Genomic DNA, 72,089 nt, shown 5'->3' with positions numbered 1-72,089 from the left:
GAGTGAGAACTTGTCTTCAAAAAAATAAAAAAGAAGAAAAAAATAGGAAATATTGTGTTCACATCTGCTATGGTACTCTTTCTTATATAAACTATTTCTTTGCAGTATTCTAGAGGATTTAAGACAAATTTACCACTGAATAATTTCATATGGTATATTATTGCATTAGTATAGTATGTTATTATATAATTAGTATAAGTGACCAGTGCTGCAACAACCACATTCCAAAAAGTATTGTGATCCTCCAAAATTACAATGTCTAAATGACATTATTCTCCTTCATGAGACCATTATACCTTAATTTTTCAGCACCATGAAAATCTACAAATGCCCTCTAAAATATATTTAGAAAACGTGGGGAAAAAACAGATACAGTTTCAGAGATACATATATTTTGAAAATTAGCCTTTTTGGAATAAATTATTCTTTATGACATATAAATAAACACATTTTTCAGACTGGCGGGGTAACATTTGCATCAGTCAAAATAATTAGATTACTAAAACCTGTAATCTTATTAGAAAAATGGTTTATTCAGAGAATCATTGGAATTATTAGCCTTCAAGCTGCTATAGATTGAATCTGATCAAAATAATTAAGATAATATTATTTCATTTTTCAGTATAATATCTCCTTAGTATTTTTGTTTCTTATTTAATATGTGATTATATTTACTTCTGTGAATAATATGGATGAAGATCATTACAGTGTCAAGATCACTGGGTTCAGAGCACAGAAACCTCAAGTCTATTCTTTTTTCTTAAATACCTGTAAGACTTTAAAGAAGACAGAGTTTCTGGACTCTAATTTCTCTATCTGTAGAATAAATGGGTTAGACCAAATAACTCCTTTCTGCTTATAAATTTTCTAATTATATGACTGAGCTTACACCTGGAAAACAGTCTATCTCCTGTATAAATTAATGATAGAAATGAAAACCACCACGTTTCATGAAATTAACCACATAAATATCAACATCAACTGCTCAGAAGGACTTAAGTGCAAGTATCACAGGAATTCTGAAGCACAGAGAACTAAATATAAGAAATGTAACATTCTTCGTATTTTCAAAGAAGATTTTAATAATATATGTAAACACAGTAGCCTGTTCATAAGAAAAAAGAAAAGGGACGTCTTAGCATATTCAGGGTTCAACCAAAACTACTACTGGAATGTAAATCAAAGTAATATTCACCTAACTGTCATAATTGGCATGAATAATTTTAAGTAAAACACTTTTATTTGATATTAAATGTGAACAATAAGCCAAAACAGAGAAAATTAATAAATTGATCATTTATTGAAACTGAAATAAAAATATATAATTATTGAAGCCTCTTATATACATAAACCAATCATTGCTTAAATGAGCTGACATACTAGCTCCATAGTTTTATGTCACTAAGGAACTCTTTTGAACACAATAAAGAAACCAGAATTGAGCACAAAGAATGATGAACTGGGAAGTTCATGGCTTTCTATCTACTAATTAGGAGTACAATCATTCAGTCAAACAGCCACTCAACAAACATTTAGCATACAGCTTCTGGATACCAGGTACTGGTGTAGGTGCTAGAGCAACAAGGAAATAGTCCCTGCATTCAGTGAGCTCACAGGCAAGTAAACAAGTAAGTATAAAGACTGCATGACTGATTGGGAGCGGTGGTTCATGCCTGTAATCCCAGCACTTTGGGAGGCCAACGTGGGCAGATCACGAGGTCAAGAGATCGAGACCATCCTGGCCAACATAGTGAAACCCCGTCTCTACTAAAAATACAAAAATTAGCTGGGCACGGTGGTGCACGCCTGTAGTTACTTGGGAGGCTGAGGCAAGAGAATCAGTTGAACCTGGAAGGTAAAGGTTGCAGTGAGCTGATATCACACCACTGCACTCCAGCCTGGTGACAGAGTGAGACTCTGTCTCAAAAAAAAAAAAAAAAAAAAAAAAAAAGACTCCATGATAAATGTGTATCTACAAAGGGCACAAAGGAATGAGTAGCTAATCCCCAAAGCCATATGGAGCAGTCAGTATAAGCTTCAGGAAAAGAAACTGAAGTAAAAAGCTAACCTGAATCTGAAAAAAATGAGTAGGTATTTTCCAAGCACGTTTCAGGGGAAAAGTTGCAGGATGCAGAAGTCCTCCCAAGTACAAAAAGAGAATGAACTCTGGACAACTGGCAATTTATGGCACACAGGAATCAGTAAATGTAGGGATGAGAGGCACACAGAAACATGGGCAAAAACAGGAATTTTGACTTTATTCCATAAATCATGGAAAGCCACCAATGGGTTTTAAGTAATAAAATACTAAGACCAGGTTTGCATTTTAGAAAGATCAATTTGATTTCAGTGAGGAGGTCCAAAAATGAGAGCAGCAAGGCCAGATAGAAGTCCTGCTGCAACTAGCTATGGTTAGAGATGCAGACCAAAACTAAGGTGAAATCATTTAGAAGAAAGAACGTGGATATAAGAGCCATTGGTTTGGCCTCTCCACATCATTTTTTTAATTTTATTTTCATTTATTTATTTATTTATTTTTTGAGACAGAGTCTCGCTCTGTCACCCAGGCTGGAGTGCAGTGGCGTGATCTTGGCTCACTGCAAGTTCTGCCTCCCGGGTTCACACTATTCTCCTGCCTCAGCCTCCCGAGTAGCTGGGACTACAGGCACGCGCCACCACGCCCAGCTAATTTTTTCTATTTTTTAGTAGAGATGGGGTTTCACCGTGTTAGCCAGGATGGTCTCGATCTCCTGACCTCGTGATCCACCCACCTCGGCCTCCCAATGTGCTGGGATTGCAGGCTTGAGCCACCATGCCCAGCTGGCCTCTCCACATCTTTACTGTTATACTGATAACATGGGGATGAAAATAAATATTATTTGTATTTAAACTATTATTGTTATGTGAAAATTAAACAAATAACATACTATGATAACATCGGAGGTTCAAGAAATATTAAGTCTTGAAAATAGGAAAGATGAAAGGAAGGAAACAGGGAGTGGGGAGGAAAGTAGGAGAAAGGAGAGAATATAGGAATGAGAGAGGAGGAAAATAATAAGAAAGAAGTAGAAAGCTAGGTACGGTGGCTCATGACTGTAATCCCAGCGCTTTGGGAGGCCGAGTCAGGCAGATCACAAGGTCAGGAGTTCAAGACCAGCCTGGCCAATATGGTGAAACCTTGTCTCCACTAAAAATACAAAAATTAGCTGGGTGTGGTGGCAGGCACCTATAGTCCCAGCTACTCGGGAGGCTGAGGCAGGAGAATCACTTGACCCTGGGAGGCAGAGGTTGCAGTGAGCTGAGATCACACCACTGCACTCCAGCCTGGGTGACAGAGAAAGATGCTGTCTCAAAAAAAAGAAAGAAGTAGAAAAAGATATAGTATTTCTTAATCAGCAGAAGCTACTCTTATTTTTCAATACTCTACCTTTCTAATGTATCACTGACAAGGAAAGGTCTTGAATAATTGACTGAAGTCAGAATAGGTAAGGCACTCTACCTGTGGATACATGAGAGGCCTTAAAAAGTTCATGGAAAATGTATATTATGAAAAAAACTATGCAAAGGTTTCAATTTTGGCAGCAAAATAAACTCATACTAATTTATTATAGCATGTTTGAACAGGATCTAGTTTGAGACAGTAAGAAGGAGTAGACATTAGTTTGAAAAGAGCCCCTAGCAGAGCAATGTAAATTCTGCTAAAATTGAAGCAAGAACAAACATTAGATTATGATGAAGCTTGGGTGAAAGAATGGTGAAATCACTGATGCTTTACAAGAAGCTTGAGGGGACACTGCACCAAAGAAATCAGTAGTTCACAAGCGGACAGCTTTTTTAAAGAAGAAACGAGATGATGTGGAAGATGAAGTCCACAGGGACAGATCATCCATATCAATTTGCAAGGAAAAAAATTAATCTTGTTTGTGCCCTAATTGAAGAGGACTGATAATCAACAGCACAAACAATAGCCAACATCGTAGACATCTTAATTGGTTCAGCTTACACAGTTCTGACTAAAAAATTAAAGTTGAACCAACTTTCCACTGCATGGGTGCCAAAAGTGTTGTGCTCAGATCAGCTGCAGACAAGAGGAGAGCTCTCAATGGAAATTTTAAAGAACTAGGGTCAAGATCCTGAAGGATTTCTTTGAAGAATTGTAACAGAAGATAAAACATGGCTTTCCCAGTATGATCCTGAGGGCAAAACACAATCAAAGCAATGGCTACCAAAGGTGGAAGTGGTCCAGTCAAAGCTAAAGGGGATCACTCAAGAGCAAAGGTCACGGCAACAGTTTTTTGGGGACATTCCAGGCATTTTGCTTGTTGACTTTGTGGAAGGTCAAAGAACAATAATATCTGCATATCATGAGAGTGTTTTGAATAAGTTAGCCAAAGTTTTAGGGCAAAATACCTGGGAAAGCTTTAGCAGACAGTCCTCTAACACCACAATGTTTCTGCTCATTCCTGTCATCAAGCAAAGGCAATTTTGTGAGAGTCTCAATGGGAAATTGTCAGGCATCCACCTTACAGCTCTGATTTGGCTCCTTCTGACTTCTTTTTGTTTCCCAATCTCAACAAATGTGGAAAGGGCACCCATTTTTCTTAAGTTAATAATGTATAAGAGACTGCATTGACATTGTTAAGTTCCCAGGACCATCAGTTCTTTAGGGATGAAAACCGAAGATCACATTTTCAATGTTTATCTTTTAACTTCATTTTTCCACAAACTTTTTGAAGTTTCTCCATACAAATGTCTCCATACAAATGAGCACTTGCAAAATAAGCAGAGAGTCTCATTCAATGGACAGAAAGTTCTGTGCCATCTAAAAATTATCTTAAGCAAGTTCAATGTGTAGCAACAGACTGTATTGATAAATATCAGTTAGTTTGACTTCTGCAATGGCCATGATGGAGTAACAAGAACTAGACTTTCTCTCCCTCCTGAAACAACCAAAAAAATGGCCAAAATGTATGCCACAAAAGTTTGCAAGACCCTGTAAAGTCAGTCTCAAACAAGGTGAGCCTATCAACTGCCCTAATTTATGCCTGGAGAAAGTTTTCCAGCCCACTACTGCAGGAGAAAAGCCCAAGAGGAGCCCATTGTTCTCCCTGAGCTGAGGGGACAGAGCTGAGAGTCCACAGAAACCATGTTGACATGAGCTCTCAGGACAAGGTTTCCGAGAAGAAGGGGCTGCACAGAAAGAGAACTCCAGAGCTCTGCAAAGGGTCCCCCTAAAGTACATAGCTAAGTAATCGTTAGGACAGGCCTAGAGAAAAGTACCTACGGTTGGGGAAACAACACCCAGATAAGATGAAAAGTCACAGTACACATGCTCACCAAGGTCCAGTAATAGTGCTTATTTTATCAGCCAAACCAGAAACACCTCAAGATTCCCAGGGATACCCAGAAGGATCTTGCCTCACTAGTTGGGAGTGATTAGCTCTAAAATGAGAACTGGTCTGATCCCACCTAATGAATTTTTAAAGCAAGACCAAAAAGAGTCAAACTCTTTCCAACTAAACTTAAATACATACCAATACAAAGATCAAGAATATTTATATATACTTCCAGCACTCAATAAGATAAAAGTCACCATATCTGACATCCAGACACAGTTTAGCAGAGACACAACAGTAACAACAAAAGACAGAAGAACGTGGCTCATAATAAGGAGAAAAATCACTGAGTCAGAACTGATCCAGAGTAAATCAAGGTGCCAGAGTTATCAGTTAAGAACATTCAAATGCTTATTGAAACAGTATTCTATATGTTCTAAAATAGAGACATGCAAGATACACTAAAGGAGGCTGGGCGCAGTGGCTCACGCCTGTAATCTCAGCATTTTGCGAGGCCGAGGCAGGTGGATCACGAAGTCAGGAGTTCAGGACCAGCCTGACCAATATGGTGAAATCCCATCTCTACTAAAAATACAAAAATTAGCGGGGCATAGTAGCATGCGGCTGTAGTCCCAGCTACATGGTAGGCTGATAGCACGTTAGTCATTAAAGAAGAAAAGATAGACACCTCTCAAAATAAAATAGAGAGAGAAAATAAATTTTTAAAAAACATGAACAGAGCAATAGTAGACAGTACATTTCAAGTAACTGAATTTACGTGTAATCTCAGTTCCCAAAGGAGAGGAGAGGGAAGATGTGAAAACATTTGGGACTTTGAGTCAGGCAAAGCTTTCTTTGATATGACCCCACAGCATGATTTATATAATAATATATTGATAAGAAGAACTCATCAAATTTAAAAAAAAGAATCTGCTCTTCAAAAGAATCTATTAAGAGACTGAAAAGACAAGCTGCAGGCTGGGAGAAAATATTTGCAATTCATATATCTGATGAAAGGCTTGCATCAAAAATATATTTTAAAAGCTCAAAATTTAATAATGAAAAACAAACAACCCCATTTAAAACTTGGGTGAAAGACTGGAACAGACATTACAAAGTAGACATTTGTTTGGTAAATAAGCACATATGCTCAACATAATTAATGCTTAGGGCAATGCAAATTAAAACCAAAATGAGACGCCACTATCTATTTTTAAATAGCTAAGATTAGCATGACTGATAACAGCCAAGCACTGGCTTGGATGTGGAGAAGCTGAAACTCTCATACACTGCTGATGGGAATACAAAAAAGTGTAACCTTTGAAAAACAGTTTAAGAGTCCCTTAAAAAGTTAAACATACTTCTGCCGTAAGACTCAGCCATTGCACTCCTGGGTATTTACCCAAGAGAGATAAAAGTAGGTGTTCATATAATGATATCAACACAAATGTTCATAGCACATGTATTCATAATAGCCCAAACTAGAAACAGTCTAAATATCAATCAATACATTAATGAATTAACTTGCTTTATCCGAATTAATTATGGATACATACTATAACATGAATGAATCTCAAAATAACTATACTAAGTGAAACAAGGCAGACTCTAGAGGTAAAACATGCAGAGAAAAAAACATAAAATGTCAGACAAAAAAGTGCATAGTGTAAAATTTTATTTATATACATTTTTTGACTGTATAAATTACTGTCCAGTGACAGAAAGCAGTTTGGTGGTTTTTAAGGGCCAGGAATGAGGGGCCAGAGAAATGTATTATAAAGAGGCATCAGGAAACTGGAGGTGAAGTATATTTCCATCACCTCGATTGCGTGCTGATGGTTTCTAAACTTTCAATATTTTTAGTTTATTATATGTTATACAAAATAAAGCTTGTAATAAAAATCAAAAGATTGAGCCGTCCTTATTTTCTCTATAAAAGAGCAGAATTCTCCTTTTAGAGATTTGGAAAGATTATTAAAAGATAAGTTACAAAATACAGTACCTGACACGTATAAAATATTAAATAAATACTAGCCATGCTTAATTATTTTGTTTTAAGTCTATATGAGTCAAGTTTTAGTAGAAATATGGGCTAGAAAAAAAAAAACAGAAAGCGGGACTCTGTGATCCGACTTGGGCTTATAGAACAGACTGCACTAGTTTGTTCTCATGCTGCTAATAAAGTCATACCCAAGACCGGGTAATTTAGAAAGGAAAGAGGTTTAATGAACTCACAATTCCACATGGCTGGGGAGGCCTCACAGTCACGGCAGAAGGCAAAAAAGAAGCAAAGGCGCATCTTAAATGGTAGCAGAGAAGAAAGCTTGTGTAGGGAAGCTCCCATTTTAAAAGCATCAGATCTCGTGAGACTTATTCGCTACCAGGAGAACAGTAGGGGGAACCCGCCCCTATGATTCAATGATCTCCACCTGACTCCATCCTTGACATGCGGGGATAATTACAATCAAGGTGAGATTGGGATGGAGACACAGCCGAATCATATCAATGACTAATGAGAGTTACGTCCAGAACCTAATGAAAACCTGTCTGAGGCCACATTCCCTGTAAAGCAGATTTGAGATAGAGATTTGTGTAGAGAACATTTACCTGGGTAAAATCCTAGGAACCAACAACTGTGGCGAAAAAGCTGAATTGGATAAAGGGAGTTGAGATGTGAGGCAGTCACAACAAATACCTCAGCTAATCTCAAGGGGGAGCTGAGAAGCTGGGGCGACCCTTCAGAGTTGCCCTAAATTGAGGCAGGAGTATGGAGTTTTAATACCTTTCACTGGCCATTCTTCAGATACGAGTTGTCCCCAAGGATGGACATCAGCTTGACAAGTTATTAATTAGATCTCCTGAGAATAAATTCTAGAGAGAATCAGCTGAGAGGCATGATTTGCCAACACTCCCAATAGCTGGGCAAACTTCAGTTTTGAGGGAGGATTTGGGTCACACACAAAAGTCTCCACAACCAATTATTCATGGGAAATTCTATGTAGGCAGAGCTATCTCATGGCCAGTTAATCAAAACTACATAATCTATTTGGTTAAGCAAAAGAAATTAAAAAGGTAAAATAAAACCTATATATTAACACTCAAAAGTTTTTTAATGCATTTGCCTTGCATTTCGTATGTTTTGCCTTGCATTTCATATGTTTTGCCTTGCATTTGTTTATTTGCTTTCAAGAACCTTTAGAGAACAATAATTACTAATATAATATGTAGTAGCACAGCATAGACGAGGGAAGCTAACTCTCTCCCTTTTCCCAGAACCTGGAACAGCTAAAGATCCTAAGCATTGTCAGCTTTGGTATCTGACATAGTTTGGATGTTTGTCCCCTTCAAATCTCACGTTAAAATGTGATCCCCAATGTTGGAGATAGATGCCTCCTGAATGGCTTGGTGCTGTCCTCTTGGTAATGAATGAGTTCTTACCCTGTGAGTTCATGCGATATCTGGTTGTTTAAAAGAGACTGACACCTCCTCCCTGTCTCTCTTGCTTCCTCTCTCACCATGTGATATGCTGGTTTCCCTTCACCTTCCACCATGATTGGAAGGTTCCTGAGGCCCTCCCTGGAAGCAGGTGCCAGTACTATGCTTCACGTACAGCCTTCAGAACAAGGAGCCAAATAAACCTCATTTCTTTATTAATTACCCAACCTCAGGTATTTCTTTATAACAATGCAAATGGGCTAACAGAGTATCATTCATGGACAGTGAGTGTATTAGTCAATTTTCATGCTGCTGATAAAGACATACCCAAGACTGGGTAATTTATAAAGAAAAAGAGGTTTACTGAATTCACATATCTGCACCGCTACCTGTACAAATATGGAAATATCAACAGCGCTACCTGTATAAACATGGAAATATCTACAGCGCTATCCGTATGAACATGGAAATATCTACACTGCTATCTGTATAAACAAGGAAATAACTACACCGCCATCTCTATAAACATGGATATATCTACAGGGCCATCTGTATAAACATGGAAATAACTACACCGCTATCTGTATATACATGGAAATATATAAACCGCTATCTCTATAAACATGGAAATATCTACACCGTTATCTGTATAAACATGGAAATAACTACACCTCTATCTCTATAAACATGGAAATATCTACACTGCTATCTGCATAAACATGGAAATATCTAAACCGCTACCTGTAAAACAGGGAAATATCTACACCGCTATCTCTATAAACATTGAAACATCTACACTGCTATCTTTAAAAACATTGAAATACCTACACTGCTATTTGTATAAAAATGGAAATATCTACAACTCTATCTCTATAAACATGGAAATAACTACACCGCTATCTCTATAAATGTGGAAATATCTACACCACCATCTGTATGAACATGAAATTATCTACAACGACATCTGTATGAACATTGAAATATCTTCACCGCTATCTGTATAAACATGGAAATATCTACACCGCTATCTGTATATACATGGAAATATCAACACCGCTATCTCTATCAACAAGGAAATATCTAGACCGCTATCTCTATAAACATGGAAATACCTACACCGCCATCTGTATCGACATGAAAATATCTACACAGCCATCTGTATAAACATGAAAATATCTACACTGCTATCTGTATTAAGATGGAAATATCTAAACCGCCATCTATATAAACATGGAAATATCTACACCGCCATCTGTATGAACATGGAAATATCTACAGGGCAATTTCTATAAAGATGGAAATATCTACACCGCAATCTGTTTAAACATGGAAATATCTACACCTCTATCTGTATTAAGATGGAAATATCTACACTGCCATCTCTATAAAGATGGAAATAGCTATACCGCCATCTGTATGAACATGGAAATATCTACACCGCTATCTGTATATACATGGAAATATCTACACAGCTATCTCTATAAACATGGAAATATCTAAACTGTTACCTGTAAAACAGGGAAACATCTACACCGCTATCTCTATAAACATTGAAATATCTACACTGCAATCTTTATAAACATTGAAATACCTACACTGCTATTTGTATAAACATGGAAATATCTACAATGCTATCTCTATAAACATGGAAATAACTACACCGCTATCCCTATAAACGTGGAAATATCTACACCGCCAACTGTATGAACATGGAAATATCTACAACGCCATCTGTATGAACATTGAAATATCTACACCGCTATCTGTATAAACATGGAAGTATCTACACCGCTATCTGTATATACATGGAAATACCTACACCGCTATCTCTATCAACATGGAAATATCTACACCACTCTCTCTATAAACATGGAAATACCTACACCGCCATCTGTATCGACATGAAAATATCTACACCGCCATCTGCATAAACATGGAAATATCTACACCGCCATCTGTATGAATATGGAAATATCTACAGCGCAATCTCTATAAAGATGGAAATAACTACACCGCCATCTGTTTAAACATGGAAATATCCACACTTCTATCTGTATTAAGATGGAAATATCTACACTGCCATCTCTATAAAGATGGAAATATCTACAGCGCCATCCCTATGAACATGGAAATATCTACATCGCCATCTGTATAAACATGGAAATATCTACACAGCTATCTGTAAAAACATGGAAATATCTACAGCGTAATGTGTATAAACATGGAAATACCTACCCCGCTATCTGTATTAACATGGAAATATCTGCACCGCCATCTGTATGAACGTGGAAATATCTACACCACCAACTCTGTAAACATGGAAATATCTACACCGCCATCTGTAGGAACATGGAAATATCTACAACGCTATCTCTATAAACATGGAAATGTCTACAAAGCCATCTGTATATACATGGAAATACGAACACCGCTATCTGGATAAACATGGAAATATCTACACCGCTATATTTATAAACACGGAAATATCTACACCGCTATTTGTATGCACATGGAAATATCTACAGCACCATCTGTAGGAACATGGAAATGTCTAAACTGATATCTCTATAAACTTGGAAATACCTACACCGCTATCTGTATAAACATGGAAATATCTACACCACTATTTCTATAAACGTGGAAATGTCTACACCGATATCTGTATAAACAAGGAAATACATACAAAGCTATCTGTATAGACATGGAAATATCTACTCCGCTATCTGTGTAAACATGGAAATATCTACACCGCTATCAGTATAAACATGGAAATATCTACAATGCTCTCTGTACATACATGGAAATATCTACACCGCTGTCTGTGTAAACATGGAAATATCTACACCGCTGACTCTTAAAACATGGAAATATCTACAACGTAATGTGTACAAACATGGAAATGCCTACACCGCTATCTGTATAAACATGGAAATACCTACACCGCCATCTGTAGGAACATGTACATATCTAAACCGCCAACTCTATAAACATGGAAATATCTACACCGCCATCTGTAGGAATATGGAAATATCTACACCGCTTTCTCTATAAACATGGAAATATCTTCACCACCATCTGTATAAATATGGAAATACGTACACCGCTATCTGGATAAACATGGAAATATCTACACTGCTTTCTGTATCAAGATGGAAATACCTTCACCTCTATCTGTATAAAGATGGAAATTTCTACACTGCCATCTGCATAAACATGGAAATATCCACACCGCTATCTTTTTATACATGGAAATATCTACACCGCTATCCGTATAAACATGGAAATTACTTCATCGCTATCTCTATCAACATCGAAATATCTACACCGCTATCTATGTAAACATGGAAATATCTACACTATTATCTGTATAAACATGGAAATATCTACACCGCTATCTGTGTAAACATGCATACATCTTCACCGCTATCTGCATGAAAATGGAAATATCCACACAGATATCTGCATATACAAGGAAATATCTACAAAGCTATCTCTTTACACATGGAAATAACTACACTGCTATCTCTATAAACATGGAAATATCTACACCGCCATCTGTATGAACATGGAAATATCTACACCGATATCTGAATAAACATGGAAATATCTACAACGCTATCTGTGAAAACATGGAAATATCTAAACCGCTATCTCTTAAAACATGGAGATATCTAAACCGCTACCTTTATAAACATCGAAATATCTACACTGCTATCTGAATAAAAGTGGAAATATCTACACCGCTATCCGCATAAACTTGGAAATATCTACACCGCTGTCTGTGTAATCATGGAAATATCTACACCACAAACTGGGGGAACATGGAAATATCTACACCGTTCTCTCTATAAACATGCAAATATCTACCCAGCCATCTGTAGAAACATGGAAATATCTACATCGCGATCTGTATAAACATGGAAATATCTACACTGATATCTCTATAAATATGGAAATATCAACAATGCTATCTGTATAAACATGGAAATATCTACACCGCTATCTGTGTAAACATGGAAATATCTACACCGCTCTCTGTGTAAACATGGAAATATCTACACCGGTATTTCTTAAAACATGGAAATATCTACACCGCTCACTGTATGAACATGGAAATATCTACACTGCTGTCTGTATAAACATGGAAATATCTACACTGCCAACCGTATGAAGATGGAAATATCTACACCGCTCACTGTATGAACATGGAAATATCTACACCGCTATCTGTATGAACAGGGAAATATCTACACCGCTATCTCTATAAACATGGCAATATCTACACCTCTATCTGTATAAACATGGAAATATCTACCCCGCTATCTGTATAAACATGGAAATATCTACACCGCTATCTCTATAAACATGGAAATAACTACACCGCTATCTGCATAAAGATGGGAATATCTAGACAGCCATCTGTATAAACATGGGAATGTCAACAGCACCCTCTGTATTAGCATGGAAATATCTACACCGCCACCTCTATAAAGATGGAAATATCTACAGCGCTATCTGTATAAACATGGAAATATCTACACCGCTATCTGAATAAACATGGAAATATCTACAGTGCTATCTGTACAAACATGGAAATAGCTACACCGCTATCTGTATAAACATGGAAATATCTACACCGCTATCTCAATAAACATGGAAAAATCTTCACCGCTATCTGTATAAACTTGGAAATATCTACACCGCTATCTGCATAAACATGGAAATATCTACAGTGCTTTCTGTATGAACATGGAAATATCTACACCGCTATCTGTATGAAGATGGTAATATCTACACCGCTATCTGTATAAACATGGAAATATCTACAACGCTACCTCTATGACTTGGAAATATCTAAACAGCTCTCTGTATAAGCAAGGAAATATCTACAACGCCATCTCTGTAAACATGGAAATGTCTACACCGCCATCTGCATAAATATGGAAATATCTACACCGCTATGCGTAAGAACATGTTAATATGTACATCCCTATCTGTATAAACATGGAAATATCTACATCGCTATCTCTATAACATGGAAATGTCTACACCGCTATCTGTATAAAGAAGGAAATATCTACACCGCCATCTGTATAAACATGGAAATATCTACACCGCTATGTGTATGAATATGAAAATATCTACAGCGCCATCGGTATGAAATTGCAAGTATCTAAACCGCTATCTCTATAAAGATGGAAATATCTACACTGCCATCTGTATGAACATGGAAATATGTACACCGCCATCTGTATGAACATGGAAATATCTACACCACTATCTCTATAAACATGGAAATATATACACCGGTATCTGTTTAAACAAGGAAATATCTACAACGCCATGTCTATAAATATGGAAATATCTACACTGCCACCTCTATAAACAGGGAAATAGCTAAACCATCATCCGTATGAGCATGGAAATATCTACACCGCGATCTCTCTAAAGATGCAAATACCTACACCACCGTCTGTATAAACATGGGAATACCTAAACCGCTATCTGTAAAAACATGGAAATATCTACACTGCTTTCTGTATGAACATGGAAATACCTTCACCTCTATCTGTATAAAGATGGAAATTTCTACACTGCCATCTGCATAAACATGGAAATATCTACACCGCTATCTTTATATACATGGAAATATCTACACCGCTATCTGTATGAACAGGGAAATATCTACACCGCTATCTCTATAAACATGGCAATATCTACACCTCTATCTGTATAAACATGGAAATATCTACCCCGCTATCTGTATAAACATGGAAATATCTACACCGCTATCTCTATAAACATGGAAATAACTACACCGCTATCTGCATAAAGATGGGAATATCTAGACAGCCATCTGTATAAACATGGGAATGTCAACAGCACCCTCTGTATTAGCATGGAAATATCTACACCGCCACCTCTATAAAGATGGAAATATCTACAGCGCTATCTGTATAAACATGGAAATATCTACACCGCTATCTGAATAAACATGGAAATATCTACAGTGCTATCTGTACAAACATGGAAATAGCTACACCGCTATCTGTATAAACATGGAAATATCTACACCGCTATCTCAATAAACATGGAAAAATCTTCACCGCTATCTGTATAAACTTGGAAATATCTACACCGCTATCTGCATAAACATGGAAATATCTACAGTGCTTTCTGTATGAACATGGAAATATCTACACCGCTATCTGTATGAAGATGGTAATATCTACACCGCTATCTGTATAAACATGGAAATATCTACAACGCTACCTCTATGACTTGGAAATATCTAAACAGCTCTCTGTATAAGCAAGGAAATATCTACAACGCCATCTCTGTAAACATGGAAATGTCTACACCGCCATCTGCATAAATATGGAAATATCTACACCGCTATGCGTAAGAACATGTTAATATGTACATCCCTATCTGTATAAACATGGAAATATCTACATCGCTATCTCTATAACATGGAAATGTCTACACCGCTATCTGTATAAAGAAGGAAATATCTACACCGCCATCTGTATAAACATGGAAATATCTACACCGCTATGTGTATGAATATGAAAATATCTACAGCGCCATCGGTATGAAATTGCAAGTATCTAAACCGCTATCTCTATAAAGATGGAAATATCTACACTGCCATCTGTATGAACATGGAAATATGTACACCGCCATCTGTATGAACATGGAAATATCTACACCACTATCTCTATAAACATGGAAATATATACACCGGTATCTGTTTAAACAAGGAAATATCTACAACGCCATGTCTATAAATATGGAAATATCTACACTGCCACCTCTATAAACAGGGAAATAGCTAAACCATCATCCGTATGAGCATGGAAATATCTACACCGCGATCTCTCTAAAGATGCAAATACCTACACCACCGTCTGTATAAACATGGGAATACCTAAACCGCTATCTGTAAAAACATGGAAATATCTACACTGCTTTCTGTATGAACATGGAAATACCTTCACCTCTATCTGTATAAAGATGGAAATTTCTACACTGCCATCTGCATAAACATGGAAATATCTACACCGCTATCTTTATATACATGGAAATATCTACACCGCTATCCGTATAAACATGGAAATTACTTCATCGCTATCTCTATCAACATCGAAATATCTACACCGCTATCTCTGTAAACATGGAAATATCTACACTATTATCTGTATGAACATGGAAATATCTACACCGCTATCTGTGTAAACTTGTTACATCTTCACCGCTATCTGCATGAAAATGGAAATATCTACACAGCTATCTGCATATACATGGAAATATCTACATAGCTATCTCTTTACACATGGAAATAACTACACTGCTATCTCTATAAACATGGAAATATCTACACCGCCATCTGTGAACATGGAAATATCTGCACCGCCATATGTATGAACATATAAATATCTACACCGCCATCTGTATTAAGATGGAGATATCTACACCGGTTTCTGTATAAACATGGAAATATCTACACCGCTATCTGTATAAACATGGAAATATCTACACCGGTTTCTGTATAAACATGGAAATATCTACACCACTACCTGTATAAAAATGGAAATATCAGCACCGCTATCTGTATGAACATGGAAATAGCTACACAGCCATCTGGATGAACATGGAAATATCTACACCGCTATCTGTATGAACATGGAAATAGCTACACCGCTATCTGTATGAACATGGAAATATCTACACCACTATCTGTATGAACATGGAAATATCTACACCGCTATCAGTATGAACATGGAAATATCTTCACCGCCATCTGTATGAACATGGATATATCTACACACCATCTGGATGAACATGGAAATATCTACACTGCTATCTGTATGAACATGGATATAGCTACACCGCTATTTGTATGAACATGGAAATATCTACACCGCTATCTGTATGAACATGGAAATATCTACACCGCTATCTGTATGAACATGGAAATATCTTCACCGCCATCTGTACGAACATGGATATATCTACACTGCCATCTGGATGAACATGGAAATATCTACACCGCTTTCTGTATGAACATGGAAATATCTACACCGATATGTGTGTAAACATGCATACATTTTCACCGCTTTCTGTATAAACATGGAAATATCTACACTGCTATGTGTATGAACATGGAAATATCTACACGGCTATCTGTTTGAACATGGAAATATCTACACAGCTATCTGCATATAAATGGAAATATCTACAAAGCTATCTCTTTACACATGGAAATAACTACACTGCTATCTCTATAAACATGGAAATATCTACACCGCCATCTGTATGAACATGGAAATATACGCACCGCCATCTGTATGAACATATAAATATCTACACCGCCATCTGTATTAAGATGGAGATATCTACACCGGTTTCTGTATAAACATGGAAATATCTACACCGCTATCTGTATAAACATGGAAATATCTACACCGGTTTCTGTATAAACATGGAAATATCTACACCACTACCTGTATAAACATGGAAATATCAGCACCGCTATCTGTATGAACATGGAAATAGCTACACAGCCATCTGGATGAACATGGAAATATCTACACCGCTATCTGTATGAATATGGAAATAGCTACACCGATATCTGTATGAACATGGAAATATCTACACCACTATCTGTATGAACATGGAAATATCTACACCGCTATCTTTATGAACATGGAAATATCTTCACCGCCATCTGTATGAACATGGATATATCTACACACCATCTGGATGAACATGGAAATATCTACACTGCTATCTGTATGAACATGGATATAGCTACATCGCTATCTGTATGAACATGGAAATATCTACACCGCTATCTGTATGAACATGGAAATATCTACACCGCTATCTGTATGAACATGGAAATATCTTCACCGCCATCTGTACGAACATGGATATATCTACACTGCCATCTGGATGAACATGGAAATATCTACACCGCTTTCTGTATGAACATGGAAATATCTACACTGATATGTGTGTAAACATGCATACATTTTCACCGCTTTCTGTATAAACATGGAAATATCTACACCGCTATGTGTATGAACATGGAAATATCTACACGGCTATCTGTTTGAACATGGAAATATCTACACAGCTATCTGCATATACATGGAAATATCTATAAAGCTATCTCTTTACGCTTGGAAATAACTACAATGCTATCTCTATAAACATGGAAATATCTACACCGCCATCTGTATGAACATGGAAATATCTACACCGCTATCTGCATGAAAATGGAAATATCTACACAGCTATCTGCTTATACATGGAAATATCTACAAAGCTATATCTTTACACATGGAAATATCTACACTGCTATCCCTATAAACATGGAAATATCTACACCGCCATCTGTATGAACATGGAAATATCTGCACCGCCATCTGTATGAACATGGAAATAGCTACACAGCCATCTGGATGAACATGGAAATATCTACACCACTATCTGTATGAACATGGAAATATCTACACCGCTATCTGTGTAAACATGGAAATATCTACACCACTATCTGCGTAAACATGGAAATATCTACACCGCCATCTCTATAAACATGGAAATATCTTCACCGGCATCTGAATCAACATGGAAATATCTACACCGCCATCTGTATGATCATGGAAATATCTACACCGATATCTCTATAAACATGGAAATATCTACAACGCTATCTGTATGAACATGGAAATATCTACACCACTATCTGTATGAACCTGGAAATATCTACACCGCTATCTGCATAAACATGGAAATATCTACAGTGCTATCTGTATGAACATGGAAATATCTACACTGCCATCTGTATGAAGATGGTAATATCTACACCGCTATCTGTATAAACATGGAAATATCTACAACGCTACCTCTATGTCTTGGAAATATCTAAACATCTCTCTGTATAAGCAAGGAAATATCTACAACGCCATCACTATAAACATGGAAATGTCTACACCGCCATCTGCATAAATATGGAAATATCTACACCGCTATCTGTAAGAACATGTTAATATGTACATCCCTATCTGTATAAACATGGAAATATCTACATCGCTATCTCTATAACATGGAAATGTCTACACCGCTATCTGTATAAAGAAGGAAATATCTACACCGCCATCTGTATAAACATGGAAATATCTACACCGCTATATGTATGAATATGAAAATATCTACAGCGCCATTGGTATAAAATTGCAAGTATCTAAACCGCTATCTCTATAAAGATGGAAATATCTACACTGCCATCTGTATGAACATGGAAATATGTACACTGCCATCTGTATGAACATGGAAATATCTACACCACTATCTCTATAAACATGGAAATATATAAACCGCTATCTGTTTAAACAAGGAAATATCTACAACGCCATGTCTATAAATATGGAAATATCTACACTGCCACCTCTATAAACAGGGAAATAGCTAAACCATCATCCGTATGAGCATGGAAATATCTACACCGCGATCTCTCTAAAGATGCAAATACCTACACCGCCGTCTGTATAAACATGGGAATAACTACACCGCTATCTGTAAAAACATGGAAATATCTACACTGCTTTCTGTATCAACATGGAAATACCTTCACCTCTATCTGTATAAAGATGGAAATTTCTACACTGCCATCTGCATAAACATGGAAATATCTACACTGCTATCTTTATATACATGGAAATATCTACACCGCTATCCGTATAAATATGGAAATTACTTCATCGCTATCTCTATCAACATCGAAATATCTACACCGCTATCTCTGTAAACATGGAAATATCTACACTGCTATCTGTATGAACATGGAAATATCTACAACGCTATCAGTATGAACATGGAAATATCTTCACCGCCATCTGTATGAACATGGATATATCTACACACCATCTGGATGAACATGGAAATATCTACACTGCTATCTGTATGAACATGGATATAGCTACACTGCTATCTGTATGAACATGGAAATATCTACACCGCTATCTGTATGAACATGGAAATATCTACACCGCTATCTGTATGAACATGGAAATATCTTCACCACCATCTGTATGAACATGGATATATCTACACTGCCATCTGGATGAACATGGAAATATCTACACCGCTTTCTGTATGAACATGGAAATATCTACACCGCTATCTGTATGAACATGGAAATATCTGCACCGCTGTCTGTATGAACATGGAAATATCTACACCGCTATCTGTATGAACATAGAAATATCTACACCGCTATCTGTTTGAACATGGAAATATCTACACCGCTGTCTGCATGAAAATGGAAATATCTACACAGCTATCTGCATATACATGTTAATATCTACACAGCTATCTCTTTACACATGGAAATAACTACACTGCTATCTCTATAAACATGGAAATATCTACACCGCCATCTGTATGAACATGGAAATATCTGCAACGCCATCTGTATGAACATATAAATATCTACACCGCCATCTGTATTAATATGGAGATATCTATACCGGTTTCTGTATAAACATGGAAATATCTACACAGCTATCTGTATAAACATGGAAATATCTACACCGGTTTCTGTATATACATGGAAATATCTACACCACGACCTGTATAAACATGGAAATATCAGCACCGCTATCTGTATGAACATGGAAATAGCTACACAGCCACCTGTGTAAACATGGAAATATCTACAACACTATCTGTGTAAACATGGAAATATCTACACCGCCATCTCTATAAACATGGAAATATCTTCACCGCCATCTGAATCAACATGGAAATATCTACACCGCCATCTGTATGATCATGTAAATATCTACACCGATATCTCTATAAACATGGAAATATCTACAACGCTATCTGTATGAACATGGAAATATCTACACCGCTATCTGTATGAACCTGGAAATATCTACACCGCTATCTGTATGAACATGGAAATATCTTCACCACCATCTGTATGAACATGGATATATCTACACTGCCATCTGGATGAACATGGAAATATCTACACCGCTTTCTGTATGAACATGGAAATATCTACACCCCTATCTGTATAAACATGGAAATATCTGCACCGCTATCTGTATGAACATGGAAATATCTACACCGCTATCTGTATGAACATAGAAATATCTACACCGCTATCTGTTTGAACATGGAAATATCTACACCGCTGTCTGCATGAAAATGGAAATATCTACACAGCTATCTGCATATACATGTTAATATCTACACAGCTATCTCTTTACACATGGAAATAACTACACTGCTATCTCTATAAACATGGAAATATCTACACCGCCATCTGTATGAACATGGAAATATCTGCAACGCCATCTGTATGAACATATAAATATCTACACCGCCATCTGTATTAATATGGAGATATCTATACCGGTTTCTGTATAAACATGGAAATATCTACACCGCTATCTGTATAAACATGGAAATATCTACACCGGTTTCTGTATATACATGGAAATATCTACACCACGACCTGTATAAACATGGAAATATCAGCACCGCTATCTGTATGAACATGGAAATAGCTACACAGCCATCTGTGTAAACATGGAAATATCTACAACACTATCTGTGTAAACATGGAAATATCTACACCGCCATCTCTATAAACATGGAAATATCTTCACCGCCATCTGAATCAACATGGAAATATCTACACCGCCATCTGTATGATCATGTAAATATCTACACCGATATCTCTATAAACATGGAAATATCTACAACGCTATCTGTATGAACATGGAAATATCTACACCGCTATCTGTATGAACCTGGAAATATCTACACCGCTATCTGTATGAACATGGAAATATCTACACCGCTATCTGTATGAACATGGAGATATCTGCACCGCCATCTGAATGAAAATATAAATATCTACACCGCCATCTGTATTAAGATGTAGATATCTACACCGATATCTGTATAAACATGGAAATATCTACACCGCAATGTGTATAAACATGGAAATATCTACACTGCTATCTGTATAAACATGGAAATATCTACAACGCTACCTGTATAAACATGGAAATATCAGCACCGCTATCAGCATGAACACAGAAATATCTACAACGCCATCTGTATGAACATGGAAATATCTTCACCGCCATCTGTATGAACATGGAAATATCTGCACCGCCATCTGTATGAACGTATAAATATCTACACCGCCATCTGTATTAAGATTTAGATATCTACACTGCTATCTGTATAAACCTGGAAATATCTACACCGCTATCTGTATAAACATGGAAATATCTACACCGCTATCTGTATAAACATGGAAATATCTACACCGATATCTGTATAAACATGGAAATATCTGCACCGCTACCTGTATAAACATGGAAATATCAGCACCGCTATCTGTATGAACAAGGAAATATCTACACCGCTATCTGTATGAACATGGAATTATCTACACTGCTATCTGTATGAACATGGAAATAGCTACACCGCTATCTGTATGAACATGGAAATATCTACACCGCTACCTGTATGAACATGGAAATATCTACACCGCTATCTGTATGAAAATGGATATATCTACACAGCCATCTGGATGAACATGGAAATATCTACACTGCTATCTGTATGAATATGGAAATAACTACACCGCTATCTGTGTAAACATGCATACATCTTCACCGCTATCTGTATAAACATGGAAATATCTACACCGCTATCTGTATGAACATGGAAATATCTACACTGCTATCTGTTTGAACACGGAAATACCTAAACCGCTATCTGCATGAAAATGGAAATATCTACACTGCTATCTGTTTGAACATGGAAATACCTAAACCGCTATCTGCATGAAAATGGAAATATCTACACAGCTATCTGCAAATACATGGAAATATCTACACAGCTATCTCTTTGCACATGGAAATAACTACAGCGCTATCTGTATGAACATGGAAATATCTACACTGCCATCTTTATTAACATGGAAATATCTGCACGGCCATCTGTATGAACATATAAATATCTACACTGTCATCTGTATTAAGATGGAGATATCTACACCGCTATCTGTATATACATGGAAATATCTACACCGCTATCTGTATAAACATGGATATATCTGCACCGCTACCTGTATAAACATGGAAATATCAGCACTGCTATCTGTATGATCATGGAAATATCAGCCCCTCTATCTGCATGAACATGGAAATATCAGCACCGCTATCTGTATGAACATGGAAATATCAGCCCCTCTATCTGTATGAACATGGAAATATCTTCACCGCCATCTGTATGAACATGGAAATAGCTACACTGCTATCTGTATGAACATGCAAATAGCTACACCGCCATCTGTATGAACATGGAAATATCTGCACCGCCATCTGTATGAACATATAAATATCTACACCGCCATCTGTATTAAGATGGGGATATCTACACCTCTATCTGTATAAAATTGGAAATATCGACACCGCTATCTGTATAAAAATAGAAATATCTACACCACTATCTGTATAAACATGGAAATATCCACAGCGCTACCTATATAAACAAGGAAATATCAGCACCGCTATGTGTATGAACATGGAACTTTCTACACCGCTATCTGTACGAACATGGAAATATCTACACCGCTATCTGTATGAACATGGAAATAGCTACACCGCTATCTGTATGAACATGGAAATATCTACACCGCTATCTGTATGAACATGGAAATAACTACACTGCTATCTGAGTAAACATGCATACATCTTCACCGCTCTCTGTATAAACCTGGAAATATCTACACCGCTATCTGTATGAACATGGAGATATCTACACTGCTATCTGTTTGAACATGGAAATATCTAAACCGCTATCTGCATGAAAATGGAAAAATCTACACAGCTATCTGCAAATACATGGAAATATCTACACAGCTATCTCTTTGCACATGGAAAGAACTACACCGCTATCTGTATGAAAATGGAAATATATACACCGCCATCTCTATTAACATGGAAATATCTGCACGGACATCTGTATGAACATATAGATATCTACACTACCATCTGTATTAAGATAGAGATATCTACACCGCTATCTGTATAAACATAGAAATATCTACACCGCTATCTGTATAAACATGGAAATATCTACACCGCTACCTGTATAAACATGGAAATATCAGCACCGCTATCTGTATGCGCATGGAAATATCAGCCCCTCTATCAGTATGAACATGGAAATACCTACACCACTATCTGTATGAACATGGAAATATCTACACCGCTATCTGTATGAACATGGAATTATCTTCACCACCATCTGTATGAACATGGATATGTCTACACAGCCATCTGGATGAACATGGAAATATCTACACCGCTATCTGTATAAACATGGAAATATCTACACCGCTATCTGTGTAAACATGCATACATCTTCACCGCTTTCTGTATAAACATGGATATATCTACAAAGCTATCTGTATGAACATGGAAACATCTACACCGCTATCTGTTTGAACATGGAAATATCTAAACTGCTATCTGCATGAAAATGGAAATATCTACACAGCTATCTGCATATACATGGAAATATCTACACAGCTATCTCTTTACACATGGAAATAACTACACCGCTATCTCTATGAACATGGATATATCTACACCACCATCTGTATGAACATGGAAATATCTGCACTGCCATCTGTATGAACTTATAAATATCTACACCGCCATCTGTATTAAGATGGAGATATCTACACCGCTATCTGTATAAACATGGAAATATCTACACCACTATCAGTATAAACATGGAAATGTCTACACCGCTATCTGTATAATCCTGGAAATATCTACACCGCTACCTGTATAAACATGGAAATATCAGCACCGCTATCTGTATGAACATGGAAATATCAGCCCCCCTATCTGTATGAACATAGAAATATCTACACCACTATCTGTATGAACATGGAAATATCTACACCGCTATCTGTATGAACATGGAAATATCTTCACCGCCATCTGTATGAACATGGATATCTCTACACAGCCATCTGGAGGAACATGGAAATATCTACACCGCTATCTGTATAAACATGGAAATAGCTACACCACTATCTGTATGAACATGGAAATATCTACACCACTATCTGTATGAACATGGAAATACCTACACCGCTATCTGTATGAACATGGAAACACCTTCACCGCCATCTGTGAACATGGATATCTCTACACAGCCATCTGGACGAACATGGAAATATCTACACCGCTATCTCCATGAACATGGAAATAGCTACACCGCCATCGGAATGAACATGCAAATATCTACACCGCCATCTGTATGAACATGGAAATATCTGCACTGCTATCTGTACGAAGATGGAAATATCTTCACCGCCATCTGTATGAACATGGATATATCTACACAGCCATCTGGATGAACATGGAAATATCTACACCGCTATCTGTGTAAACATGCAAACATCTTCACCGCTGTCTGTATAAACATGGAAATATCTACACCGCTATCTGTATGAACATGGAAATATCTTCACCGCTATCTGTTTGAACATGGAAATATCTACACCGCTATCTGCATGAAAATGGAAATATCTACACAGCTATCTGCATATACATGGAAATATCTTCAAAGCTATCTCTTTACACATGGAAATAAGAACACCACTATCTCTATAATCATGGAAATATCTACACCGCCATCTGTATGAACATGGAAATATCTGCACCGCCATCTGTATGAACATATAAATATCTACACCGCCATCTGTATTAAGATGGAGATATCTACACCGCTATCTGTATAAACTTGGAAATATCTACACCGCTATCTGTATAAACATGGAAATATCTACAGCACTATCTGTATGAACATGGAAATATCTACACCGCTATCTGTATAAACATGGAAATATAAGCACCGCTATCTGTATGAACATGGAAATATCTACACCGCTATCTGTACGAACTTGGAAATATCTACACCGCTATCTGTATGAACATGGAAATAGCTGCACCGCTATCTGTATGAACATGGAAATATCTACAGCACTATCTGTATGAACATGGAAATATCTACACCGCTATCTGTATAAACATGGAAATATCTACACCGCTATCTGTGTAAACATGCATACATCTTCACCGCTTTCTGTATAAACATGGATATATCTACAAAGCTATCTGTATGAACATGGAAACATCTACACCGCTATCTATTTGAACATGGAAATATCTAAACTGCTATCTGCATGAAAATGGAAATATCTACACAGCTATCTGCATATACATGGAAATATCTACACAGCTATCTCTTTACACATGGAAATAACTACACCGCTATCTCTATGAACATGGATATATCTACACCGCCATCTGTATGAACATGGAAATATCTGCACGGCCATCTGTATGAACTTATAAATATCTACACCGCCATCTGTATTAAGATGGAGATATCTACACCGCTATCTGTATAAACATGGAAATATCTACACCGCTATCAGTATAAACATGGAAATGTCTACACCGCTATCTGTATAATCCTGGAAATATCTACACCGCTACCTGTATAAACATGGAAATATCAGCACCGCTATCTGTATGAACATGGAAATATCAGCCCCCCTATCTGTATGAACATAGAAATATCTACACCACTATCTGTATGAACATGGAAATATCTACACCGCTATCTGTATGAACATGGAAATATCTTCACCGCCATCTGTATGAACATGGATATCTCTACACAGCCATCTGGAGGAACATGGAAATATCTACACCGCTATCTGTATAAACATGGAAATAGCTACACCACTATCTGTATGTACATTGAAATATCTACACCACTATCTGTATGAACATGGAAATACCTACACCGCTATCTGTATGAACATGGAAACACCTTCACCGCCATCTGTATGAACATGGATATCTCTACACAGCCATCTGGACGAACATGGAAATATCTACACCGCTATCTCCATGAACATGGAAATAGCTACACCGCCATCGGAATGAACATGCAAATATCTACACCGCCATCTGTATGAACATGGAAATATCTGCACCGCAATCTGTATGAACATATAAATAATTACACCGCCATCTGTATTAAGATGGAGATATCTACACAGCTATCTTTATAAACCTGGAAATACCTACACCCCTATCTGTATAAACATGGAAATATCTACACCGCTATCTGTATAAACATGGAAATATCTGCACCGCTACCTGTATAAACATGGAAATATCAGCACCGCTATCTGTATGAACAAGGAAATATCTACACCGCTATATGTACGGATATGGAAATATCTACACTGCTATCTGTATGAACATGGCAATAGCTACACCGCTATCTGTATGAACATGGAAATATCTACACCACTATCTGTATGAACATGGAAATATCTACACCGCTATCTGTATGAACATGGATATATCCACACAGCCATCTGGATGAACGTGGAAATATCTACACTGCTATCTGTATAAATATGGAAATAACTACAACGCTATCTGTGTAAACATGCATACGTCTTCACCGCTATCTGTATAAACATGGAAATATCTACACCGCTATCTGTATGAACATGGAAATATCAACACTGCTATCTGTTTGAACATGGAAATATCTAAACCGCTATCTGCATGAAAATGGAAATAGCTACACAGCTATCTGCAAATACATGGAAATATCTACACAGCTATCTCTTTGAACAAGGAAATAACTACAGCACTATCTGTATGAACATGGAAATATCTACACCGCCATCTGTATTAACATGAAAATATCTGCACGGCCATCTGTATGAACATATAAATATCTACACTGCCATCTGTATTAAGATGGAGATATGTACACCGCTATCTGTATAAACATGGAAATATCTACACTGCTATCTGTATAAACATGGAAATATCTGCACCGCTACCTGTATAAACATGGAAATATCAGCACTGCTATCTGTATGATCATGGAAATATCAGCCCCTCTATCTGTATGAACATGGAAATATCTACACCACTATCTGTATGAACATGGAAATATCTACACTGCTATCTGTACGAACATGGAAATATCTTCACCGCCATCTGTATGAACATGGATATATCTACACAGACATTTGGATGAACATGGAAATATATACACCACTATCTGTGTAAACATGCAAACATCTTCACCGCTATCTGTATAAACATGGAAATATCTACACCGCTATCTGTATGAACATGGAAATATCTACACTGCTATCTGTTTGAACATGGAAATATCTAAACCGCTATCTGCATGAAAATGGAAATATCTACACAGCTATCTGCAAATACATGGAAATATCTACACAGCTATCTCTTTGCACATGGAAATAACTACAGCGCTATCTGTATGAACATGGAAATATCTACACTGCCATCTTTATTAACATGGAAATATCTGCACGGCCATCTGTATGAACATATAAATATCTACACTGTCATCTGTATTAAGATGGAGATATCTACACCGCTATCTGTATATACATGGAAATATCTACACCGCTATCTGTATAAACATGGATATATCTGCACCGCTTCCTGTATAAACATGGAAATATCAGCACCGCTATCTGTATGATCATGGAAATATCAGCCCCTCTATCTGCATGAACATGGAAATATCAGCACCGCTATCTGTATGAACATGGAAATATCAGCCCCTCTATCTGTATGAACATGGAAATATCTTCACCGCCATCTGTATAAACATGGAAATATCTACACCGCTATCTGCATTAACATGGAGATATCTACACAGCCATCTGGATGAACATGGAAATATCTACACTGCTATCTGTATGAACATGGAAATAACTACACCGCTATCTGTGTAAACATGCATACATCTTCACCGCTATCTGTATAAACATGGAAATATCTACACCGCTATCTGTATGAACATGGAGATATCTACACTGCTATCTGTTTGAACATGGAAATATCTAAACCGCTATCTGCATGAAAATGGAAATATCTACACAGCAATCTGCAAATACATGGAAATATCTACACAGCTATCTCTTTGCACATTTAAATAACTACACCGCTATCTGTATGAACAGGGAAATATCTACACCGCCATCTGTATTAACATGGAAATATCTGCACGGCCATCTGTATGAACATATAAATATCTACACTGCCATCTGTATTAAGATGGAGATATCTTCACCGCAATCTGTATAAACATGGAAATATCTACACCGCTATCTGTATAAACATGGAAATATCTACACCGCTACCTTTAAAAACATGGAAATATCAGCACCGCTATCTGTATGAACATGGAAATATCAGCCCCTCTATCTGTATGAACATGGAAATATCTATACCACTATCTGTATGAACATGGAATTACCTTCACCACCATCTGTATGAACATGGATATGTCTACACAGCCATCTGGATGAACATGGAAATATCTACACCGCTTTATGTATGAACATGGAAATAGCTACACCTCTATCTGTATTAACATGGAAATATCTACACCACTATCGGTATGAAGATGGAAATACCTACACCGCTATCTGTATGAACATGGAAATATTTTCACCGCCATCTGTATGAACATGGATATATCTACACAGCCATCTGGATGAACATGGAAATATCTACACCGCTATCTGTATAAACATGGAAATATCTACACCGCTATCTGTATAAACATGGAAATATCTACACCGCTACCTTTATAAACATGGAAATATAAGCACCGCTATCTGTATGAACATGGAAATATCTACACCGCTATCTGTTTGAACATGGAAATATCTACACTGCTATCTGTATGAACATGGAAATAGCTACACCGCTATCTGTATGAACATGGAAATATCTACACCACTATCTGTATGAACATGGCAATATCTACACTGCTATCTGTATGAACATGGATATATCTACACAGCCATCTGGATGAACATGGAAATATCTACACCGCTATCTGTATGAACATGGAAATAACTACACCACTATCTGTGTAAACATGCATACATCTTCACCGCTATCTGTATAAACATGGAAATATCTACACCGCTATCTGTATGAACATGGAGATATCTACACTGCTATCTGTTTGAACATGGAAATATCTAAACCGCTATGTGCATGAAAATGGAAATATCTACACAGCTATCTGCAAATACATGGAAATATCTACACAGCTATCTCTTTGCACATGGAAATAACTACACCGCTATCTGTATGAAAATGGAAATATCTACACCGCCATCTGTATTAACATGGAAATATCTGAACGGCCATCTGTATGAACATATAAATATCTACACAGCCATCTGTATTAAGATGGAGATATCTACACCGCTATCAGTATAAACATGGAAATATCGACACCGCTATCTGTATAAACATGGAAATATCTACACTGCTTCCTGTATAAACATGGAAATATCAGCACCGCTATCTGTATGAACATGGAAATATCAGCCCCTCTATCTGTATGAACATGGAAATATCTTCACCACTATCTGTATGAACATGGAAATATCTACACCGCTATCTGTATGAACATGGAATTATCTTCACCACCATCTGTATGAACATGGATATGTCTAAACAGCCATCTGGATGAACATGGAAATATCTACACCGCTATCTGTATGAACATGGAAATAGCTACACCACTATCTTTATGAAAATGGAAATATCTACACCACTATCTGTATGAACAGGGAAATACCTACACCGCTATCTGTATGAACATGGAAATATCTTCACAGCCATCTGTATGAACATGGATATATCAACGCAGCCATCTGGATGAACTTGGAAATATCTGCACCGCTATCTGTATAAACATGGAAATATCTACACCGCTATCTGTATAAACATGGAAATATCTGCACCGCTACCTTTATAAACATGGAAATATAAGCACCGCTATCTGTATGAACATGGAAATATCTACACCGCTATCTGTTTGAACATGGAAATATCTACACTGCTATCTGTATGAACATGGAAATAGCTACACCGCTATCTGTATGAACATGGAAATATCTACAGAACTATCTGTATGAACACGGAAATATCTACACCACTATCTGTATGAACATGGATATATCTACACAGCCATCTGGATGAACATGGAAATATCTACACGGCTATGTGTATGAACATGGAAATATCTACACCACTATCTGTGTAAACACGCATACATCTTCACCGCTGTCTGTATAAACATGGATATATCTACACCGCTATCTGTATGAACATGGAAATATCTACACCGCTATCAGATTGAACATGGAAATATCTTAACCGCTATCTGCATGAAAATGGAAATATCTACACAGCTATCTGCATATACATGGAAATATCTACACAGCTATCTCTTTACACATGGAAATAACTACACCGCTATCTGTATGAACATGGAAATATCTACAACGCCATCTGTATGAACATGGAAATAACGGCACGGCCATCTGTATGAACATATAAATATCTACACCGCCATCTGTATTAAGATGGAGATATCTACACCGCTATCTGTATAAACATGGAAATATCTACACCGCCATCTGTATGAACAATGAAATAACTGCACGGCCATCTGTATGAACATATAAATATCTACACCGCCATCTGTATTAAGATGGAGATATCTACACCGCTATCTGTATAAACATGGAAATATCTAGACCGCTATCTGTATAAACATGGAAATGTCTACACCGCTATCTGTATAAACTTGGAAATATCTACACCGCTACCTGTATAAACATGGAAATATCAGCACAGCTATGTGTATGAACATGGAAATATCAGCCCATCTATCTGTATGAACATGGAAATATCTACACCACTATCTGTATGAACATGGCAATATCTACACCGCTATCTGTATGAAAATGGATATATCTACACAGCCATCTGTATGAACATGGAAATATCTACACCGCTATCTGCATGAAAATGGAAATATCTACACAGCTATCTGCATATACATGGAAATATCTACAAAGCTATCTCTTTACACATGGAAATAACTACACCACTATCTCTATAAACATGGACATATCTACACCGCCATCTGTATGAACATGGAAATATCTGCACCGCCATCTGTATGAACATATAAATATCTACACCGCCATCTGTATTAAGATGGATATATCTACACCGCTATCTGCATAAAGTTGGAAATATCTACACCGCTATCTGTATGAACATGGAAATATCTACACAGCTATCTGTGCAAACATGCATACATCTTCACCGCTATCTGTATAAACATGGATATATCTACAAAGCTATCAGTATGAACATGGAAATATCTAAACCGCTATCTGCATGAAAATGGAAATATCTACACAGCTATCTGCATATACATGGAAATATCTACACAGCTATCTCTTTACACATGGAAATAACTACACCGCTATCTGTATGAACATGGAAATATCTACACCGGCATCTGTATGAACACGGAAATATCTTCATGGCCATCTGTAGGAACATATAAATATCTACACCGCCATCTGTATTAAGATGGAGATATCTACACAGCTTTCTGTATAAACATGGAAATATCTACACCGCTATCTGTATAAACATGGAAATATCTACACCGCTATCTTTATAAACATGGAAATATCTACACCGCTACCTGTATGAACATGGAAATATCAGCACCGCTATCTGTATGAACATGGAAATATCAGCCCCTCTATCTGTATGAACATGGAAATATCTTCACCGCCATCTGTATGAACATGGAAATAGCTACACTGCTATCTGTATGAACATGGAAATAGCTACACCGCCATCTGTATGAACATGGAAATAGCTGCACTGCTATCTGTATGAACATGGAAATAGCTTCACCGCCATCTGTATGAACATGGATATATCTACACAGCCATCTGGATGAACATGGAAATATCTACACCGCTATCTGTATGAACATGGAAATATCTTCACCGCCATCTGTATGAACATGGAAATAGCTACACTGCTATCTGTATGAACATGCAAATCGCTACACCGCCATCTGTATGAACATGGAAATACCTGCACCGCCATCTGTATGAACATATAAATATCTACACCGCCGTCTGTATTAAGATGGAGATATCTACACCGCTATCTGTATAAAGTTGGAAATATCGACACCGCTATCTGTATAAAAATGGAAATATCTACACCGCTATCTGCATAAACATGGAAATATCCACAGCGCTACCTATATAAACAAGGAAATATCAGCACCGCTATGTGTATGAACATGGAACTTTCTACACCGCTATCTGTACGAACATGGAAATATCTACACCGCTATCTGTATGAACATCGAAATAGCTACACCGCTATCTGTATGAATATGGAAATATCTACACCACGATCTGTATGAACATGGAAATAGCTACACCGCTATCTGTGTAAACATGCATACATCTTCACCGCTATCTGTATAAACATGGAAATATCTACACCGCTATCTGTATGAACATGGAAATATCTACACCGCTATCTGTTTGAACATGGAAATATCTAAACCGCTATCTGCATGAAAATGGAAATATCTACACAGCTATCTGCATATACATGGAAATATCTACACCGCTATCTCTTTACACATGGAAATATCTACACCGCTATCTGTATGAACATGGAAATATCTACACCGCCATCTGTATGAACATGGAAATATCTGCACGGCCATCTGTATGAACATATAAATATCTTCACCGCCATCTGTATTAAAATGAAGATATCTACACCGCTATCTGTATAAACATGGAAATATCTACACCGCTATCTGTATGAACATGTAAATATCTACACCGCTACCTGTATAAACATGGAAATATCAGCACCGCTATCTGTATGAACATGGAAATATCAGCCCCTCTATCTGTATGAACATGGAAATATCTAAACCACTATCTGTATGAACATGGAAGAATCTTCACCGCCATCTGTATGAACATGGATATATCTAGACAGCCATCTGGATGAACATGGAAATATCTACACCGCTATCTGCATGAACATGGAAATAGCTACACCGCTATCTGTGTAAACATGCAAACATCTTCACCGCTATCTGTATAAACATGGAAATATCTACACCGCTATCTGTATGAACATGGAAATATCTACAGCGCTATCTGTTTGAACATGAAAATATCTACACCGCTATCTGCATGAAAATGGAAATATTTACACAGCTCTCTGCCTATACATGGAAATATCTACAAAGCTATCTCTTTACACATGGAAATAACTACACCACTATCTCTATAAACATGGAAATAACTACACCGCCATCTGTATTAAGATGGAGATATCTACACCGCTATCTGTATAAACATGGAAATGTCTACACCACTATCTGTATAAACATGGAAATATCTACACCGCTCCCTGTATAAACATGGAAATATCAGCACCGCTATCTGTATGAACATGGAAATATCAGCCCCTCTATCTGTATGAACATGGAAATATCTACACCACTATCTGTATGAACATGGAAGTATCTTCACCGCCATCTGGATGAACGTGGATATATCTACACAGCCATCTGGATGAACATGGAAATATCTACACCGCTATCTGCATGAATATGGAAATAGCCACACCGCTATCCGTATTAACATGGAAATATCTACACCAATATCTGTATGAACAAGGAAATATCTACATCGCTATCTGTACGAACATGGAAATATCTTCACCGCCATCTGTATGAACATGGATATATCTACACAGCCATCTGGATGAACATGGAAATATCTACACCGCTATCTGCATGAAAATGGAAATATCTACACAGCTATCTGCATATACATGGAAATATCTACAAAGCTATCTCTTAACACATGGAAATAACTACAACACTATCTCTATAAACATGGAAATATCTACACCGCTATCTGTATAAACTTGGAAATATCTACACCGCTATCTGTATAAACATGGAAATATAAGCACCGCTATCTGTATGAACATGGAAATATCTACACCGCTATCTGTACGAACATGGAAATATCTACACCGCTATCTGTATGAACATGGAAATATCTACAGCACTATCCGTATGAACATGGAAATATCTATACCGTTATCTGTATGAACATGGATATGTCTACACAGCCATGTGGATGAACATGGAAATATCTACACCGCTATCTGTTTGAACATGGAAATATCTAAACCGCTATCTGCTTGAAAATGGAAATATCTACACAGCTATCTGCATATACATGGAAATATCTACACAGCTATCTCTTTACACATGGAAATAACTACACCGCTATCTGTATGAACATGGATATATCTACTCCGCCATCTGTATGAACATGGAAAGATCTGCACGGCCATCTGTATGAACATATAAATATCTACACCGACATCTGTATTAAAATGGAGATATCTACACCGCTATCTGTATAAACATGGAATTATCTACACCGCTACCTGTATAAACCTGGAAATATCTACACCGTTACATGTATAAACATGGAAATAACAGCACCGCTATCTGTATGAACATGGAAATATCAGCCCCCCTATCTGTATGAACATTAAAATATCTACACCGCTATTTGTATGAACATGGAAATATCTTCACCGCCATCAGTATTAACATGGAAATATCTGCACGGCCATCTGTATGAACATATAAATATCTACAACGCCATCTGTATTAAGATGGAGATATCTACACCGCTGTCTGTATAAACACGGAAATATCTACACCGCTATCTGTATAAACATGGAAATGTCTACACCGCTATCTGTATAAACTTGGAAATATCTACACCGCTAAATGTATAAACATGGAAATATCAGCACCGCTATCTGTATGAACATGGAAATATCAGCCCCCCTATCTGTATCAACGTGGAAATATCTACACCACTATCTGTATGAACATGGAAATATCTACACCGCTTCCTGTATAAACATGGAAATATCAGCACCGCTATCTGTATGAACATGGAAATGTCTACACCGCTATCTGTACGAACATGGAAATATCTACACCGCTATCTGAATGAACATGGAAATAGCTACACCGCTATCTGTATGAACATGGAAATATCTACACCGCTATCTGTATGAACATGGAAATGTCTGCACCGCCATCTGTATGAACATATAAATATCTACACCGCCATCTGTATTAAGATGGAGATATCTACACCGCTATCTGTATAAACACGGAAATATCTACACCGCTATCTGTATAAACATGGAAATATCTACAGCACTATCTGTATGAACATGGAAATATCTACACCGCTATCAGTATGAACATGGATATATCTACACATCCATCTGGATGAACATGGAAGTATCTACACCGCTATCTGTATGAACATGGAAATATCTAAACCGCTATCTGTGTAAACATGCATACATCTTCACCGCTATCTGTATAAACATGGATATATCTACACCGCTATCTGTATGAACAAGGAAATATCTACACCGCTATCTGTTTGAACATGGAAATATCTAAACCGCTATCTGCATGAAAATGGAAATATCTACACAGCTATCTGCATATACATGGAAATATCTACACCGCTATCTCTTTACACATGGAAATAACTACACCGCTATCGGTATAAACATGGAAATATCTACACCGCCATCTGAATGAACATGGAAATATCTGCACGGCCATGTGTATGAACATATAAATATCTACACCGCCATCTGTATTTAGATGGAGATATCTACACCGCTGTCTGTATAAACACGGAAATATCTACACCGCTATCTGTATAAACATGGAAATGTCTACACCGCTATCTGTATAAACTTGGAAATATCTACACCGCTAAATGTATATACATGGAAATATCAGCACCGCTATCTGTATGAACATGGAAATATCAGCCCCCCTATCTGTATCAACGTGGAAATATCTACACCACTATCTGTATGAACATGGAAATATCTACACCGCTGTCTGTATGAACATGGAAATATCTTCACCGCCATCTGTATGAACATGGATATCTCTACACAGCCATCTGGAGGAACATGGAAATATCTACACCGCTATCTCCATGAACATGGAAATAGCTACACCGCCATCTGTATGAACATGCAAATATGTACACCGCCATCTGTATGAACATGGAAATATCTGCACCGCCATCTGTATGAACATATAAATAACTACACCGACATCTGTATTAAGATGGAGATATCTACACAGCTATCTGTATAAACCTGGAAATATCTACACCGCTTTCTGTATAAACATGGAAATATCTACACCGCTATCTGTATAAACATGGAAATATCTGCACCGCTACCTGTATAAACATGGAAATATCAGCACCGCTATCTGTATGAACAAGGAAATATCTACACCGCTATCTGTACGAACATGGAAATATCTACACCACTATCTATATGAACATGGAAATATCTACACCACTATCTGTATGAACATGGAAATATCTACACCGCTATCTGTATGAACATGGATATATCTACACAGCCATCTGGATGAACATGGAAATATCTACACCGCTATCTGTATGAACATGGAAATAACTACACCGCTATCTGTGTAAACATGCATACATCTTCACCGCTATCTGTATGAACATGGAAATATCTACACCGCTTTCTGTATGAACATGGAGATATCTACACTGCTATCTGAACATGGAAATATCTAAACCACTATCTGCATGAAAATGGAAATATCTACACAGCTATCTGCAAATACATGGAAATATCTACACAGCTATCTCTTTGCACATGGAAATAACTACACCGCTATCTGTATGAACAGGGAAATATCTACACCGCCATCTGTATTAACATGGAAATATCTGCACGGCCATCTGTATGAACATATAAATATCTACACTGCCCTCTGTATTAAGATGGAGATATCTACAATGCTATCTGTATAAACATGGAAATATCTACACCGCTTTCTGTATAAACATGGAGATATCTAAACCGCTACCTGTAAAAACATGGAAATATCAGCACCGCTATCTGTATGAACATGGAAATATCAGCCCCTCTATCTGTATGAACATGGAAATATCTATACCACTATCTGTATGAACATGGAATTATCTTCACCACCATTTGTATGATCATGGATATGTCTACGCAGCCATCTGGATGAACATGGAAATATCTACACCGCTATATGTATGAACATGGAAATAGCTACACCTCTATCTCTATGAACATGGAAATATCTACACCACTATCGGTATGAACATGGAAATACCTACACCGCTATCTGTATGAAGATGGAAATATCTTCACCGCCATCTGTATGAACATGGGTATATCTACACAGCCATCTGGATGAACATGGAAATATCTACACCGCTATCTGTATAAACATGGAAATATCTACACCGCTATCTGTATAAACATGGAAATACCTACATCGCTACCTTTATAAACATGGAAATATAAGCACCGCTATCTGTATGAACATGGAAATATCTACACCGCTATCTGTTTGAACATGGAAATATCTACACTGCTATCTGTATGAACATGGAAATAGCTACACCGCTATCTGTATGAACATGGAAATATCTACAGCACTATCTGTATGAACATGGAAATATCTACACCGCTATATGTATGAACATGGATATATCTACAGAGCCATCTGGATGAACATGGAAATATCTACACCGCTATCTGTATGAACATGGAAATATCTACACCGATATCTGTGTAAACACGCATACATCTTCACCGCTATCTGTATAAACATGGAAATATCTACACTGCTCTCTGTATGAACATGGAAATATCTACACCCCTATCAGTTTGAACACGGAAATATCTAAACCGCTATCTGCATGAAAATGGAAATATCGACACATATATCTGCATATACATTTATATATCTACACAGCTATCTCTTTACACATGGAAACAACTACACCGCTATCTGTATGAGCATGGAAATATCTACACCGCCATCTGTATGAACAATGAAATAACTGCACGGCCATCTGTATGAACATATAAATATCTACACCGCCATCTGTATTAAGATGGAGATATCTACACCGCTATCTGTATAAACATGGAAATATCTACACCGCTATCTGTATAAACATGGAAATGTCTACACCGCTATCTTTATAAACTTGGAAATATCTACACCGCTACCTGTATAAACATGGAAATATCAGCACAGCTATCTGTATGAACATGGAAATATCAGCCCATCTATCTGTATGAACATGGAAATATCTACACCACTATCTGTATGAACATGGAAATATCTGCACCGCTATCTGTATGAACATGGATATATCTACACAGCCATCTGGATGAACATGGAAATATCTACACCGCTATCTCTATGAACATGGAAATAACTAAACCACTATCTGTGTAAACATGCATACATCTTCACCGCTATCTGTATAAACATGGAAATATCTACACCACTATCTGTATGAACATGGAGATATCTACACTGCTATCTGTTTGAACATGGAAATATCTAAACCGCTATGTGCATGAAAATGGAAATATCTACACAGCTATCTGCAAATTAATGGAAATGTCTACACAGCTATCTCTTTGCACATGGAAATAACTACACCGCTATCTGTATGAAAATGGAAATATCTACACCGCCATCTGTATTAACATGGAAATATCTGCACGGCCATCTGTATGAACATATAAATATCTACACTGCCATCTGTATTAAGATGGAGATATCTACACCCCTATCTGTATAAACATGGAAATATCTACACCGCTATCTGTATAAACATGGAAATATCTACACCGCTACCTGTATAAACATGGAAATATCAGCACCGCTATCTGTATGAACATGGAAATATCAGCCCCTCTATCTGTATGAACATGGAAATATCTTCACCACTATCAGTATGAACATGGAAATATCTACTCCGCTATCTGTATAAACATGGAAATGTCTACACCGCTATCTTTATAAACTTGGAAATATCTACACCGCTACCTGTATAAACATGGAAATATCAGCACAGCTATCTGTATGAACATGGAAATATCAGCCCATCTATCTGTATGAACATGGAAATATCTACACCACTATCTGTATGAACATGGAAATATCTACACCGGTATCTGTATGAACATGGAAACATCTTCACCGCCATCTGTATGAACATGGATATATCTACACAGCCATCTGGATGAACATGGAAATATCTACACCGCTATCTGTACAAACATGGAAATATCTACACCGCTATCTATGTAAACACGCATACATCTTCACCGCTATCTGTATAAACATGGATATATCTACACCGCTATCTGTATGAACATGGAAATATCTACACCGCTATCAGTTTGAACATGGAAATATCTAAACTGCAATCTGCATGAAAATGGAAATAACTTCACAGCTATCTGCATATACATGGAAATCTCTACACAGCTATCTCTTTACACATGGATATAACTACACCGCTATCTGTATGAACATGGAAATATCTACACTGCCATCTGTATGAACATGGAAATATCTGCACGGCCATCTGTATGAACATATAAATATCTACACCAACATCTGTATTAAGATGGAGAAATTTACACCGCTATCTGTATAAACATGGAAATATCTACATCGCTATCTGTATAAACATGGAAATATCTACACCGCTACCTGTATAAACATGGAAATATCTACACCGCTACCTGTATAAACATGGAAATATCAGCACCGCTCTCTGTATGAACATGGAAATATCAGCCCCTCTATCTGTATGAACATGGAAATATCTACACCACTATCTGTATGAACATGGAAATATCTACACCGCTATCCGTATGAACATGGAAATATCTTCACCGCCATCTGTATGAACATGGATATATCTAAACAGCCATGTGGATGAACACGGAAATATCTACACCGCTATCTGGATGAACATGGAAATATCTACACTGCTCTCTGTATGAACATGGTAATAGCTACACCACTATCTGTATGAACATGGAAATATCTACACCGCTATCTGTATGAACATGGAAATATGTTCACCGCCATTTGTATGAACATGGATATATCTACACAGCAATATGGATGAACATGCAAATATCTACACCGCTATCTGAATGAACAAGGAAATAGCTACACAGCTATCTGTATGAATATGGGAATAGCTACAACGCCATCTGTATGTATATGGAAATATCTGCACCGCCATCTGTATGAACATACAAATATCTACACCGCCATCTGTATTAAGATGGAGATATCTACACCGCTATCTGTATAAACCTGGAAATATCTACACCGCTATCTGTATAAACATGGAAATATCCACACCGCTATCTGTATAAACATGGAAATATCCACAAAGCTACCTGTATAAACATGGAAATATCAGCACCGCTATCTGTATGAACATGGAAATATCTACACCGCTATCTGTATGAACATGGATATATCTACACTGCCATCTGGATTAACATTTAAATATCTACACCGCTATCTGGATGAACATGGAAATATATAGACCGCTATCTGTGGAAACTTGCATACATCTTCACCGCTATCTGTATAAACATGGAAATATGTACACCGCTATCTGTATGAACATGGAAATATCTACACCGCTATCTGTTTGAACATGGAAATATCCAAACCGCTATCTGCATGAAAATGGAAATATCTACACAGCTATCTTCACATACATGGAAATATCTACACAGCTATCTCTTTACACATGGAAATAACTACACCGCTATCTGTATGAACATGGAAATATCTACAACGCCATCTGTATGAACATGGAAATATCTTCACGGCCTTCTGTATGAACATATAAATATCTACACCGCCATCTGTATTAAGATGGAGATATCTACACCGCTATCTGTATAAACATGGAAATATCAACACCGCTATCTGTATAAACATGGAAATATCTACACCGCTATCTGTATAAACATGGAAATATATACACCGCTACCTGTATAAACATGGAAATATCATCAGCGCTCTCTGTATGAACATGGAAATATCAGCCCCTCTATCTGTATGAACATGGAAAAATCTACACCACTATCTGTATGAACATGGAAATATCTACACCGCTATCTGAATGAACATGGAAATAGCTACACCGCAGTCTGTATGAACATGGAAATAGCTACACCGCTATCTGTATGAACATGGAAATATCTACACCACTGTCTGTATGAACATTTAAATATCTACACCGCTAACTTTATAAACATGGAAATATAAGCACCGCTATCTGTATGAACATGGAAATATCTACACCGCTATCTGTACGAACATAGAAATATCTACACCGCTATCTGTATGAACATGGAAATAGCTGCACCGCTATCTGTATGTACATTGAAATATCTACAACACTATCTGTATGAACATGGAAATATCTACACCGTTATCTCTATGAACATGGATATATCTACACAGCCATCTGGATGAACATGGAAATATCTACACCGCTATCTGTATAAACGTGGAAATATCTACACAGCTATCTGTGTAAACATGCATACATCTTCACTGCTATCTGTGTAAACATGGATATATCTACACAGCTATCTCTTTACACATGGAAATAACTACACCGCTATCTGTATGAACATGGATATATCTACACCGCCATCTGTATGAACATGGAAATATCTGCACGGCCATCTGTATGAACATAAAAATATCTACACCGCCATCTGTATTAAGAAGGAGATATCTACACCGCTGTCTGTATAAACATGGAATTATCTAAACCGCTACCTGTATAAACCTGCAAATATCTACACCGCTACCTGTAGAAACATGGAAATAACAGCACCGCTATCTGTATGAACATGGAAATATCAGCCCCCCTATCTGTATGAACATGGAAATATCTACACCACTATCTGTATGACCATGAAAATATGTACACCGCTATCTGTATGAACATGCAAATATCTTCACCGCCATCTGTATGAACATGGATATCTCTACACCGCCATCTGGATGAACATGGAAATATCTACACCGCTATCTCCATGCACATGGAAATAGCTACACCGCCATCTGTATGAACATAAATATCTACACCGCCATCTGTATGAACATGGAAATATCTTCACCGCCATCTGTATGAACATATAAATAACTACACCGCCATCTGCATTAAGATGGAGATATCTACACCGCTATCTGTATAAACCTGGAAATATCTACACAGCTATGTGTATAAACATGGAAATATCTACACCGCTATCTGTATAAACATGGAAATATCTTCACCGCTACCTGTATAAACATGGAAATATCAGCACCGCTATCTGTATGAACATGGAAATAGCTACACCGCTATCTGTACGAACATGGAAATATCTACACCGCTATCTGTATGAACATGGAAATAGCTACAAAGCTATCTGTATGAACATGGAAATATCCACACCACTATCTGTATGAACATGGAAATATCTACACCGCTATCTGTATGAACATGGATATATCTACACAGACATCTGGATGAACATGGAAATATCTACACCGCTATCTGTATGAACATGGAAATATCTACACCGCTATCTGTGTAAACATGCATACATCTTCACCGCTATCTGTATAAACATGGAAATATCTACACCGCTATCTGTATGAACATGGAAATATCTACACCGCTATCTGTTTGAACATGGAAATATCTAAACCGCTTTCTGCATGAAAATGGAAATATCTTCACAGCTATCTGCATATACATGGAAATATCTACACAGCTATCTCTTTACACATGGAAATAACTACACCGCTATCTGTATGAACATGGAAATATCTACACCGCCATCTGTATGAACATGGAAATATCTGCACTGCCATCTGTATGAACATATAAATATCTACACCGCCATCTGTATTAAGATGGAGAAATCTATACCGCTATCTGTAAAAACATGGAAATATCTACACCGCTATCTGTATAAACATGGAAATATCTACACCGCTATCTGTATAAACATGGAAATATCTACACCGCTACCTGTAAAAACATGGAAATATCAGCACCGCTATCTGTATGAACATGGAAATAGCCCCTCTATCTGTATGAACATGGAAATATCTACACCACTATCTGTATGAACATGGAAATATCTACACCGCTATCTGTATGAGCATGGAAATATCTTCACCGCCATCTGTATGAACATGGATATATCTACACACCCATCTGGATGAACATGGAAATATCTACACCGCTTTCTGTATGAACATGGAAATAGCTACACCGCTATCTGTATGAACATGGAAATATCTACACCACTATCTGTATGAACACGGAAATATCTACACCGCAATCTGTATGAACATGGAAATATCTTCACCACCATCTGTATGAACATGGATATATCTACACAGCCACATGGATGAACATGGAAATATCTACACCGCTATCAACATGAACATGGAAATATCTACACCGCACTCTGTATGAACATGGAAATAGCTACACCGCCATCTCTATGAACATGGAAATATCTGCACCGCCATCTGTATGAACATATATATATCTACACCGCCATCTGTATTAAGATGGAGATATTTACACCGCTATCTCTACAAACCTGGAAATATCTACACCGCTATCTGTATAAACATGGAAATATGCACACCGCTATCTGTGTAAACATGGAAATACCCACACCGCTACCTGTATACACATGGAAATATCAGCACCGCTATCTGTATGAACATGGAAATATCTACACCGCTACCTGTACGAACATGGAAATATCTACACCGCTATCTGTATGAACATGGAAATAGCTACACCGCTATCTGTATGAACATGGATATATCTACACCACTATCTGTATGAACATATAAACATCTACACCGCTACCTGTATAAACATGGAAATATAAGCACCGCTATCTGTATGAACATGGAAATATCTACACCGCTATCTGTTTGAACATGGAAATATCTACACCGCTAACTGTAAGAACATGGAAATAGCTACACCGCAATCTGTATGAACATGGAAATATCTACACCACTATCTGAATGAACATGGAAATATCTACACCGCTATCTGTATGAACATGGATATATCCACACAGCCATCTGGATGAACATGGAAATATGTACACCGCTATCTGTATGAACATGGAAATATCTACACCACAATCTGTGTAAACATGCATACATCTTCACCGCTATCTGTATAAACATGGAAATATCTACACCGCTATCTGTATGAACATGGAAATATCTACACCGCCATCTGTTTGAACATGGAAATATCTAAACCACAATCTGCATGAAAATGGAAATATCTACACAGCTATCTCTTTACACATGGAAATAACTACACCGCTATCTGTATGAACATGGAAATATCTACACCGCCATCTGTATGAACATGGAAATATCTGCACGGCCATCTGTATGAACATATAACTATCTACACCGCCATCTGTATTAAGATGGAGAAATCTACACCGCTATCTGTCTAAACATGGAAATACCTACACCGCTACCTGTATAAACATGGAAATATCAGCACCGCTATCTGTATGAACATGGAAATATCAGCCCCTCTATCTATATGAACATGGAAATATCTACACCACTATCTGTATGAACATGGAAATATCTACACCGCTATCTGTATGAGCATGGAAATATCTTCACCGCCATCTGTATGAACATGGATATATCTACACAGCCATCTGGATGAACATGGAAATATCTACACCGCTATCTGTATGAACATGGAAGTAGCTACACCGCTATCTGTATGAACATGGAAATATCTACACCACTATCTGTATGAACATGGAAATATGTACACCGCTATCTGTATGAACATGGAAATATCTTCACCGCCATCTGTATGAACATGGATATATCTACACAGCCATATGGATGAACATGGAAATATCTACACCGCTATCTGAATGAACATGGAAATAGCTACACCGCTATCTGTATGAACATGGAAATAGCTACAACGCCATCTATATGTACATGGAATTATCTGCACCGCCATCTGTATGAACATACAAATATCTACACCGCCATCTGTATTAAGATGGAGATATCTACACCGCTATCTGTATAAACCTGGAAATATCTACACCTCTATCTGTATAAACATGGAAATATCCACACCGCTATCTGTAGGTACATGGAAATATCTACACCGCTATCTGTACAAACATGGAAATATCTACACCGCTATCTGTATGAACATGGAAATATCTTCACCGCCATCTGTATGAACATGGATATATCTACACAGCCTTCTGGATGAACATGGAAATATCTACACCGCTATCTGTATGAACATGGAAATATCTACACCGCTACCTGTATAAACATGGAAATATAAGCACCGCTATCTGTACGAACATGGAAATATCTACACCGCTATCTGTACGAACATGGAAATATCTACACCGCTATCTGTATGAACATGGAAATAGCTGCACCGCTAACTGTATGAACATGGAAATATCTACACCACTATCTGTATGAACATGGAAATATCTACACCGCTATCTGTATGAACATGGATATATCTACACAGCCATCTGGATGAACATTTAAATATCTACACCGCTATCTGTATGAACATGAAAATATCTTCACCGCTATCTGTGTAAACTTGCATACATCTCCACCGCTATCTGTATAAACATGGAAATATCTACACCTCTATCTTTATGAACATGGAAATATCTACACCTCTATCTGAACATGGAAATATCTAAACCGCTATCTGCATGAAAATGGAGATATCTACACAGCTATCTGCATATACATGGAAATATCTACACCGCTATCTCTTTACACATGGAAATAACTACACCGCTATCTGTATGAACATGGAAATATCTACACCGCCCTCTGTATGAACATGGAAATATCTGCACGGCCATCTGTATGAACATATAAATATCTACACCGCCATCTGTATTAAGATGCAGAAATCTACACCGCTATCTGTATAAACATGGAAATATCTACACCGCTATCTGTATGAACATGGAAATATCTACACCGCTACCTGTATAAACATGGAAATATCAGCACCGCTATCTGTATGAACATGGAAATATCAGCCCCTCTATCTGTATGAACATGGAAATATCTACACCACTATCTGTATGAACATGGAAATATCTACACCGCTATCTGTATGAACATGGAGTTATCTTCACCGCCATCTGTATGAACATGGATATGTCTACACAGCCATCTGGATGAACATGGAAATATCTACACCGCTATCTGTATGAACATGGAAATAGCTACACCGCTATCCGTATGAACATGGAAATATCTACACTACGCTCTGTATAAACCTGGAAATATCTACACTGATATCTCTATAAACATGGAAACATCTACACCACTATCTCTATAAACATGGAAATATCTACACCGCTATCTGTGTAAACATGGAAATATCTACACCGCTGTCTGTGTAAAAATGGAAATACCTACACCGCTATATCTATAAACATGGAAATATCTACACCGCCTTCTGTATGGGTATGGAAATATCTACACCGCCATCTGTATAAACATGGAAATATCTACACCGTTATCTGTGTACACATGGAATTATCTACACCGCTATCTGTATAAACATGGAAATATCTACAATGCTATCTGCGTAAACATGGAAATATCTACACCGCTATCTCTATATACATGCAAATATCTACACCGCTATCTGTGTAAACATGGAATTATCTACACGATATCTCTGTAAACATGGAAATATCTACTCCACTATCTCTGTAAACATGGAAATATCTACAGAGTCATCTGTATAAACATGGAAATAACTACACCGCTATCTGTGTAAACATGGAAATATCTACACCGCTATCTCTAAAAACATGGAAAGATCTACACCATTATGTGTATAAAGATGGATATATCTACACCGCTATCTGTATAAACATGGAAATATCTACACTGCCATCTGTATGAACGTGGAAATGTCTAAAATGCCATCTCTATAAACATGTAAATATTTACACCGCCCTCTGTAGGAATATGGAAATATCTACAACGCTATCTGTTTAAACATTGAAATATCTACACTGCCATCTCTTAAAACTTGGAAATATCTTCACCGTTATGTGTATAAACATGGAAATATCTTCATCGTCATCAGTATGAACATGGAAATATCTACACTGCCATCGATATAAACATGGAAATATTTACACCGCCATCTGTTTGAACATGAAAATATCTACACCGCCAACTCTATAAACATTGAAATATCTACACCGCTATCTGTATAAACATGGAAATATCTACACCGCTATCTGTGTAAACATGGAAATATCTACACCGCTATCTGTGTAAACATGGAAGTATCTACACCGCTTTCTCTATAAACATGGAAATATCTACACCGCTATCTGTATAAACATGCAAATATCCACACCGCTATCTGTATAGACATGGAAATATCTACACCGCTATCTGTATAAACATGGAAATATCTACACCGCTATCTGTGTAAACATGGAAATATCTACACCGCTATCTGTGTAAACATGGAAATATCTACACCACTATCTGTGTAAACATGGATATATCTACACCGCTATCTGTACAAACATGGAAATACCTAAACAGCCATCTGTAGGAATATGTAAATATCTACACCGTTATCTGTATACACATGGAATTATCTACACCGCTATCTGTATGAACATGGACATATCTACACCGCTATCTGTGTAAACATGGAAATATCTACACCGCTATCTGTGTAAACATGGAGATATCTACACCGCTATCTCTATAAACATGGAAATATCCACACATCCATCTATATAAACATGGAAATATCTACACTACGCTCTGTATAAACCTGGAAATATCTACAGTGATATCTCTATAAACATGGAAACATCTACACCGCTATCTCTATAAACATGGAAATATCTACACAGCTATCTGTGTAAACATGGAAATATCTACACCGCTGTCTGTGTAAACATGGAAATACCTACACCGCTATATCTATAAACATGGAAATATCTACACCGCCATCTGTATGGTTATGGAAATATCTACACCGCCATCTGTATAAACATGGAAATATCTACACCGTTATCTGTGTACACATGGAATTATCTACACCGCTATCTGTATAAACATGGAAATATCTACAATGCTATCTGTATAAACATGGAAATATCTACACCGCTATCTCTATATACATGCAAATATCTACACCGCTATCTGTGTAAACATGGAAATATCTATACCGATATCTCTGTAAACATGGAAATATCTACACCGCTATCTCTGTAAACATGGAAGTATCTACAGAGTCATCTTTATAAACATGGAAATATCTACACCGCTATCTGTGTGAACATGGAAATATCTACACCGCTATCTCTAAAAACATGGAAAGATCTACACCATTATGTGTATAAACACGGAAATATCTACACCGCTATCTGTATAAACATGGAAATATCTACACCGCCATCTGTATGAACGTGGAAATGTCTAAACCGCCATCTCTATAAACATGTAAATATCTACACCGCCCTCTGTAGGAATATGGAAATATCTACAATGCTATCTGTTTAAACATTGAAATATCTACACCGCTATCTGCCTAGAATTGGAAATATCTACACCGCTATCTGCATAAACTTGGAAATACCTACACCGCTATCTGTGTACACATGGAAATTTCTACACCAACAACTGTAGGAACATGAATATATCTACACCGCCAACTCTAAAACATTGAAATATCTACACCGCTATCTGTATAAACATGGAAATATCTACACCGCTATCTGTGTAAACATGGAAATATCTACACCGCCTTCTGTGTAAACATGGAAATATCTACACCGCCATATCTATAAACATGGAAATATCTTCAACTCCATCTGTATGAACATGGAATTATCTACACTGCCATCTGTATGAACATGGATACATCTACACTGCTATTTGTATAAACATGGAAATATCTACACCGCCATCGGTAGGAAAATGAATATATCTACACCGCCATCTGTATGAACAGGGAACTATGTACACCACAATCTGTATCAACATGAAAATACCTACACCGCCATCTGTATCACAATGGAAATATCTGCACCGCCATCTCTATAACAATGGAAATATCTAAACCGCCGTCTGTATGGAAATGGAAAAATCTACACCACCATCTGTATAAAGGTGGAAATATCTACACCGCTATCTGTGTGAACATGGAAATATCTACAACGCTATCTGTAAAAACATGGAAATATCTACACCTCCATCTGTATAAACATGGAAATATCTACACCGCCATCTGTAGAAACATGGAAATATCTACACCACCATCTCTATAAATATGGAAATATCTACACAGCTATCTGTATAAACATTTAAATATCTACACCGCCATCTCTATAAACATAGAAATATCTACACCGCCATCTGTATGAACATGGAAATATGTACACCGCCATCTGTATTAATGTGGAAATATCTACACCGCTATCTGTATGAACATGGCAATATGTACACCGCTACCTGTATTAACATGGAAATATCTACACCGCTATCTGTATAAACATGGAAATATCTACACTGCTGTCTCTATAAACATGGAAATATGTGCGCCGCTATCTCTATAAATATAGAAATATATACACCTCTGTCTCTATAAACATGGAAATATCTACAATGCTATCTGTATAAACATGGAAATATCTACACCGCTATCTGTATAAACATGGAAATATCCACACCGCTATCTCTATAAACATGGATATATCTACACCGCTATCTCTATAAACATGGAAATATCTACACCACTATCTGTATGAACATGGAAATATCCACACCGCTATCTGTATAGACATGGAAGTATCTACACCGGTAACTGTATAAACATGGAAATATCTACACCGCTATCGGTATAAATGTCTGTATTTGCTCTTAATTTATACCCAAGGCTGGGATGTTTCATATGATATAAAGACCAAATACAGAAGTAGACTATATTTGGTCTGGCAATTGATCTCTGCAATAATCAAACCTCAAAGACAATCTAACCTGAAATCTAAGCTACATATTAAATAGCTTGGTTTTTAGGTTGCACGTTGCTGTGTATGCTGGCTTCATAGAAAATGCAAGTAGCAATGGCCATTTTTTAATAGTCATTAGCCTTGAAGCTCTCCTACTTTTGAATCACATAGAAATAGAAATCAAATCTCACTAGATTTTTTTTTTTGAAACAGGGTCTGGCTTCGTTGCCCAGGCTGAAGAGCAGGGCATGATCTTGGCTCACACCTCTGCCTCTCGGACTCAAGCCATCCTCCCACCTCAGCCTTGGAGTAGCTGGGACCACAGGCATGTGCCACCATATCCAGCTAATATTTTTATTTTTGTACAAATGGGGTTTGTCATCTTTCCCAGGCAGGCCTCAAACTCCAAGACTCAAGCAATACACCTGCCTTGAATTCCCAAAGTACTGGGTTTACAGGCGACAGCCACTACGCCCAGCAACTAAACTTCTAAAAATCAATTTTACATAAAATTATCTAAGCGTGCAAGGAAAGATAAGAAGCCTAAGGAACCAGTGAGTTGAAGAATAAATGCAGTTTAAATCATACATGTAAACAACATGATGTGATGTGGTAGGAATCATCTAACATGCTTTAAAGCATGAGTAAAAGGTCTTTACTTAGAAAACTGGATCTTAGTTTAGGATATCTTTAGATAAGAGTATGAAAAGTCATATCATATTGATAAGTAAAGTGCTTCCTTTGGCTCATTTTAAGGACAGGACATTTACTTTCATATAATTCATAGGAATCTTAGACTTAAAAATAAAATTTCCCTTCTCAAATCCTTACTTTTATACTTTTTTGCATTTCTTTCACTTTTGTGTTAATGGCCTATGTCTCAACATATTCTATTAAGCCTTCTGGAAACACATACTTTGTTTCCAGCCTCTTCAGAGAACCATCACTCCAATTCCTAGGCTTCTGAAGAAGCAGACCCAAGCTTATAATTATTACATATTTCCAAATCTAGGTGACCAACAAAAATTGATACTTTTCCCATCATACCTTTAAGTTAATAATCAGGTGTATGCTGAGAGGTAAAGACCCAAGAGTGTTGGTTGTCTAATTGTGCAGCTGTATAAACAAATCTTAATGCTTGAAAATATTCAAAGGTTATTCTCACGTTGATTGTTGGTAACTATGTGTAACAACATGAAAAGAAAAAAAAATCAAAGAATTACGTCTGAGGATAATACACAATCTCTAAGGGTAAGAAGAGCAACAAAAATTCTGCTTCAATTACCACTGAAATAATATATTTATCCTGTAAAATCTATGGTGGCTGGTTGTAAAAATTAGGCATTAGCAAACTGATAAAGACTTTTTAATGAAAACATTATGAAACATAGTGTTTAAAAAGTTAAATACACCCACACCAGTTTTTCACATTCTTTGGGCTGCTTTAATGCTGCCATTAAATAATTGATTTAGTTGTGACATAGATCCTATGTTCCATGGAGTCTACCATTCATAAAGATGCAATGTAAGGTAACAAAAATATAAATTATGTGTGTGTGGGGGGAGAAGTCAAGAGTATTTTTATGTGACAGAAGTTAAGTTGTTATCAGTGTAAAATAGTCTGTTACAAATACAGGACTCTGTATGTTAGTTTCACTAACCAGAAAGAAAGAAATTACAGCAGATACACACACACACACCAAAAAAGGGAAAAGAAACAAAGCTTAGCACCACAGAAAACCACCAAACTAGAGGGATAAACAATAAGAAAGGAAGAAGTGAACAAGTAATCTAAAAAACAACTAATGAAATGGTAGAAGGAAGTCCTAATTTATCAATAATAAACTTCAATAGAAGTGGATTAAACTCTACTTAAAAGATATAAAGTGGATGAATGGATTCAGATAGCAAAACCCACCTATATGCTGCCTACATGATACTTACCTCACTATTAAAGACAAATAGACTGAAAGTGAAGAGATGGAAAAATATATTTTATGCAAACAAATGAAAAGCAAGCAGGAGTAGCCACAGTCATGTCATATTTTAAAAGGCTTTAAATAAAAAAACTATATAAAAAAAGAATGTCACTGTATAATGAAATGATAAAAGGCCCAATTCAATACGAGGACATAACATATATATTACTTAGGTGTAACTATATATGTACCCAACACCAGAACAACCAGATATATAAAGCAAATATTAGATTTAAAGGTAGAGATAGACTGCAATACAATATTAGTAGGAAATTTCAACACTCCACTTTAAAAATGGACAGATTCTATGAAGAGAAAATCAACCAAAAAATGACAGACTCAAACTATACCATAGACCAAATGGACCTAGCAGGTAAAGAAGATCTCACCTGATATGGTTTGGCTGTATATCCCCACCCAAATCTCATCTTGATTATAGCTCCCATAATTCATACATGTTGTGGGAGGGAACCAGTGGGAGATAATTGAATCATGGGGGCGGTTCCCCCATACTGTTCTTGTGGTAGTGAATACGTCTAACAAGATCTGATGGTTTTATAAGGGGGAACCCTTTCACTTGGTTCTCAATTCTATTTTGTTTGCTACCATGTAAGATGTGTCTTTCGCCTTCCATCATGATTGGGAGACCTCCCCAGCCACGTGGAACTATGAGTCCACTAAACCTCTTTTTCTCTGTAAATTACCCAGTCTCGGGTATGTCTTTATCAGCAGTATGAGAACAGACTAATACATCATCCAACAGCTGCAGAATACAAATTATTCTCAACTGTACACCAAACATTCTCTAGGACCAATCATACATTATGACACATAATAAGTCTTAACAAACTTAAGAAGACAGATATCATATGAAGTATCTTTTCTGATTACAGGGATATAAAGCCAGAAATCAACAACAGGAAAGCCCTTGGAAATTTTATAAAAACATGGAAATTAAATAGCACGCACCCAAGAAATCAATAGGTCTCATTAAGACATTAATAGGAAAATTTCAAAAGTCACTGAGACAAGTAAGAATGAAAATCCAACATACCCAAACCTATGGAACGTAGCAAAAGCAGTTCTAAGAGGGAAATTTATAGCAATAAAAGCCTACACCAAAAAAGAAGAAAGATTTTCAAATCACAAAGCAAAATTATACACTTCAAGTAACTAGAACATCAAAAACAAACTAAACCCAAAATTGGTAGAAGGAAGGAAATAATAAAGCTCACAGCAGATATAAATGAAACGGACACTAAAAAATATTTCAAAAGATAAATAAGACAAAGTGTAAAGGTAAAACTGACAAACCTTTAGCTAAACTAAGACAAAAGGAGAGAAAATTCAAATAAATAAAAGATGAAAAAGGAGACATTACAACTGAGACACCACAGAAATAGAAGGGATTGTAAGACATTACTCATAACTATATGCCAACAAATTTGATAATGTAGAATAAAATGAATAAATTTCTGCACACATACAACTACCCAGATTAAATTGTGAGGAAATATAACATCTGAACACATCAATAATGAGTTTGGAAATTGAATCAATAATAAAACATCTTCCATCAAAACAACAACAACAACAACCAACACCCAGGACCTGATGTCTTCACTGCTGAATTCTACCAAACAGTTAAAGAATAACTACCAATTCTCCACAAACTTTTCCACAAAAGTAATGAGGAAGGAATACTTCCATACTCATCTTATGAGGCTCGCAATATCCTGATTCTAAAACCAGACAAAGACACGCACAAAATGAAAATAACAGGCCAATATTCCTGAAGAACATAGATACAAAAATTCTCAACAAGATACAAGTGAACTGACTTCGACAGCACACTAAAAAGAGTATTCACTATAATCAAGTGGGGTTCATCCCAGGGATGAAAGGATGGCTTAACATGCACAAATCAGTAAATATGATACACCACCACAATAGAAAGAAGAACAAAAACCATGTGATCATTTCAACAGATGCAAAAAGAACACTTGACAAAAGTCAACATTCCTTTATGATAAAAACTCTCAAGAAAGTAGGTATAGGAGTGTACCTCAACGCAGTAAAGGCCATAGGTGACAAACCCACAGCTAACATCTTATTTATGGTGAATAGTTAAATGCTTTTCCTCTTTGATATGGAGGAAGACAAGGATGTCAACTTCTACCACTTCTATTTAGCATAGTACTGGAGGTCAGAGCCAGAGCAATTAGACAAAAGAAATAAATAAGAGGGATCCAAACTGGAAAGAAGGAAGTCAGATTGTTTCTGTTTGTAGAAAATGTGATCTCACATACATATGTATACATCTATATATATGATCATATAGATATATATGATCTCTCTCTCTTTAGGGTTCTTTCTATATATACTTATATAGAGTGAGAACCCTAAAGACTTGACCAAAAACTACTAGAAATCATAAATAAATTCAGTAAAGTTGTAGTATACAAAATCAACACAGAAAATTCAGTGGTGTTTCTATACACTAATGGTGAACTATCTGAAAAAGTCATCAAGAAAGGAATTCCATTTACAATAGCTACCAAGAAATCTGCAGATAAATTTAATCAAGGTCGTGAAAGATCTCTACAATGAAAACTATAACACACTGATGGAAAAATTTACAATCCACAAAAAATGGACACTATATACTCATGGAATGGAAGAACTGATACTATTGAAATGACCATACTAACAAAATGTCCTACAGATTCAATGCAATCCCTATCAAAATACCAATGAAATTCTTCACAGAAATAGAAAAAAATACCCTAAAATTTGTATGAAACCAGAAAAGACCCCAAATAACCAAAGCAATCCTGTGCAAAAATAACAAAGCTGGAGGCACCACACTACCTGACTTCAAAATATACTACAAAGCCATAGTAAGCAAAACAGCATGGCACTGCCATAAAGCAAACACATAGACCAATGGAAGAGAATATACAGCTCAGAAATAAATTCTCATACCTAAAGTCAACTGATTTTCAAAAAAGGAGTCAAGAGCACACACAGGGGTAAAGACAGTCTCTTCATTAAATGGTACTGAGAAGATTGGATATCTACATGTGGGATAATGAAATTAGACCCCTATCTTTTACCTTATACAAAAATCAACTCAAATGCGATTAAAGACCTAAAGGTAAGATTGAAAACTATGAAAAACTACTAGAAGATAACATGTGGGAAATTCTCTATAACTTTGGGTTCTACAAGGATTTTTTAAATGAGACGTCAAAAGCACAGGCAACAAAAGCAAAAATAGATAAATGGGGTTTCATCAAACTAAAATGCTTTTGCACAGCAAAGGAAACTTAACAGAGTGAAAAAACAACTTACAGAATGGGATACAATATTTGCAAACTATACATCTGCTAAGGAGTTAATGCCCAGATTATATAACAAACTTAAACAACTCAACAGCAAAAACATAAATAACTTATTTAAAAATGGGCAAAACTGGGAGGCTGAGGCAGGCGGATTGCCTGAGGTCAGGAGTTTGAGACCAGCCTGACCAATATGGTGAAATCATTTCTCTACTAAAAATACAAAAATTTAGCCAAACATGATGGCGTGTGCCTGTAACCCCAGCTACTCAGCAGGCTGAGGCAGGGGAATTGCTTGAACCAGGGAGATGGAGGTTGCCGTGAGCCCCGATTGCACCACTGCACTCCAGCTTGGGCAACAGAGCAAGACTCCTTCGCAAAAAAAAAAAAAAAAAGGACAAAATAAACGAAAAGAAATGCCACAAGAGAAAATATAGAAAGGGTCAAGACGAATATATAATAAAATCATGTTCAACATCACTAACCATCAGGGAAATGCAAATCAAAACCGCAATGAGATACCAGTTCACCCATTAGAATGGCTATTAGCAAAAAGGTAAAAGATAACAAGAGTTGGCAAGGAAGTGGAGAAAACGGAACACTTACGCACTGTTGATGGGGTTGTAAACTAGTACAACCATTAAGCAAAACTTTATGGAAGTTCGCTAAAAAATAAAAAATAAAAAAAAAAAACAATCATTCGATCACATAACCCAGCAATCCCACTACTGGGTATATGTCCATAGGAAATGAAATCATTGTGTTTGAAAAATATCTGCACTCTTATGTTTACTGTAGCACTATTTCTAATAATCAGATATGGAATCAACCTATGTGTATAAAAACAAACAAGTGAATTATATATATATAATATATATTATGTATATTATATATAATACATATTATGTATATTATATATAATATATTATGTATAATATATAATATATTAATATCAATATATTATTAATATTAATATATTAATATTAATAATATTAATAATAAATAATAATTATTAATTAATAATTATTAATAATTAATATTAATATTAATATATTATTAATATATAATATATATTATATGTATAATATATATTATATATTATGTATATTTTATATATAATACATATTATGTATATTATATACATAATATATATTAAGTATATTATAATATATATAATGTATAATGTATATAATATACGTTATGTATATTATATATAATATACATTATGTATGTTATGTATATTATATATTACATATAATATATTATTATTATATATAATTATATATAATTATAATTATAATTATATATAATTTTATGTGTAATTATAATTATGCATAAAATTAATTATAATTATATATAATTTTATGTGTAATTATAATTATACATAAAATTATATATGTGTATATATATATATATATATATATGGACACACACACAATGAAATACTATTCAGCCATAAAAAAAGAATGAAATTCTGCCAGTTGCAACAACATGGATGACCCTGTAGGATACAATGTTAAGTGAAATAAGCCAGACACAGAAAGCAAATACCGCATGATCTCGCTCATATGTGGAATCTTAAAAAAAAAAATGTTAATAGAGAAGTAGAGTAGAATAGTGGTTACCAAACAGTGAGGAAGAAGTGGGGAGGGCAAAATGGAGATAGATTGGTTAACAGTTATGAAATCACAATTATATAGGAAGAATAAGTTGTAGTGTTCTTTGCAAAGCAGGGTGACTATAGTTAAAATTAAAGTATTGTATATTACAAAGTATCTAGAAGAAAGGATTTTGAAATTTCTTATTAAAAAGAAATGATGAATGCATGAGGTAATTAATACACTAACTATCCTTATTGGATCATTAGACAACATACATATTCATTGAAACATCAAATTGTATCCTATAAATCTATATCATTACAATGTGAAAATTTTTTAAAAATAAATTGATGAATTAAATAACAATTTTAAAATGTTCTCAATCACCAATGCAAAGTTTAGGAGCTTTGTTCTTGACTCAGCCTTAAGACTGAAAACTAATGTGTTAGAAATATTTGTAGATCCTCTCAATTTTGAAAGAATCCTAGCTAAACTACTGAAATATAAAATATATTCTATGTAATATGCTCTTAGGTATATTCTTAGGTGAACTCTGCTTTTAGATGAAGCTTATAAAAATGAAAAACGTATCTGAAATAAAATTTTAAAGTATTTGGAAAATTACAGCTTAATCTCTTAAAGACAAATTTTCTATACAGTAACCTTTGTATGTGCTTTTGAAATGGGGTATACAATTATTTTCCCTGATGTGAGACACAATATAGAAAGTTGGCATTTTATCTAAGAAGTTAACTTAGGAAGAAAGAGTGAGAGGCAGAGGAATGAGGGAAGAAAGGAAGGCTGATGATGGGATACCTTATCAAGTTGCCTAATGCTGTATTGGAACCTAATAGGCCTTCTAAGGAGTTTTATTACATAATGCAAGACTCCTCAATCTGGGAGGAGGAAAGGGCTTTATTTTTGAGTGGTCACAGGTTGCCCCATGGGCATAAACTCTACCAAGCTGCTGGGTTACACCTACATGAGCATCCCACCTGCTTAAGTAAGAGCAGCCACAAACTGTGGGCCATTCCAGGTAAGTGTCATATCACACCTGCACTAACTAGTCAAAGCCTGGGTCAAAGCCTGTGCAGAACTGATCGCTACAGCAGAGGCTAAAATAAGAAATGGGGCTAAGAGAGTGAAAAGCAGTGCCCATATGTATCCAAAAACAGGTTGAAGATATCTTTAGGAGGGAACAGATAAATTTTTATTCATACAATAACAGATGCATATGAACTCCTCGACTAGTCACCCATTCCTGTCAGCCCTTGGGCTTCATAACTAAATCATCCTTCCTTTGTAATCCAGTCCCACATTTTCAGCTATCTCTATATGTTTATTATCTTAAATATTTCTTTGCTCTATACTCTTCCCCTAGTCTTCAACCAATTTCTTTCTTTATTGTCCCAACCCACAGACTGTTATTTCCACTTCGATGTCCCATAGAAGCTTCAAGGGTTTGAAATACCTAAAAAAACAACTCATCTTTCTCCCTAAAACTCCCTCTCCTTCTCCCACTTCAAAATTTCAACTAATGGCTCCCCCTGTTATTCCCACCAGAATCCTGAATGATCCCTGTTTCTCCTCATTCACTCCATACATGTAAATCTCATTAACGTTACTTTCTAGATATTTCATGAATCCTTTCCATTCATTCTGTACTAGAAAGTGTTCCCAGTTTAGACCCTGGTGGTTGGTGGCCTCTTACCTAGGCGCGCGCTCTCTCTCTCTCTCTCTCTCTCTCTGTGGGTGTGGGTGTGGGTGTGTGTGTCCTGAGAATTTATTTACTTCTGGTTTTTGTTTGTTTTTTAGTATCCAGAATCTACAGGGAACTTAAATCAATTAGAAAAAAAAATAACCCAATTAAAAAATGGGCAAAGGACATGAACAAACACTTCTCAAAAGAACACATACAAACGGCCAACAAATACACGAAAAAAAAATGCTTAGAATCACTAATCATCAGAAAAATGCAAATCAAAACACAATGAGATACCATTTCATACCGGTTGGAATGGCTATTATTAAAAAGTCAAAATACAACAGATGCCAGCAGGGCTGTAGACAAGAGGAAGTGTGTGTATATTTTTAGCTATAGCCCTACTTCAAACGTGTCCCCATTACAGCCAAAAGAGCGGCCTATCTAAAGGACTGTTCTGATCAGCTCACTTACCTGACTGAAACCTTCAGTGACTCCCATGGCCTGCAGGTCAATGCACTAATTCATGACTATAACATCTGAGATATCCTTGATCTGGCTACTGGTCTAGCCCTCTCTGACTCACGCTTTATAAACCATGCATTCTGGAACTTTTTAGTTGTTTCCCACATCAGCATGCTACTTCCCATCCATGTAGATTTGCAGAGACCTCCTCATCTTTTTAATTCCCAGTTCCCACTCTCAACATGGGCCATCTCCTACCCACACTTCAAAACCTAAGCAAAACAACACCTTCCGTGACACCTCCATGCTGAGTCAGATGCCATCCCCTTTGTATTGTAGTTCTTTGCTTGTGTGCCTTTGTCTCACTTTGTTCTCTTTAAAATAAACTCCATGAGGACAATGATCACCCGCTATTTGTGTTAATATCTGCACCTAGTGGCATAGTGTCTGGAGTATAGTAGGATCTATTTTCAAGGAACAAAAGATTATATCTATACCAATAGACATGAATTAGCGCTTTTTTTTTTAAAGATAAGCTCCCTTTGAACTAAGTCAATGTTTACAAGAAGAGTTATACTAAAAAGTTCACTTTTGCTGCTTACGTTTCATTTATTTCAGGCAATTAATTCATTGTTATTGGTAAATCGATACTTTTTATTGATACTGAAAAGAGAGAAATAAACTAATGACTATCTCTGTTAGAGTAGATTTGTTCATATCTATCAGTAAAATGTTAATTATCTGAAAGTCAATAATAAAACATAAACTGTGATCTTAAATGTTTTTTAGGGGCTCAAAAATAATTAGAATTCATGTCAGCATATAAAAAAAGATCAGAGTATTTTTAAGATATGATAAAATTTTATTTTAGTTTCTTAATAGGGATTTTTGTGACCTTATAGAGTTCAACTAATTATAATTTTAAAAATAGGATTTATAGAGTTTTAGAATTAGAAACAATTTATAGATTATTTTATTTTTCTTTTGAGGAATCAGGTCATCAGAAGATCAAGGAACACCTATAATGTCACTAGATCCTAATTTAATTTAAATTTTAGAATCCAGGTATTCTAACTCCTGTCTTGATACTATTTCTACTTTATTATGTTGCTTCCCAGGGCTTTAAAAAATAAAAGCTGGGAAATTACATTTGCTTTGCATATACAGCACCAATTATCAAATTCAGCATAAAAGCATAACATGTATACATCAAAAAGAAAACATAAAAACTTCAAATTAAAAGCATCTCAAAACAATTGAATATAATAGGGAAACCTTATACAAATGCAACACTCCCCCATTAATAAAAAGAAACCAATTGGAGAAAAAAGAAATTCAATATAAACATGTTGGAATATAACCTAATTCATTTTAATCCAATGCTTCAAATTGAAAAAAATTAGCACTAGTGTTATTTTCCTTTATCATTACAATCTTGCTTTTCATTACATTATGCTATGTTTTGTATTAAACATAAAATCAATTTTTCACCTTAACACATGCTAGAAATACAGAGTCACCATATTGGAAATCAGTAGAAAGTGTCTTTGTTTCTACTTTTTTTTCTTTGAAAAAGCTTTGGGAAAAAAAATCATTTACAATGTTTAATTTTAATAACTTAAAGAATGTAATTGATTTTTGTTTGTTTTTGACATGGAGTTTCACTCTTGTCACTCAGGCTGGAGTACAATGGCATGATCTCGGCTCACTGTAACCTCCACCTCCCAGGTTCAAATGATTCTCCTGTCTCAGCCTCCCGAGTAGCTGGGATGACAGGCACTCGCCACCACACCCGGCTAATTTTTGTATTTTTAGTAGAGATGGGGTTTCATCATGTTGGCCAGGCTGGTCTCAAACTCCTGACCTCAGGCGATCCGCCAACCTCGGCCTCCCAAAGAGCTGGGACTACAGGCGTGAGCCACCGTGCCCAGCCAATTGAATAGTTTTTAACTCAGAGGATAAATGCTTGAGGGGATGGAAAGCCCATTCCTCATGACGTGATTATTTCACACTGCATGCCTGTATCAAAACATCTCATGTACCCCACAAATATATAAACCTCCTATGTACCCACAAAAATTTTATAAAATAATGAAAATATTTTAAAACTAAAAAAAGTGTTTTTTAATTAAGCAACTTTATTTAAATAAAATCATTCTTCCTCATCCTCAGTCCTGGGATCTACCAGAAAGAATTAGCAACATCTTAAAGATGACAAAGTGTTAAAGATAAGCTGCTATTAAGTAAAAGTGTGAAGTGTGGAGGGGACAAGCTGGATGCCTGAACCATTTTGTTCTATCTTTAGGACAGTGAAAGAGCAAGAAGCAGGGTTGGGTGGGGGACACATATTCTGTTGAGCATTGTCACCACTATATTCACTGAAATTCATCTGCATGCTTGTATGTATACTTTTGATTCGCCTGATACACTGAAAATTATATGAAATTGTTCTCTATTCTTTAGATAATTATAATCTAAGTGCTAATATGAAGCTTAGAATTTATATGAAATATGTATGCCCACAACAAGACATTTCAGCTATTTCCTAGATAAAAATCTCACTTCACCCTGCACAAAACAGGCACATGATCATGTCACTCTGACCTGGTTTGAGTCCAAGGAGGCTTTTGTTTTTAAAATAATTTAGGTTAGTAGTTAAAATATGAACTTTGGGCCAGGAGTGGTGGCTCATGCCTATAATCCCAGCACTTCGGGAGCCTGAGGCGGTGGATGACTTGAAGTCAGGAGTAGGAGACTGGACTGGCCAACATGCTGAAACCCCATCTCTACTAAAAAAAAAAAAAAAATAGAAAACTTAGCTGGGTGTGGTGGTGGGCACCTATAATCCCAGCTACTTGGGAGACTGAGGCAGGAGAATTGCTTGAGCCTGGGAAGTGGAGGTTGCAGTGAGCAGAGATCTTACCACTACACTCCAAAACAAACAACAAACAAAAAAATTCTAGAGTCACACTGAAAATCTTAACAACCTGCTTCTACTACCCATTTTTTTAATTTTAATTTTGACCTGATTTTAGATTGATAGTAAAATGCACAAATAACACAAAGTGCCCCCTATGTCCCTCACCCTACTTCCCCTAATGCTAACATTTTCAGAGCCATCCTTATTTTCTCTATAAAAGAGCAGAATTCTCCTTTTAGAGATTTGGAAAGATTATTAAAAGATAAGTTACAAAATACAGTATCTGACACGTATAAAATATTAAATAAATATTAGCCATGCTTAATTATTTTGTTTTAAGTCTATATGAGTCAAGTTTTAGTAGAAATATGGGCTAGAAAAAAAAAACAGAAAGCGGGACTCTGTGATCCGACTTGGGCTTATAGAACAGACTGCACTAGTTTGTTCTCATGCTGCTAATAAAGTCATACCCAAGACCGGGTAATTTAGAAAGGAAAGAGGTTTAAGGAACTCACAATTCCACATGGCTGGGGAGGCCTCACAGTCACGGCAGAAGGCAAAAAAGAAGCAAAGGCGCATCTTAAATGGTAGCAGAGAAGAAAGCTTGTGTAGGGAAGCTCCCATTTTAAAAGCATCAGATCTCGTGAGACTTATTCGCTACCAGGAGAACAGTAGGGGGAACCCGCCCCTATGATTCAATGATCTCCACCTGACTCCATCCTTGACATGCGGGGATAATTACAATCAAGGTGAGATTGGGATGGAGACACAGCCGAATCATATCAATGACTAATGAGAGTTACGTCCAGAACCTAATGAAAACCTGTCTGAGGCCACATTCCCTGTAAAGCAGATTTGAGATAGAGATTTGTGTAGAGAACATTTACCTGGGTAAAATCCTAGGAACCAACAACTGTGGCGAAAAAGCTGAATTGGATAAAGGGAGTTGAGATGTGAGGCAGTCACAACAAATACCTCAGCTAATCTCAAGGGGGAGCTGAGAAGCTGGGGCGACCCTTCAGAGTTGCCCTAAATTGAGGCAGGAGTATGGAGTTTTAATACCTTTCACTGGCCATTCTTCAGATACGAGTTGTCCCCAAGGATGGACATCAGCTTGACAAGTTATTAATTAGATCTCCTGAGAATAAATTCTAGAGAGAATCAGCTGAGAGGCATGATTTGCCAACACTCCCAATAGCTGGGCAAACTTCAGTTTTGAGGGAGGATTTGGGTCACACACAAAAGTCTCCACAACCAATTATTCATGGGAAATTCTATGTAGGCAGAGCTATTTCATGGCCAGTTAATCAAAACTACATAATCTATTTGGTTAAGCAAAAGAAATTAAAAAGATAAAATAAAATCTATGTATTAACACTCAAAAGTTTTTTAATGCATTTGCCTTGCATTTCGTATGTTTTGCCTTGCCTTTTATATGTTTTGCCTTGCATTTGTTTATTTGCTTTTAAGAACCTTTAGAGAACAATAATTACTAATATAATATGGAGTAGCACAGCATAGACGAGGGAAGCTAACTCTCTCCCTTTTCCCAGAACCTGGAACAGCTAAAGATCCTAAGCATTGTCAGCTTTGGTATCTGACATAGTTTGGATGTTTGTCCCCTTCAAATCTCACGTTAAAATGTGATCCCCAATGTTGGAGATAGATGCCTCCTGAATGGCTTGGTGCTGTCCTCTTGGTAATGAATGAGTTCTTACCCTGTGAGTTCATGCGATATCTGGTTGTTTAAAAGAGACTGACACCTCCTCCCTGTCTCTCTTGCTTCCTCTCTCACCATGTGATATGCTGGTTTCCCTTCACCTTCCACCATGATTGGAAGGTTCCTGAGGCCCTCCCTGGAAGCAGGTGCCAGTACTATGCTTCATGTACAGCCTTCACAACAAGGAGCCAAATAAACCGCATTTCTTTATAAATTACCCAGCCTCAGGTATTTCTTTATAACAATGCAAATGGGCTAACAGAGTATCATTCATGGACAGTGAGTGTATTAGTCAATTTTCATGCTGCTGATAAAGACATACCCAAGACTGGGTCATTTATAAAGAAAAAGAGGTTTAATGAATTCACAGTTCCACATGGCTGAGGAGGCCTCACAGTTACGGCAGAAGGCGAAAGGCGCATCTTACATGGCAGCAGGCAAACAGCAAATGAGAACCAAGTGAAAGGCGAAAGGGGTTTCCCCTTATAAAACCATCAGATCTCATGAGACTTATTCACTACCACTAGAACAGTGTGGGGAAAACTGCCCCCATGATCCACTTACCTCTCACTGGGTCCCTCCCACAACATGTGAATTATGGGAGCTACAGTGCAAGATGAGATTTCAGTGGGGACACAGCCAAACCATATCAGACAGTAATAACTTTCAATTAAATATAGCTAGACTTTCTGTCAGTGGGTCACAGCAGTCTAGAGAACACATTGAAAAACTCTGGGAACAGCAGATATAGAGGTCAGATCTAGAGATTTTGAACAAAGTTTAGTGCTACAATGCATTGGTGACCACAGACAAAAGGTGTCTGTTGTTGTTATAGTTTGTTTTCTGTCTTGTTTTTCATCATGGGAGGACAAAAAGAAAAAATGGGGGCAATGGTGAAGGAGAAATGAAAAAGACCTGCTTTTCTATGGGTGGAAGCGACTAAACGAGAGAATAAATTTGGATCACACAACAAATGCAAATCAAGTTAGAAGCATGAAAGGCATGATTAAGGCCATGGTTCTAATAGAGATCAGCCAGCGGAACCAGGATCATGCCACACCGAGAGAGGCTGCAGAGCCATTGCCTTCTCTCCTGTCAAAGCTAAATTAATGAAATGGAACTCACAGAAGCACTATGTAATCAAATATTGGTGGGACACAAGCAAATTCTTAAAAAGTTTCATTGATCAGTGATAATATCTTTTGGTGTAAATATCTCCTCAAAACATTTCAGGAAAAAAAAATAAAGCTATAATTTTACTTTAGAAATATTTAACTTTGTTATACTAGTTTACTTATTTTTTACCTAATACTTCTGATATATTGTTATGTAGGTTAAAGATGCTCGATTCATGCCACTGTGGAAACCACACATAATTTAGGCAATAATGCAAATTCTTTTCAAATTCTTTTATCAGTGTATTCACTTTATTTTTATTTCAAACACAATACAAAATTACAGGATGCTATCAAAGTGATGCTACAAAACCCCACTAAAATTTTTTCAATTCTTCAAATCACACACTTACACACACACACACACACACCACATGCATTCCCCGTACAGACCTTTTTTGGGGGGGCCTGAGTAAATAATTGCATTTTATTTTCAATTTTTCATTTTGAAATAATTAAAGACTTACCAAAAATGTTGCAAAACTACGTGCCTTTTTGAAGTAAAGTCTTGAAAAAGTTGTTTGGTATATCCTTTATAGTAAAAAAAGAAAACACGTGTATATTCTGTTGATTAAAGGCATGCTGAGATCGTCAGACATGTGATTTCATCAGAGACTCCAATAGAGAGCGCAGCTGTAACGACATCCTAAGAGTGTTCTAACTGAAATGTGTTGGAAGAAGGTTCTAATTTTTTTCAACCCTTCTCAAGTTGGCACTCAGCAGATTTCCACTCTATAAAAGTAACTCCTGCTCTGCAACTAATGTTCACAGATAAGCTCCAAACATATTTACAGCTCCATTTAAGTATAATGTACACACAGTAAAATTCACCCTTTTCAATGTGCAATTTAATGGGTTATGGCAGATGAATATCATCATTTGACCACAATCATGATCAAGATACAGAAAATCTGCATCATCACAAAACGTTTTCTTTTGCTGTTTTGCATTTGATCTTTTCTCCATTCCTGAACACAGGCAACCACTAATCTGCTTCTGTTTCTACAGTTTGCATTTTCTAGAGTATCCTATTAGTGGAATGATACATTGGTGTCTTTCATGTCTAGCTTCTTTCACTGAGCATAATGCTTTTGATATTCATTTATATTGCTGTTGTATCAGTTTGCTCCTTTTTATTGTTGAGTGGTACTCCATCTACAACTGGTTTATCCATTTACAAGTTGATGGACACATCTGCTATGAACTTCAAGGATGAGGCTTGGTACGGATATGTTTTTATTTATTTTGAGTCGCAGTGGAATTATTTGGCTATATGATCAGTACTAAGTTTAACATTAAAAGAAACTGCCAAACTGCTTTCCAAAATGTCTGTACCATTTTGAAGTCCCACTAGCCAGGTGTGAATAGCAATTCTTCACATCATGTGGTATGGTCAGTTCTGCTCGTGTCAGCCACTCCAGTGGGTGTACAGTGGTACCTCAATGTGGTTTTAATTTGCATTTCCCTGATGACGGGTAATGTTAAGTATCTTTTCATTTGTGTATTGGACATCATCTCTTTTTAAATTAAAATATCTGTACAAATATTTGCCCCATTTAGGTCAAAATATTATGTTAAATGAGTTATTTGTGTTTTGTTATTTAGTTTTTTAGTTATGTGTACATTCTAGATGAAAGTTCTTTATCAGACATATTTAAAATTATTCTGTCCCAATCTGTGGTTTGCCTTTTCATTTTTTGATGCTATGTTTTAAATTGCAAAAGTCTTAATTTCATGAAGTCCAACTTACTATTTTTTTCCATTTTCATCCATCCTTTTCTTATCTAAAAAATTTTTAGCTATAGTAAGATTATTAAAAATTTTTCCTATTCAGTAAGCTTTATACATTTTATATTTACATTATGTATAAAATACATGTTGAGTTAATTTGAGGATATGGTGTGAGGTAATTCTGAAGTTCATATTCTCCATTTAATATCCAATTTTAATAGTACCATCTTTATAAAGACATTGATTTCCTTATTGAATTATTTTGGCAACTTTGGCCATGTAAGGCAGGATATATTTCTAAATTATTTATTCTGTTTCACTGATATATATGTCTTCTTCATGCCAGTAAGTTTACTGTACTGGTTAGTGTAGCTTTACAATATGTCTTGAAATTTGGAAAGTTTTTCAACTTTATTCTTCTTTCTAAAACATGCTCTGGCTATTCTAGGACTTCCGCATTTAAAAAAAAAATTAGAATCAGCTTTGTAATTTCTCCAAAAAGGCCTATAGGTTTGATTGGGATTGTGCCAAATCTGGAGATCAGTTTCAGAAGAATTATCATCTAATAAGTATGACATGTATATTTACCAATGAACTTGATACATATTTCTACCTATTCAATCTCTCGTATTAGTGATTTAGAAATTTTGGATCAGCATACCTTTTATTAAATTTATTCTGAATTATTTTATTATTTTTGAGGCTATTATAAGTTAAATTGCTTACATAATTTTATTTTCTAATTGGTGTTGATTGTGTATAGAAACACAATTGATTTTATTTATTGATCTTTCATCCTACAACTTTGTTAAATTCACTTCATACCTCTAGCACACTTCTGCAGATGCCTAAGGATTTTCTATGTATATGTTTACATCACGTGAGAATAGTATTTTTCTTTCTTCCCAACTTGGGTGTCACTTATTTCTTATTTTCTTTTCTTTTCTCTTTATTTATTTCTTCTTTCTGTCCATTCCTCCTTCCTTCCCTTCTTTCTTTCTCCCTGTTTTAGAATCAGTTTTGTAATTTATCCAAAAGGACCTATAAGGTTTCATGGGAATTCCACTGAATCTAGAGATCAATTTCAGGAGAATTATCATCTCATAAGTATTGAATATTTATCAATGAACTTGGTATATATTTCCACTTATTTAATATTGAATGCAATACTTTAAAGAACTAGGGAGAGAGGACATCATTGCATTTTTCATAATCTTATGTAGAAAGTATTAAGGCTTTCACCATTTTAAGTAAGATGTTTGCTATAGATTTTTTGTAAACACATAATCAGTTTGAAAATGTACTTTTCTATCCTCAGTTTGCTGGGAGTTTTTAATTTAAAAAATGTGTTACATTTTGTAAATTCCTTTTTTGCATCTATTGAGAGTGTCACGTGATTTTTCTTTTTTCTGTCAGCATGGTAGATTTTCAGTTGTTGAAACCAACTTGAGATAAATCCCACTTGGTTAAAACACATTATCATTTTTAAATATTCCTAGACTCAATTTGCTAATATTGTATTAAGAATGTTGCATCTAAGTTCATAATGGTTATCAGTCTGTCATTTTTCAGTTGTGATATCTGTATTTGTTTCTGATATTGAGAGAATCCACGTAAAACATCTACTTCTGTCATCAGTAATAATCTGACCAGGGATAACACCAACAGTTAGAGAGGAACCTGTCATTACCTGTGGCAGCAGAGATATCAGAGATTCCAAAAAGAAAAGCAAAGTTAAAATTTCAAATATAATCACATGAAATATCAGAAAGCCAGGGGATAGAAATATAGGAGAGCAAAATCTTAGAGGTCAAAACAAGTAGTTAAGTACTGCACATGACAATTCTTGGTAGGCTTTCATGGCTTTATAAGGGCTTATACTTTAGGTAAAGTTATAGTCAGGGAAACGGTGGGTGTAGGTTGGCTCTGTAGAAATGAAGCATTACAGGAGCACTGCAGTTAGAAAGAAACTGATACTGATGATACTTCGGTCACACTAATAATACATGCTAATGATAATCATAGCAATCATGGTAATGACAGAAAATATATATATAATATTAACATGCTTCTATTTGCACATATACATATGTGAATAGAAACATTGATTTAAAGACATGAAAGTATAGAAATAGCCTACACCTGATAAAGATATGCTCATACACAATAACAAATCTCAGTATAAACAGAGATTTTGATGTATCACAGAATTCTCCAATAGATCACAATTTTGACACTATGGGAAGTGTCATTTTCAGAACTTTTCTTTATCTCCATTATCTCCATTCTCTATTTCCAACATTCCTGGAGACTGAACTCAAGGATCAGTAAATATTCTTAACCTTAACCATAGCAGACTTCATTCATCCCATATATGCTTGTTATTTTTCCCCATTGACAGAAGGCATTGTACCATGAAATATACAACATATCTCTGACACACCTGACGAAAACAAACAATGGGGAAAGATTGACTATTTAATAAATGGTGATGGGAAAACTGGCTAGCCATATGAAGAAAGCTGAAAGTGGACCCCTTCCTTACACCTTATAAAATAATTAACTCAAGATGGTTTAAAGACTTAAACATAAGATCTAAAACCATAAAAACTCTAGAAGACAACCTAGCCAATACCATTCAGAACATAGGCATAGGCAAAGACTTCACGACTAAAACACCAAAAGCAGTGGCAACAAAAGCCAAAATTGAGAAATGGGATCTAATTAAACTAAAGATAGCTTCTGCACAGCAAAAGACACTATCATCGGAGTGAACACACAACCTACAGAGTGGGAGAAAATTTTTGCAATCTATCCATCTAACAAAGGGCTAATATCCAGAATCTACAAGGAACTTAAACAAATTTACAAGAAAAAAACAACCCCATCAAAAAGTGGGAAAAGGATATGAACAGACACTTCTCAAAAGAAGACATTTATGTGGCAAATAAACACATGAAAAAAAGCTCATCATAGGCTGGGCGTGGTGGCTCACGCCTGTAATCCCATCACTTTGGGAGGCCAAGGCGAGTGGATCACAAGGTCAGGAGTTTGAGACTTGCCTGGCCACTATGGTGAAACTCTGTCTCTACCAAAAACACACAAAAAAACTTTAGCCAGGCGTGGTGGTATATATCTGTAATCCCAGCTGCTCAAGAGGCTAAGGCAGGAGAATTGCTTGAACCCATTAGGTGGAGGTTGCAGTGAGCCGAAATTGTGCCACTGCACTCCACCCTGGGTGACAGAGTGAGGCTGTCTCGAAGAAAAAAAAAAAAAAGCTCATCACCCCTGGTCCAATGAGATACCATCTCGCGCCAGTTAGAATGGCAATCATTAAAAAGTCAGGAAACAACAGGTGCTAGAGAGGATGTGGAGAAATAGGAATGCTTTTACACTGTTGGTGGGAGTGTAAATTAGTTCAACCATTGTGGAAGACAGTGTAGCAATTCCTCAAGGATCCAGAACTAGAAATATCATTTGACCTAACAGTCTCATTACTAGGTACACATCCAAAGGATTATAAATCATTCTACTATAAAGACACATTCACACATATGTTTATTGCAGCACTATTCACAATAGCAAAGACTAGGAACCAACCCAAATGCCCATCAATGATAGACTGGATAAAGAATATGTGGCACATATACACCATGGAATACTATGCAGCTATAAAAAAGGATGGATTAATGTCTTTTGCAGAGACATGGATGAAGCTGGAAACCATCATTCTCAGCAAACTATCACAAGAACAGAAAACCAAACACCCCATGTTCTCACTCATAAGTGGGAGTTGAACAATGAGAACACATAGACACAGGGAGGGGAACATCACACACTGGGGCCTGTCAGTGGGTAGGAAGGAAAGAGGAGGGATAGCATTAGGAGAAATACTTAATGTAGATGACGGGTTGATGGGTGCAGCAAACCACGACAGCACATGTATACCTGTTTCACAAAACTGCAAGTTCTGCATATGTATCCCAGAACTTAAAGTGTATGTATGTGTGTATATATATACACGCAAATGTAAATGTAAATGTAAATAAATTGAAAATGGTAAAAATAGAAATATGTTTCCTACACAAATAGCGACATAATAAAGCAAGATAGAATGTATGTTTGAGTTAAAAAAAATTGCTTAGAAGACAACTTGAATTCCATTCCAAGGAACTAGTTTTCAAAAGTTTACAACCAAATTTCAGTTTGGCAAAAGGCAACAATGCTGTTTTGAAAATAATTTCTGAAAAGAGCTTCCCCAGCAGTTCCAAATGGCAGTCCTGATACAAGGAAGTAGGGGCAATTTTGTTACCACCAGGAACACTGAATTTATTTTCAGACCTTGAAATTCTGGGAGGCCCTCGAATAATAATCAACTACAATATTTTACTTTACATAGAAATATTGTTTTAATGTTAATATAAAAGCTTGTATATGAACTAAAATTGTCAATCTGCCACTTTTAAGAAAGAAGAATCCATTATGTCCCTAATCTATAGTGAGTTGATATGTTCCAT

Source organism: Gorilla gorilla, chromosome 7 (genome assembly GCF_029281585.2).
Source record: "Gorilla gorilla gorilla isolate KB3781 chromosome 7, NHGRI_mGorGor1-v2.1_pri, whole genome shotgun sequence".
Classification (NCBI taxonomy): domain Eukaryota; kingdom Metazoa; phylum Chordata; class Mammalia; order Primates; family Hominidae; genus Gorilla; species Gorilla gorilla.
The sequence above is the reverse complement of the archived record's forward strand: the minus strand, read 5'-3'. Positions refer to the sequence as shown.